Source organism: Microcaecilia unicolor, chromosome 1, assembly GCF_901765095.1.
Source record: "Microcaecilia unicolor chromosome 1, aMicUni1.1, whole genome shotgun sequence".
NCBI classification, from domain to species: Eukaryota; Metazoa; Chordata; class Amphibia; order Gymnophiona; family Siphonopidae; genus Microcaecilia; species Microcaecilia unicolor.
This window is the reverse complement of record NC_044031.1, coordinates 735021439-735093527: the sequence shown is the minus strand read 5'-3', so window position 1 is coordinate 735093527 and position 72089 is coordinate 735021439. Positions and strand designations below refer to the sequence as shown.

The 72089-nt window shown below is 45.2% G+C and overlaps 1 protein-coding gene across 3 annotated transcripts; it reads left to right on the top strand.

The window, feature by feature from the left end:
• Nucleotides 1-26012: 26012 nt before the first annotated feature.
• On the top strand, nt 26013-71851 carry ZNF710 (zinc finger protein 710). Of its 3 annotated transcripts, none has more exons than XM_030190436.1 (5): nt 26013-27468; nt 29362-29553; nt 34744-34918; nt 57628-57735; nt 71668-71739. In XM_030190436.1, the coding sequence occupies exons 1-4, from the start codon at nt 26038-26040 to the stop codon at nt 57684-57686; spliced, it is 1857 nt and encodes a 618-aa protein (XP_030046296.1). In that variant the 5' UTR covers nt 26013-26037; the 3' UTR covers nt 57687-57735; nt 71668-71739. The 3 variants fall into 3 exon arrangements, with proteins under 3 accessions (XP_030046296.1, XP_030046297.1, XP_030046295.1); XM_030190437.1 differs by having other exon boundaries at nt 57628-57707; nt 71668-71723; XM_030190435.1 differs by lacking the exon at nt 57628-57735 and having other exon boundaries at nt 71668-71851.
• Nucleotides 71852-72089: the final 238 nt, after the last annotated feature.

Genomic DNA, 72089 nt, shown 5'->3' with positions numbered 1-72089 from the left:
TTTCCTTTGCTTTAAAATCAGCTAGAAGCTGGCTACTACTTCTTTTCTTCAGGCATAAGGATGAGCTTTTTATGAATCCTGATTCATGATGTATTGTAAGCCACATTGAGCCTGCAAAGAGGTGGGAAAATGTGGGATACAAATGCAATAAAATAAATAAATCCTAAAATAAGAGTAATTCTCGTTGTGACTAAAGAAATACGGAAGCGAAGGAGAGAAAGTTTGCTAATGAGGCCTGGTGTCCTCCAGATGGGCACTCTTTTCTAAAATTTTAAATGCATAGTTAATGTTCTTTTTTTTTTTCAGCTTGCACAACTGCACATCGTCCTGCAGTTCCTTTGTTGATAGGGTCGACTCTTCTGGAGCTACTGGGGAATCTTAGGAGTAGAACAGTTTAAGCCTTAGGTAATCTCCCTGCTGCCTGTTGTGGTATTAAGGTGACTTTTTTTTTTTTTTTGCCCTGTAAAGTAGTAATTAAGCCGTACCCTCCCCCCAATTTTAGAAGACTTCTGTAGATGATGTGGGGGATATGGTGAGGGATAATCCTTGGGAGGACCTTGGTGCCCTTTGAGGTGTGTAGATGGCTGTTCAGTTTGAGCCTCTAGGTTGAATTATGAACTTCTTGCTTAATTTTATTTATTTAAAAAAATTGTCAAGGTTTTATATAATCATTTGATGCAGTTTACAATGTAGGTACATACTTAAATACAAATCAATACATTCATCTAGCTTCTCATACATCTGCACACAACTATGGAATGAATTGTCGACCACCTTGAGAACAACACATGACCTGAGGACCTTCCGGAAGTTACTAAAGACTTACTTGTTCAAAAAGGCATACAAAAAAGATCCCCCATAAGAAATTGACACCTAAACTTCACCAGATACATTTATAATGGACCTTTTCTAAATTGTTTACTTTAACTTACACCCTAATTACTGAATATTATATCTTGTCCTGATATCATTATGTTATGTTTTATCTGTTTTCCACTTCTTATTATACATAATTTTCTTATGCACATTATCTGCAACAATGGTTGCCATGATATATTTTTGCACCTTATCTGTTACCACCTATATCCTGATTTTCTTATTCCATCAATGTGATTGTTGTTGTATCATATTGTAAGCCACATTGAGCCTGCAAATAAGTGGGAAAATGTGGGCTATAAATGCAGCAAATAAATAAATAAATAGCTACATTAAAACATAAAATCCAATCAGAAGACACCAGTAACAATGCCAAATCACGTCAATAATAACAGAATCAATTCATCCAAGCCTCCCGTCCCAAATAGCAGACATTCTCAAGTATGATGGGAAGAAGAAAGCTTGTAATTTCTTCCTAAAAGAAAGTTAATTCCACTTACAGCACACCTCCATGAGCAATACTGTTCGAAAGAGCTGGTGGTGCTATGGCTTCCAGCAGCAAGCCTTCCTGGTCACCTCAGCAGAGGGAGCACACTCAACAAATATCCTTGATTTGAACACAAAGGTGTCGTTGGCTTACACGAATATAATTTCTCCCCTAGGTAGACCGGTTTCTGAATTTGCAATATCTTTAAATGTCAAAATGATAATTTGAAGCTGTGCATGTTCCTCTATGAGGAGCCAGTGCACCTTCCTCCAAGCTTCTTCAGATCTGGATAACATAGCTGAAAGCAAAGTTGGGATGGCTCGAACTTCAGTGCAATTCCACTGGCTGTTATGTTCTTATTTGAGCCAGCTGCAAGCAGTTGTAAGCCTTGTCAATGTTGGTGCTTGATTAAAAACTGAGGGGAAAACACTACTACATAAGGATATCATGTAAATTCTGGGGTACATGGTGCAGTACCTTGTAGAAGTGTTTATCCTGTTAGTGGGGAATTAGCTATCCTATAATTAACCCTTGTTAACAGATTGTGTTAATTTAGATGACCAAATAAAACCTCTCACCGTTAGACCAGCTAAGCAACAATGGTGTTCTCCAAGGGGATGGGGAAGAGGATGGAATGTATCTGGAGGGATCTGTACAAAAGAACAGGATACCCCCAGAAACATCCTTGCTCAGGGGTACTAAGCAGCAATAGGCAATCAGCATCAATATAGTGCAAAAAGGAATTTTAAGCCAGTAAACCAGAGAAGTATATACACATGTGAAACTAGTTCTAAGGAAGTGAAACAATGGCATTCATTTCCTTATCCCCTTTCCTAAGGACTCTTTCCCTCCCTCCCCCCCCCCCCCCCCCCATTGGTTCTGAAACTTCTGGTATGATCTGTAAGTCTAAAAGCCTATATAAGATTGAGTCTTGGTTATAACCACATATTATCCCCAGGTATTGCTGACGGTATTCAACTTACCAGTCAAGATGTTTTCCACTCCCCTCCTGAGTTGCACAGCACTCTCACTCGCCTCACATGATAATAAAGTGATCTACAACACTGGCATTCTGAACCTTCTTTCAGTCTCCTGCCATTTGCAAGGCACAGACCGTAGAAGTATGTCTGGCATCAGTCTCAGTTCCCCCATGCTGGATTTAGCTAATCATCTTTGTCTCTTGCTGTTTGCGGGGCAGAGACCATAGAAGTCTGTCTGGCATTGGCCTCTGTTCCCACTACTAATCTTTCCCAAGATTACACCTCAACAGCCATGTTTGTGTTTCCATCCTCTTAGGCATTCCCTATGTCTATCCCATGCATTTTTAAATTTGCTCATTGTCCATCTACCATCTCTTCTGAAAGGGAATTCCTAAGTCTACCTCTCTGCAGCCTCCATTCATGCTCTATAGTTCTATCATTCCTACGTCTCTTGAAGAGGTTTGTTTGTTTGTTTGAATATTAATATCTTTCAAGTACTTAGATGTTTGTATCATATCACATGCACTGCTACAAAACTTCACTCATTGGCCTTCAATCACACTCACTGTAGTGGTGAATCTCGCCCGCTGGGATGGGCCACCCTTGGCATTTCTGGGTGTGATACCCAAAAATGTCCTTATCTTATTTTAACTCCCACAATAATGGGTAATTGTCACCAGGATTGACTTTCTCTCCCAGCATTACACTGTAAAATGTAACGGTGCCAGCTCGCTCCCCCTTCCTACTTGAGTAGAGAGGTGTGGTAGCCGTGTTAGTCCACTCTTAAAGGTTATCATTAGAAATCAAACAAAATAAAACATGGAAAAGTAAATAAGATGATACCTTTTTTATTGGACATAACTTAATATATTTCTTGATTAGCTTTGGAAGAAGGGCAACCTTCGAAAGCTAATCAAGAAATGTATTAAGTTATGTCCAATAAAAAAGGTATCATCTTATTTACTTTTCCATGTTTTATTTTGTTTGATTTCTATTGATAACCTTCCTACTTGAAAATTAAAGATTTAAACTGTGGATCTTCCACAAGCATAGGGTGCCTAGGTATGCTACAGTCTCTATTCTCTCCTCCATTTCCCCCCCCCCCCCCCCCTTGATTTAGCACTTGGAGCCAATAGGGAGAGGCGGAACAACCCTTGTCTTGGGAAGAGTGTGCCATTGTATGATCAGTATACCCACCTGTCATTCGAAGTCTCACTTAACATTCTGAGGATTGGAGTCGGGATTTTTGGATTGTGGTTGAGATCAGGAGAGGAAATACTTTTAAAGACACACTATACCCTAAGAGTCAGCAAGCTGTGTGCTGAAAGGGAACTGAGGAAGAAAGAGCAGTGGAGATAGAAACCCAAAGAATTAAACCTCGGTTGTTGTGCATGTTTAGGGAGGGGGGGGGGGGGGGGTTGCTGGTGTGATTTCCCTTCAGACACTCTTGATTTTAGACAGATGGGTCAAATAATGGATTTTCAATCAGTCTGTATCTGTTTCCCCAGTAATCAGAAGTCTTGGGGGAAGGGGGAGGAGGCTGACAGGGATGGTAAACACGAAGGGCAAGAGTAATCAATCTCTCTGATCCCCCCTACCCCCAACTCATTTTCTTCTTCAGTTGCTTCTGTCTCCCCCACCCATTCAGGAACAAACTCACACACTTGTTCCCAGCTACAGCTTAACTCTCATTCCTGGTTTTCCCTCCACTATTTCCTCTCTCTGCTTTCTTTGTCTCCCCACTTCACGCCCTTCCTCTTGTGTGTGTCTGCTGTTGGCTTCTCTCTCCCTTCCCCCTTCTCTCTGTAGGTTTCACACTGCTCTCTGCTGTATATTTTCTCTACTCTCTTCCCACACTTCCCATTCTTTCTTTCTTTTGTTTTTTCCTCCTTCAGTCTGCATGGCTGCTTATCATGTTTTTTCCTATCTTGTTGTTTTTCTCCATACAGTTGCCCCTTATCTTTCCCTCCAACTTCTCCGTGCATTTTGTTTCTCTTTTGCATCCTCTGCTTCCCTTCCCCCTCTCCCCTGCATTCTTATCTTTCTCTGTTCCCTTGTTCCCTTCCCCCATCTGTTTCTCACTCTTCTTTTCTCTCCTCCTCTGTCATTGGTGATGTGTGTCTGCTCTGCCTCTGTCTCTTCCTGTCATGCACTTTTTCTTTCCTTTGTGTGTTTCTCAGGCTGCTCTTCCCTTACTTTCCTTTCTTCCTTAAGATATTTTTTTTTGTTGTTTTGTGGGAGAGGGGAAGGGGATTATAATTTCTCTTGCTTCTCTGTTGAGATCCAGGACTGGAATCTGATGCCATTGAAACTTCTTTGACGACTACCCAGGGATCTTTTTCCCTGTTTCATTTACCAGCTGCTTTAGTTCAGGGCTGGCTCTATCACTTGACTTTTCACACATGGTCCTGATTTTCAGCCCCAACTGATATGTGCAAGTGAGGCTGCACATAGTCCTGCATCCCTCCAAATCCTTCTCAGGCAGCCCCTAGCAGTGATGGGTATAGGCCCAGGGGACATAACCCAGGGCTCCTTCTGGAACTTTGAAGTCATGGGTCCTATATCCAGCCACTAGGTGTTGCAGAATAATTTGAAATCTCTCCCTACAGGGTCTGTGAACCTCCCTGCAACATTCTCAGCCCAAGGAGGAAAGCACCTGAACCAGTAATTGAACCTGGTTCTCCACATGGCAGTAAGAGGCACAGCCATTGGTCTGGACTTCTAGATATTGCAGTGGAGGAGTGGCCTAGTGGTTAGAGCACCGGTCTTGCAATCCAGATTCAAGTCCCACTGCTGCTCCTTGTGATCTTGGGCAAGTCACTTAACCCTCCATTGCCTCAGGTACAAACTTAGATTGTGAGCCCTCCTGGGACAGAGAAATATCCAGAGTACCTGAATGTAACTCACCTTGAGCTACTACTGAAAAAGGTGTCAGCAAAATCTAAATAAAACTATTCATTTTTTTTTAAACACCAAACATTTTCTTCCTTTCCCTTTTCATCTTTTCAGTTTCAATATTTTTTTTTTTACTTAACCTCCACCTTGTTATATCAATTTTGCCTCCACCCAGTCTCTCTTCTACAGTAAATCACATCCTCAGTTCCCTTCCTCCCTCCTTGTATTCCTGTTGGCCCCCTGTCTCTTCTGAAGTGCATGCCACCATTTCTTCCCTTTGGACATTTCCAGAAAATAGGGGCGAGGGATCTGTAGGTTTATGACTGTTGTCTTAGGGCCCCTTTTACTAAGCCACATAGGTGCTTACGCGTGCCAAATTGGAGTTACCGCATGGCTCTTGCAGTAATTTCATTTTTGGCGCGCACCAAGTGGCATCCGATGCACGTAGGTCATTACCGCCCAAATTCTTTACCGCTGGGTTTATGGCTGATGGTAAGGTCTCAGACACAAAATGGATGCGCAGCAATTTTGATTTTCGGCAAAAAAAGGCATTTTTTTGTAGGTGCGCTGAAAAATAATTTTGCGCGTGCCCAAAACACGCATCTACACTACCGCAGGCCATTTTTCAGCGCAACTTAGTAAAAGGACACCTGTGGCCCTTCTAACTGACTCTGCTAAAGTCTCCTCCCTCCACTTGTCCCCCATATCCGTCACCCTCTTCTCTACTGATAGTTTCAGATCTTCTCTCTTCTCTGGCCAGCACAATCTGCCTCTGGGATTTTTGGGTGGAATCAGAAGCAGTTCATTTACTACTTTTTATATATTACTAGCCGTTGAGCCCATGAAAACGGGCTACTTTTGGAATGGGGGGGTTTCCGAGCCCCCCCCCCCCCGAGGTCGGCGCCGCCTGCCCCGCCACCCCCGGAGTCGCCGCCGCCGCCCCTCCACCCGGCCCAAGCAGCACTGTAAACTTACATCACCACGCAGCAGCAGGCACATCAGCAAAGCTGCCGTAGGGCGGGCTTCCTTCTCTGCCTGTGTCCCGCCCTCGTGTGACGTAACGTCGGCGAAGGCGGGACAAAGGCAGAGAAGGAAGCCCGACGGCAGCTTTGCTGATGTGCCTGCTGCTACGTGGTGATGTAAGTTCACAGTGCTCGGGCCAGATGGAGGGGTGGCGGCGACTCCGGGGGAGGGGGGAGGGGAGCGGTTCTGACGTCTACAGCATGCCAGTAGAGACTTCCCTCTCTGTCCCGCCCCCATCATCACGTATTGACGCAGGGGCGGGGTAGAGAGGGAAGTCTCTACTGCGCATTTGCGAGTGAGTACGGTCACTCGCCGTTTATATGTTTGATTAACCCTTGGGCTAGTTGCCTCTTTGGCTTCTTGCCAGTTTTTAGCATTGAACTTTACAAGGCTGCCTCTGGACTGGACGATCAGCTTCTTAGGCTGACTGGCTGGTGATAAATGCTTTGTGAGAAGGCCAAGGTATTTATTAAATGGTGCATTACAAAAAGTACACACCTTGTCCAGGAAAATGCAAATACCTGCCTTGGATGGGAATATAATCGATGGAATACCATAAATACTGCTCTTGTTCATTAGAAAATGATGGGGGAGGGGGGTCCAACATTCAAAGTGATTTATTTATTTATTTATTTATTTGTATTTTGCTCACACCTACATAAGTACATAAGTGTTGCCATACTGGGACAGACCAAAGGTCCATCAAGCCCAGCATCTTGTTTCCAACAGTGGCCAATCCAGGTCACAAATACCTGGCAAGATCCCAAAAAAAGTACAAATAGTGGATTTTCCCCAAGTCCATTTAATAATGGTCTATGGACTTTTCCTTTAGGAAGCCGTCCAACCCTTTTTTAAACTCCGCTAAGCTAACCGCCTTTATCACATTCGCTTGTAACGAATTCTAGAGTTGAGTGAAGAAACATTTCTCCGATTTGTTTTAAATTTACTACATTGTAGCTTCATCACATGCCCCCTAGTCCTAGTATTTTTTGGAAAGCATAAACAGACGTTTCACTTCTACCCGTTCAACTCCACTCATTATTTTACAGACTTTTTTCAATAGTAGGTCAAGGTGAGTTACATTCAGTCACACTGGGCATTTTTCTGTCCCTGGAGGGCTCACATTTTAATTTTGTACCTGTGGCAATGGAGGGTTTAGTGACTTGACCAAGATCACAAAGGAGCAGCAGTGGGATCTGAGCCGGCCACCTCTGGATGTCAAGACCGGTGCTGTAACCGCTAGACCACTCCTCCGCTCCTGACAGGTTAAATCGCCTGTTCGGAGTTAACTGCTAATTTTCAGTGGCACTTAACAACCTAGTGCCACTGAAAATAACCGATTAGCGCCGAACTGAAATTTGGCTGTTTTGGGGGCTTTCTGGTCATCACTTAACCAGTTAAGTGCCGATATTCAGCACTTAACCAGTCAGGTTTACCGCATAAATATAATCACATAAAGTCGGTCCTGTCTGTGTGGTGACCCATCACTTGTTATGCACTGAAGATTACGCTTAACCAGCCATGCGTTATTCGGTTCCAGAAACCCAGAGGTTTGATTCTGGTGCCTGGACATGGCATGGCATTGAATTTCCAAGTTTAATGCTGGTGGCATTTAGCAAAATGCTGATCACCGCCAGCTGAATATTGGGCTCAATATGACTAAATTTAAAATTCACATTTCTTATTTATGAATGCATCCTTTAAATTTGATGATACTTATTCGCTCATGTTAATCCTGGATTAGGAGTAAAATGGTGCTATGATATCACTAAACTGATAGTTTTGGACAGTGGCGTACCAAGGGGGGACGGTGGGGGCGGTCCGCCCCGGGTGCACGCCGCTGGGGGGGGGGGTGCCGCACGCTGGTCAGCATCGTTGTTTTCCATGCTCCCTCTGCCCCGGAACAGGTTACTTCCTGTTCCGAGGCAGAGGGAGCATGGAAACCAACGACACTGACCGGCGCGCGGCACCCCCCCCAGCGGCGTTCACCCGGGGGGGTTCTTTCGCCGGGGTGGGGGGTGTCCCTTTGCCGGGGGGGGCACTGCACCCAGGGGGCGGGGTGCATCGACGATCCGGCCTGGGTGTCAGCGCCCCTCGGAACGCCACTGGTTTTGGATCTAGTTTACACCTTTTTCAGTTGTAGCTTAAGGTGTTACATTCAGGAGCACTAGCTATTTTTCTGTCTCCAGCCTAAGTTTGTACCTGAGGTAGTGGAGGATTGAGTGACTTGCCCAAGATGACAGGAAGCCACAACGGGATTTGAGCTGGGCTTCCCTGTTCTCAGTAACCTCAGCAGCCAGCTCATTTCAGTTTTCAGTTCTTAAGTCTGCTTGCAGAATAACAGTGCCTGGTCAGGTGAGCTGAGTCTGAGACAGCACTGTGGTATAGCCCTTAGAACTACTTTTGGCCTGCAAGTTAGCATAAACAGCCTTCGAGCGCTTCCTGTGTCCCTCACCACCCAAAGCTGACCGCTTTCATTTGTGCCACTTATTCTATCCTTTCTTCCTATCCTTTCTTCTGGGATAAAAATGTCTCCTGTTTCTTTGGCTGTCTCTTCCTCCTCCTCCTGCTTCCCTCCCTCCCCCATCTCGCTTTCCTTCTCTTCCCCCCTCCCTTTCCCTCCCTCCCTTTGTCTGGGCAGGAATGCTATCATTCACTTAGCTACTTCTCAGTCACTGTCAGCCTTAGTCTCATTACTTAATAATTGCTTCAGAAGGCTCTAGAATGATACATGTTTTCAACAACTGTCTTAAAAGAAGAGCTGGCAGGGGGGAATGGATGAGGCTTAATGCACTGTCTGAGCTACCGATTCCTGACTCTGTTTAATGTCTTTAGTACCTCTGCCCATCCATCCAAGTTTATGAGGATTTCCCTGAACTGAGGCTCCCCTTGCCCATCCCTGTGATTTGAAAATGACTGATACACACATGTGCCCTCTGGCACACTCTCTCTATGACACATGCATACAGCAGTAGTGATGGAGTGCATGGTTCTAAATCCTGGACAGTTGGGTTGCAATTCTACCTCCTCTTTAACACACACTATCAGGGGCATTTTCGAAAGAGAAGGGCGCCCATCTTCCGACACAAATCGAACGATGGGCGTCCTTCTCTCAGGGTCGCCCAAATCGGCATAATCGAAAGCCAATTTTGGGCGCCCTGAACTGCAGTCCATCGCGGGGACGACCAAAGTTCACGGGGGCATGTCAGAGGCGGGACTGGGGCGTACTTAAGAGATGGGCGTCCTCGGCCGATAATGGAAAAAAAGAAGGGCGTCCTTGACGAGCATTTGGTCGACTTTACTTGGTTCATTTTTTTTCATGACCAAGCCTCAAAAAGATGCCCAAACTGACCAGATGACCACTGGTGGGAATCAGGGATGACCTCCCCTTACTCCCCCAGTGGTCACCAACCCCCTCCCACCCTAAAAAAAATAATAATAATTTTTTATTTTGCCAGCCTCAAATGTCATACCTAGTTCCATGACAGCAGTACGCAGGTCCCTGGAGCAGTTTTAGTGGGTGCAGTGCACTTCAGGCAGGTGGACCCAGGCCCACCCCCCCTACCTGTTACACTTATGCTGGTAAATGTGAGCCCTTCAAAACCCACCAGAAACCCACTGTACCTACATGTAGGTGCCCCCCTTCACCCCTTAGGGCTATGGTAGTGGTGTACAGTTGTGGGGAGTGGGGGTTTGGGGGGCTCAGCACCGAAGGTAAAGGAGCTATGCACCTGGGAGCAATTCCTGAAGTCCACTGCAGTGCCCCCTAGGGTGCCTGGTTGGTGTCCTGGCATGTGAGGGGGACCAGTGCACTATGAATGCTGGCTCCTCCCACGACCAAATGGCTTGGATTTGGTCATTTCTGAGATGGGCGTCCTCGGTTTCCATTATCGCCGAAAACCAGGGACGACCATCTCTAAGGTCGACCTAAATGTTGAGATTTGGGCATTCCCCACCATATTATCGAAACGAAAGATGGACGCCCATCTTGTTTCGATAATAGTGGTTTCCCCGCCCATTCACGGGGCCGTCCTGCAGGGACGCCCTCAGGAAAACGTGGGCGCCCCGTTCGATTATGCCCCTCCATATATCTTTAGGCAGGGCCTTTTTAAGCTCTAGCACTGGGTCTTTTGAGGCAGGGGACCCTGTAGCTATAAAAATAACCGTACATATGCTTTAAATGTTTGGTTTCAGGGTCAATGTCATTTTTAAATGATGATTTGGTCTCTTCCTTTAATCCTGAGCCCTCTGCTGGGTCTGACTGTTGTCTTAGAGCTGATGGCTGATTGCGTGCCTGATTTTCCTACAAACTGAGTACTCCTATCCCATAGACACCCGGCAGAGTATTAATGCCTGTTCTGGTTGACTTGCTCTACTTGCAGTATCTGACACGTACACCTTACAGGGTAATTCGATTTTTAGGTACTTTAATGCAAAGTTTGGCAAAACGTTCGTATTTGCAATCTGCCCATCAGCACGTCAGTGCAATTGGCGGTCTTTCAAGTGGCTATAAATAGACTTAAAGGGATATGCACCTTCCTCTTCTGAGGCTATGCAGCATCACTACAACAAAGTCAAGGAGCTGTGCAGATCAACTCGAGCAGCTTAAAGGGACATTTTCGATATAACATAGTAGATGAAGGCAGAAAAAGACCTGCACGGTCCATCCAGTCTGCCCAACAAGATAAACTCATATGTGTTACTTTTTGTGTATACCTTACCTTGATTTGTACCTGTCCTTTTCAGGGCACAGACCGTGTAAGTCTGCCCAGCATTATCCCCGCCTCCCAACCACCATATATGACGTTTGAATCCAATTTTGAACGTTTTTCTGAAAACGTCCAAAAATCAAAGTGGTGAACATGTCCATTTTTGAACCAGAAAAGGTCTTTTTTTTGTTTTGAAAATGGCTATTTCCTGGATGTTTTGTAGATGTTTTGTTCTCAGTACATTTTACTTTTGTGACTATTTTCAGGGGAAAAAAAAAGTCCAAAGGAAAAACGCACAAAACAAGCCATTGGGACATCTGTGGGGCCAGCATTCTTACACTAGCACCACAGACACCCCAGCAGAGCAGTGGAGCAACCTAGGGGGCACTGCAGTGGACTTCACATAAAAGGTCCCAGGTACAGATCTCACCATTACCTTGCCCCCCCCCCCCCCCCCCCGATACTGTATGGGGAGCCCTCCAAAACCCACTAAAAGCCTACTGTACACCACTGCAATAACCCTTATGTCTGCAAGTTTCACCTGTATGTGTTGTAACAGTTAGTGAGATATGGGCCTGGATTCTCTTCTTTACAGTGCACTGCACTGATTACTAGGCTACTCCAGGGACCTGTTTGCTGCTCTAATAGGACTGGCCATAACTTCTGAAGCTGTCATAGAGGCTGGTATGTACTGTTTTATTCACATCTTTAGAGGGTGGGAGAGGGTCAGTGACTACTGGGGTAGTAAGGGGGTGTCGTGCCTTAGTTAAATCATCTTAACTTTAGGAAATTACTCAAGACCAGTTTATTCAAGAAAGCCTACTCCCAGGATCCAACATAAATCCTAAAGTCCTCCAAAAGCAATGCATTAATGGACTATTTTGGACTCTCTTTTCCTTTTCCCTCCTTTCAACTTGTTATTCTACACTCTCTGTTTACAACAATATATCGTAATTGATTAATAACCGGGTTGGCGATTGCTTCTCAGTTTAATGTGAGCCACATTGAGCCTGCAAACATGTGGGAAATTGTGGGGTATAAATGTGATAAGTAAATAAATAATTCCTCCAGTGGTCATCTGGTCATTTAGGGGCACCTTTTTGTGACTTAGTCGTGATTGAAACAGATCTAGACCAAAGCGTCTAATATTTTAGCTTTGTTCCATTATGGCAGAAAAACATCCAAGTTTTTGGGAACGCACAAAACATGCCTTTGATGTGCACCCTTGTGATCTGGATGTACTGCAGACGAACTGCATAGAAAAAGTCTTAAACATGGTTTCGTAAAAAGCGGTTTGGACGTTTTGGACAAAAATACACCCATCTGCCATTTTGTGATGAATTTTGGACATTTTTCTGTTTCAAAAGTGAGCCCCTTAGTGTATTATATACATCACGTTGTTTCTGCTGACCGAAGGAGGGAAGGGGGAAATTTCCCCACAAGGTAACTGACAGCTGAAAGAAACCAGTTGGCTTATCCATTCTGCCCAGTTTTTTTTTTAATTTCCATACAGTCTATACCGCCCTTCATAAACACAACAGAGTGGTTTAAAAACAAACCATGAACGACAAGAAGCAAAAATAAAATTTATTTTTGTTTCATTTGTACCCCGCGCTTTCCCACTCATGGCAGGCTCAATGCGGCTTAAATGGGGCAATGGAGGGTTAAGTGACTTGCCCAGAGTCACAAGGAGCTGCCTGTGCCTGAAGTGGGAATCAAACTCAGTTCCTCAGTTCCCCAGGACCAAAGTTCACCACCCTAACCACTAGGCCAGCAAAAAAGAGACAAGAAATAGAAACTGAACAATAGTATACTGAATAAAGAGGGTAAGATAGAAGAACCACATGCCAGACTTCACCCCTTCACCAGCTCTCCTAGTGAGGCCCAAAGGCATGGTGAAATAATGAGCCTTTAAACCAGCTGTGAACCTTTGAATAGTTTTTTTCTAATTGTAGGTACTTGAGTAGGGCATTCCACAACAAGAGGAGAAGGTACTTTCTTTTCAGTCAAGCTTTGCTTGAGAGTGTAAGACTTTACTAGCAATGTAAGGAATAAGGGAATCGGATATAAAAAGCAGTTGGTCACCTCTCAGAAATTTTAAGGGTTAGGATTAGAACCTTGTACTGTATTCTGAAAATGGCCATTAGCCAATGGCTTTCCAGGAACAGGGGGGTCATATGGTCAATATTTTGGCACAGTGGAGAAGACTGAGCGCAATATTTGTACAGTTTGTGATCTTTTAAGGACTTGTGATGGGAGGCCATTGTACAGTGGTCCAGTCTACTAGTGACCCGAATGAGAAATGCCCCCCTTTCCAAATAAGGACAGATCAAAAAATATGCTCAGGTGGTTAAAGAAAACTTTAATAACCGGAAGCTCAGTTTTAATTGTGAATGAAGTGCAAAACCCGAGACTTTCATGGAGTTTAGCAGAGGAAGTTTGTCCCTCTAAGATCATACTCCAGCTGCCTACTTTCAAAGCTTCATCGCTTGAGGACATTAATCATATCCAAGTTAGTGTTTGTTTACTTTCTCATCGGGTCTCCACCATCCTGGTTAGATGAACATTAGATTCCATACTTAATCCAACACCCTCAGGACTCTCTTCTTTCTTCCCAAGTTTTATAATAATCTAAACAAGTTACTAAATCTAGCAAGGGCTGTCGCCCAAACGTGGACCTTCTTAGGTACCCATCGTCTTGCTGAAAAGTGCCCAGCCAGTATCAACTTTGTTGATTTTTGGAGAGCTGTAGTCTGCTGGTTACAACCCTGTAGTATTTAAAAAAAAAAAAATAATAATCATAGTCGACTTCCACTTGTTTCTAGCCTTCCTTTTCTTCTGAAAAAATTGGCCAATGGAAAAGAAGGGATAGAAGATTATGGGCACAATATTCAAATCAATTTAGTTGGCTGCTAACGGGTTAAATTGATTTGTCGGGGTAGCTGCTAATCAGCAACACATAATTGACTAAGTGTCACTAAATATCGCGGTTAGTGTCGAACAAAAAGCCGGCTCTGTTGGGGGCGTTCCAGGGGCGGAGTCAGCACTTGGCTGCTTAAGTGCTGATATTCAGCTTTTAAGCATCCAGGTTTACCGTATAAATGGGATTGTATAAAAGTCCGTCCTGTTTTTATGTGGTAACCCATGGCCACTTAAGTGATGAAAATTGACTTAAGCAGCTATGTCTTAGCTGGCATAAAAATAATTGGATATCCAAAGCCCACAGGTCCCGGCTTTGAATATCCGGGAACAATTCCGTCGGCAGTGAGCAAAATGCTGACCGCCAATGGCAGAATATTGACCCCTACAATATTAAACAGGGCAGGGAAGAAGGCTTTCCTATTTATGATATAGAGGGTAGACTGTCTAGCTAGGGCAGTTGCTATACAAAATTGCACCCTGAGCAAAGATTGCTTGTGCTGCCCCCCTTCTTTCTCTTTCAGGCTTGCACACTTGCAGACTGACTCCATCGGTTGGTGTGGCATCCCCTGGCTTACTTCCCAGGGTAGTTGCCCTTCCTGCCCACCCTTTCGTAATAGTTTTTGTCAGTCACTCATGAAGAGCAAATGTGTTGGCTAAGAAGTGATTAGTACGCAACCCATGGCCTTTTACCCATACAATGCAATATTTCTTCCTTGCATTCTTAGAGTGTTGTGTTCTGAAATCAGTGGAGAGTGAGATAAATGCCAGACGATAAAACTGACTGGAATCCCTCTTGCTTCCCTCATTTTACAGATAAGGCTATTGCCAGTCAGATGACTTACTGTGGCTAGCTTTCTGGTTAGTTTGGGCATTTCAGATGTAGCTGTGAGGGAAATTTTGGGATATATACAGTGGGAATGAAAGGCCGAACATAAAGACCTATTTACCAGAGCTGGTGCAAGGGTAGAGGGTGCCCAAGGTGAACATCTAGCCTTAGAGTTGTAGAATGAACCTGATGTGTCTCTGGTTTGCTTATCGTTTTATCTGGGATTTATTGTTGTGCTATTCACTTACCTTCCCTATTGTGGTTTATTGTGAGTGTATTTTTTGTCTAGTTATCTTTTATAAAACTAATCATCGTACACTACTATCAACTAACCAGAATCTCTTGGGTATCCCATCATTCTGATAAAAATTCAGTTTGCAGATGGGCTTGGGTTTATTAAAATTCTAAAAACTTGGAGTCAATTCTCGAGCTTTTAGTGGAATTAGAATTCCTGATGAGGTAGAGGTGTGTAGCTGTTTTTTCATTGAACACGTGTAGAGGTTATGCTGTTATATTGCTGTTGAAAAAAGTGAACTGTAACTCAATCAGTACTATCATTAGTACAGGAATTCTTTGTTGATTAATAAAGACTTTATTTAAATAAAAAAAAATTTCAGTTTGCAGACATTTGTTCATCTTTGTTTAATGTCATGGACCCTACACTAGGGATCAGTCTACCTCAATATTTACGACTTGCTCAGTCCTTTCAAATATTTTTAAGGCAAGTTTGAAAACTTTTTTTTTTTAACCTTCTTAAACTAATGGGTTGGGAGAAAGTGGTACTCTAGTCTATAATCCATTGAGGGTAATAGCTTAATTTTATCTTTATCACTTGTCTTCTCTATCTTGATACATGGCATTCTTTTATAATGTGTGATTGTTCTTGATGGTTAAGCAGATTATAAATGCCAGAATTCAATTAAATTTTTTTATTTAGTTTTTAAACATTATTTTAATTTATTGTTAACCATATAGATAACTTTGATATGCGGTATATCAAGTATAATAAACTTGAACTTTTTATTTGTTTTGGGGTTGATAATGAAAATGGTTTAACTAGGCAGCAGAGGCTTCTGCCCGGTTAAACTCTGCTGAACTGGCCCTCCAGCAATATTCGGCAACATTTAAGTGGGTAGTACAGCTGAACACTGCTTCCGACTTCCAGACACTGTCTGGTTAGTGCAAGGGTGGAGTGACATTCAGTCCGCTAACCAACCAACTAAGGGCTCTTTTACTACATCGTGTTAGTGATTCTTGGTGTGGTAAATGCACCGCAGCCCATTCACTTTGAATGGGCTGTGTCGGCATTGCTGCGCTGCGTAGTAAATGGGGGAGAAAGTTATGACAATAAAAAGGCTGTTCTACTTTTATCTGCTGAGCTAACCAGGTACTGGTCTTGATATCAGTTGGTGCCCGGTTAACTTCCGGGTGACTGCACATACCCAAAGATTCAGTGCAGGAGGGCGGACATGGCCTGTCACTGAATATCCAGGTCTAACTTTGCCAGCAATTATTAAAATAACACCCATGCCCACCAGTCCAGCATTGACCTCTTTGTTTTTACCATTTTTATGACTTACCGTAAACGGAATTGATTTCTATTTGTTGAAAGGTGATATACCAAATATTGACTAATAAATAACTTTCATGCCTGCAGGTCCCCCCTGAGATTTTGACAATTAAACTCAAGTGATTGTGATTTTAATTATTTTTTTTTTAACGTATATATCCCGTCTATCCCTAAGCGGTTGACATAATAAAAACAGACATAAAAGTTCAAAACACAAAACAAATCCAACAAACACTTTTCAGCAACAGCAGGTTAAAGTGCACGCTGATGGTTCTTGACTGCAGCTGCTCCTTGATGCCCTAGGCAACTGCCTAGTCTAGCCTAATGGCTTTAGCAGCCGTGCCTATTCCATGTAATGAAGTAAATGACATGTAGGATGATAAAAATAACTGGGTGCTTTAATTAAGCTAAAGGGCATTGTCTCCATATTAGGGTCACTTGATCACACATGTCATTTCTTGTCCATAACTATACAGCAGTGCTGTGCTGCTTCAGCTTGTGTTGAATACCGTTCCTTCTTACCTCTGTCATCTGTTTTTAAGATTCTTCTCTGTAATCTGTTTTTCTGTGTATCAGTTGTTCAATTTTTAAACATATATATGAGATGTTCTACGTCTCTGCCCCGGTTAGGACTAGACAGATCTTGATGGGCTGGAGTGGGCCGTGACAGCAACTCTGATAAGATGGGAAATCAGACCAGTGCTGGGCAATCTTCTATGGTCTGTGCCCTGAAATTGGCAAGGACAACTCGAGATCAGGTGTGTGTATGTTAAACTCAAAGCTTATGGTATGATGCAATATATCTTGTTGGGCAGACTAGATAGATCGTGCAGGTCTTTATCTGCTGTCATCCACTACATTACTATGTAGATCTGTATGAGGAAAGCATTGGCGTAACAGTGCCACTCTGAGACTTTCTCTCTGACTGTGACCCTGGCTTCAGCTTTACAACCTTGTGAAATTCTCTTATCCCTGGTGCACCAGTTCTGCCAGCAGATAGCTTGGTCATTGCTGGTGGTTTTCAGAGGAGGGAGGGAGCTGAATATTGATGGGCGGGTGGTGGAGACGAAACCTCAAGGTGATTCACAGAAAAGGAGAGAGTCTGCCATGGTCATGTCACCACCTCTCATATGGCTGAGAAGCTTGGAAAATGGTTGCGTTAAAATCATACAGGTCTATAAAATAATGAGTGGAGTGGAACGGGTAGACGTGAATCATTTGTTTACTCTTTCCAAAAATACTAGGACTAGGGGGCATGCGATGAAGCTACAAAGTAGTAAATTTAAAACGAATCGGAGAAACTATTTCTTCATTCAACGTGTAATTAAACTCTGGAATTTGTTGCCAAAAGGTGGTTAGCTTAGCGGAGTTTTAAAAAGGTTTGGGCTGCTTCCTAAAGGAAAAGTCCATAGACCATTATTAAAATGACTTGAGAAAATCCACTGCTTATTTCTGGGGTAAGCATTATAAAATGTATTGAACTTTTTGGGATCTTGCCAGGTATTTGTGACCTGGTTTGGCCACTGTTGGAAACAGGATGCTGGGCTTGATGGACCTTTGGTGTGTTCCAGTGTGGCAACACTTATGTACAAATGGATAGAGAGCATCTTCTTATCCTCACCAATTTCAGCATTGATTGCTATACATTGTCTAATTATTTTGAGATATTATGGCACCTAAAGGGTTTTGTGGGTTGTTTCTTTGGATGTTTATTAATCTACTATAACATCTGTGTATGATTTTTCTGTCAGGAGACAGAAGTAGAACTAGATCTGAGCTCCCAGTGCAGCTGATCCCCCGACAGAAGAGGGAAGTAGATGACTTGAGAGGAACAGGGCTGGCTGGCTCTGACTCAATCTGTCTGAAATCAGTCTGTGGCTAGAGGGGGACGGGGACAGGGCTGGCTCTGACTCCAGCCACAGACTGATTGAGGGAACAGGACTGGCACTGACCTCTTGCTGCAGACTGATTTTGGATAAGCTGAGGCGAGCAGGGCCAGTTTTGACCTTCAGCCGTAGACTGATTTTGGATAAATTAAGGGGAGCAGGGCCGGCTCTGATCTCCAGCCGTAGACTGATTTCGGATAAATTAAGGGGAGCAGGGCCGGCTCTGACCTCCAGCCGTAGACTGATTTCGGATAAATTAAGGGGAGCAGGGCTGGCTCTGACCTCCAGTCCTAGACTACTCTGTCACATTTTGTGGAATAGGATGGGCTCTGATCTCCTGCTACAAACTGATTTTGGACACACTAAGGAGAGTAGGGCTAGAACTGACTGTCACTTGACAAGTTAATGCTTGCAGCTGGAGCATTCCATTGAAGACACAGGAGGGAGGGGTTGATGAGAAGTAAATTACCTGCTAAAACCACCTGGCTGCATGAGTAAACCCAGCAACACTTCAGTACTTTTCTTACCCAGACCGTGTTTCAGTGTATTCCAAAGGATACAACTGTAGGAGCAGCGTAGTAGTTAGAGCACTGGACTTACAACCAGGGAAGCCAGGGGTTAAATCCCGCCGCTGCTCATTCAGATCTTGGGCAGGTCACTTAACCCTCCGTTACCTCAGGTACAAACTTAGGGGTTCACATTTAGCATGGTCTAAGCGGGCAGGAGAGGCCCAGTTAAACCACACTGAGTGGGCCGGCTGCCAATATTTAGTGGCACTTAACCTTGCATTGCTATGCGAAAGCCAGCCAGAAAAAGGACAGCCCGGTGGCAAAGTCAGGGAGGAGCTAGGAGATAAGCGAGTGCTGGCAGTATTCACTTTCGGCACCCACATATCTAACTAGGCATGTAGTACCACATAAATAGCAGCCCTAACTTTACACAATTAGTTATGCGGGTGCCAGAACGGAATATTAGCTGACACCCACATAACTTCTGGGTACCGGGCTGCAGCTGATCTTCTCTTGCTCCCGTCCCCTGGGCCTACCATGTCAGGCCTGATGGTCTAGTGGTCATTATGGCAGGAGAAAACTTCACTTTTTCCTGCTACTAGTAGCTCTAGAACAAAAATGGCTGCTGCAACCCCTAGCGGTAGCCTCATGATACTACCACTAGAGGGTGATCCCTAGCAGTAGTACCCCGAGACTACCACTAGAGTTTGTGATGGCCATTTTTAATCCAGAGCCATTAGAGGCAGGAAGGAGCAAGTGGGGTTCTATCCTGTCCTGATGCCCAATAGACCGGAAGGCCTGACACAGTAGGCCTGGGGGGGGGCTGTTGGGACTTGAGGGTGGCTGAAGAGGCCATTTGCAGGATGAGGGGGGGGGTCAAGCATGTAGGGGGGCTTTTTGGTGTTGGGCAGATGGGAGGAGGGATTGAACTGATAAGGGGAGGGAAGATCAGTTGCAGGCCAATACCCAGAAGTTACGTGGGTGTCTTCCAGGTTTACATATGCGGGTCCTGGCTGAATAGCAGCAGGACCTGTACAACTCACTGCAGTCAGCATATGTTTGATGAGAGCCAGATATTCACTGTTGGTGCCCCCATTTTTAAAAATGCTGACTGTCGCCAGATGAATATTGACTGGTTAGATTGTAATCCATAAGAACGTAAGAGTAGCCATACTGGGTCAGACCAATGGAAAGTGAGTTGGAATAATGTATTTTTTGTTTTGTTTTGTTTTTAGTTTTATTTATTTATTTATTTTGGAATTAAAGCTGTATTTTCAAAGCTAAATGTAATTGAAGGCTTCCAAAAGAGGTCTTGCTAAACTTAAAGAATAGTAAGGCTGGGGCCAGCTCACCTGAATATTAATGTTTAAATCATTTTTATTGGAACTGCAATTACATTAATAACATGTACAACATACACAAATTTCTGTTTGCTGAACCCAACCTGCTATGTTACAGTCAATGTTTACAACATCTATCCAAATACAGTTACATGTCCCATGTGATTTGCTTTTTCTTTTTCACTAGTTTTCTTCCCCACCCTTCCCTCCCTCTTCTCTAGCCCCCATGCTCATTCCTGTGTGTTCTTCACCCCCCTACATCCCTCCCCCTCCCCCCTTCCTGTATGTATACCTTATACATGTGCTCATCCATTTTCCTCCAAACCTCAGGGCAGCCCGTTGAGCACTTGACTACGCGCCCGGGGCGATATCTTGTTTATGTATTTCCCCCAGATACTTAGGAACCGTGTCCTTCTCTTTGGTGTCAGGTGTGCCCCTCTTGCCTCCCAAAGATTCAGTTGATGTAGTCTGTTCCTCCAGTACCTATGAGAGGGAGGCACGTCCACCACCCAGTGGTTGAGAATGCACTTTTTCCCCACTATGCATGCTTTGCTCAGAAACATCCGCTCCCCTTGGGTCCCAACCCCCCACTGCCCAGGGATACCCAGTATCATTTTCGCAAAGGTGAGAGCAATTGGGTACCCCAGCACCTCTCCCATGTATCTGCCCAGTTTCCACCAGAAGGCTTTGAGAGATCTACACTGCCATAGGCAATGCACCAGTGTTGCACTGTTCTGTTTACATTTCGGGCAGCTATCTGAAGACACTACTTTAGCATGGAAAGCCCTTCTAGGAGAAAAGTACACTCTGTGTAAAATTCTAAACTGGCACTCTTGTAGTTCTGCACTATGGACCACCTTCAGTATACCCATCAGTGCTTGCTTTAAATGATGATCAGAAATTTGTTGTTGCGCTTCCGCGCTCCACCTTGCTGCCACCTCTGATACCTGCTTTTCTGGTTGCCCTTTCTCTAACTCTCACCTGAATATTAAAACAACTCGCCAGAAACTGAAGAGCCAGCTAGCAACTTTCAAAGGAAAACAAAAAAAAATAAATAATTGAGGCAGTGAGGAGAAAATTAAAAAAAAAACATTAAAAAATGAGGAAGAGCATAGAAATTGGAACGTAAACAGGAGCTGTTGTGGCAGGCAGTAAGAATATTAATAGAACAAGGAAACAGTCCATGAGAGAAGTCCCTGAAAGGATAGAGCATGAGGAGTTAAACACATGTTCTTTTCTTCCTGATTAATATACTGAACTTCCTTCTGACACCACAGCAATCAATGGTGGGAGGCCTTTTCAAGACCCAGTTGGGAAAAGGTATGTATATGTGGAGGTCGGTGCAAGAGAGCATAAAAAAAGAATTAGATCGCAGATAGATAAAGAGACGATAAACAGGAACTTGTACCTGTTCAGGTTCCCAGTGGCAATACCTAACTTAAATCTCTAGTTGTAAACTCGATTTGTCTCCCACAAAAAAAAAGGGAAACGTAGAGGCTCTTTTTCACTTGAGAACAAGAAGTCAGGAGATAGTAGTGAATGTGATCACCACCATTACATTACTCCTTAAATATCAAAGCAAGGACCTGACCCTAATGCAGCCATAGCGAAGCACGCCGCATGTCGGCCAGTGGTCCTGTTCTACACAATGAATTTTCAAAAAGCTAAGTTCTTTTTTTTTTTTTTTTTTTAACTTGTACGATATTGATATAGACGTTATTTATTTATTACATTTGTATCCCACATTTTCCTTTTTTTTAAATTTTTTTATTTATCATTTTACTTAATTACATTCACATTTATCACGTAAATGTAAGGAAAAACAGAAATTAATATAAGGAAAAAGGAAAAAAACATTTTCTCTCAACAATATATATAACTGTCCACAATTGGGGGATCCAAGATCAGGAAAACAATCTCAAAGAAAATAAGAAAAACACCAAGTGGTTAATCTTACAAATTCATATTTTCTGAGGGAGGAAGGTTAATCGGTAATTGCAGCCGGTACAGTGGTAACTAAAGGAAGTTGCTGTAGAGAGTTCTTCATCTGTTCTTTCAACTCCACAAACTCTTGTAATTTCTTGGGTTCAACAAATAAGTAATAAGGAAATAAAACTCTTACAAGGGAATCGCTCTAGGAAGGACCCACCTAGGGCAATGATTCTTGGCTTAAAAGCCAAGAGTTCACACCTCCTAGTCTGCGATTCCCTTGATATATCAGGAAATATATTTATCTTTGAACCCAAAAAACTATCAGCCACGTATCGGAAATACAATTTCAAAACATTGTTCCTATCTAAATCAAAGGCAAAAGTCAAATGTATCCCACATTTTCCCACCTCTTTGCATGCGCAATGTGACTTACATTACATCATGAATAGTGGAGGTACATAAGAAAATAGATATTTAGTATTGCAGGATCTTGGGTACATGATAATCATAGAGCATGATAGTAGTAGTAGTAGGTATAGCAAGTAAATATCGCAGGGCTGTTCTGGATATATGTGTAGGAGTTCACATTTGTTGATCTTTGTGGTATACCTTGTTAAAGAGAGAAGTCTTCAGTAGTTTGCGCAAGTTAGTTCGTAGATCGTTTTTTAGATTGTGCAGCAGCGCGTTCCAGAATTGTGTGCTCAAGTAGTAGGAAAAGGTTGACGCATGCGTTAATTTGTACTTTAGACCTTTGCAGCTGGGGAAGTGAAGATTGAGGAATGTGCGAGATGATTTTGTAGTGGTGGACCAGTGAAGAGGCAAGGGCGAGTTAAAAGAGTTAGGAGTTATGAGTATTCCTTCTCTTAATAAATGAATCGTCGCTGCACAGTTAGTGCCGCTGAGGTCCACGTGACTAAATGTGAGAAATAGTTTGAATACAGATAGTGTTCTGATTGAAAATTGATTTTGTATTGAATATGTGAATTGCTCTGCTCAAAGCTGAAATTAAGCCAAGAGGAGCTGGGCTTTTTATGAGTGTGGAGGACGTAGGAATATTATGGGCATCTACATGGTTAGCACATGCTAATGCTAACGTGCCTCTAGCATGGCTTAGTAAACAGAGCCTCTTAGATGGTAAACTCTCAGGGGACAGGGCAATACCTGAAAAAAGGTACAAGTTAAATCCAAACAGTAATAACATAGTAAATGATGGCAGATAAAGACCTGTACGGTCCATTCAGTCTGCCCAATAAGATAAACTCAGTGGCGTACCAAGGGGGGAGGGCGGTGGGGGCGGTCCGCCCCGGGTGCACGCCGCTGGGTGGGTGCCGTGCACCTGTTGGCTCCGAGTCCGCTCATTCCCTCCCTGCTGCTCCCTCTGCGCGGCACCCCCCCCCCCCCCAGCAGGTAAAAATGCACCCGGGGGGTGTAATTTCACCAGGGGGGGCAGGGGGCCGCGCCGTACCCCCCGGGGGGGGGGCGCATCGGCGATCCACCCCGGGTGTCAGCCAGCCTAGGAACGCCACTGGATAAACTCGGTATACATGGTGTGTGATACTTTATATTTCTACCCGAGTTTGATTTGTCCTAGCCATTGCTGTGTACAGGGCACTGTCAGTTTGAATCCTCTGCTTTATCTGTGGTGGGGGGATTGGACGGTATAGATGTCAAGAGTAATATTTCTGTCTTGTGCACAGATACAGGTTTCCTGGTGTTGCCATACCTTTTGACTGGCTTCTCAATCAGCAAATTGCTTGTCCTGTTTGCTTCAGGTGTGTCAAACCTTGAAACTAGGATCGTTTCTCCTTTTTGCTAGGTCTCAAATGCATGTTCTGAAGACTGTGAAGGGGGGGGGGGGAATTTCCCTTGATTGTTCTCCTTATTTTTCAAGCCAAACACTGACCCTTTTTCTTGGATGTCATATGGTAGCTTTACTACAGTGTCATTTATGCCCCAAGATATGTCTAAGTAGGAGTGTCCTGGGAGGTTTGGCCCAGCTTTCATGACTACTAGTTTTTGTAATAATAGTACTTGCCAGCAAATGAAGACCTGCACAGTCCATCCAGTCTGCCCAGCAGTCACATTCATTATCAGTTCACGATTAAATCAACAATTCAACAATGTTATTAACTAACAACATTTTGCTTGCTCAATTCAGCTTTAAGATGTTCTCCCCTTCCCAGTGCGTTTTTTCTAGTGAAAAAGGTGCCGGTACTCAAATGACAGGCCACCCTTCAGGGGTGAGGTGATCACTGAGAGACCCACCCCACAATAGCCAGGCCCCCTGCAACCTGTTACAGAATTGGTGTGTAGGGCCTGAGCTCTTTCATTAAAACTTGGGGACCATGGGTCAATTTTAACAGACAATGGAAAAGGTGCTGGTACTCAGTACCCCCAAGTACCCCCTGAAAAAAAGCCCTGCCCCTTCCCCACTGAGTTACACAACATCTTCACTCATACCATGTGATATGAATGCGGTATGAAATACGTGTGCTTGATCCTGATTTGTCTTTGCCATTTTCGGGAAACAGACCATATAAGTCCACACAGCACTGGCCTGTCAAATTTCACTCCAGCCCATCCTGATCTGTCCAGCCATATATGTGGGACACAGACCATAGAGATCCATCCAGCACTGGCTTTACTTACTGCTGGAGTTGTTGTCGAAGCCCATTCCTGAAACAAATATCCCACCAGGAAATAGTTATATAGTAAATTCAAATGAAAAGGAGGCCAGAGGCCCATCTGTTCTGATTTTTGTATGAAATTCTTTTCATTTTAGTTTGGTCCTATGGAAACGTATTGCCCCTATCAGTTGGTGAGGATAGTGCAATAAAAATCTTTTCTGACTCGTAAGACAACCCTTGTGTGACCCCTAAAACTTCATTTCTATCCTATAAAAAAAATGTAATCTTTATCCTATGGCAAAATGTCACTGTCTAAAAATACAATCGTCAGCATTTCTGTTCAGGGCTGCTCGGTCACATTTAGGCCATGTCTGATCAGTTTGCTCTTCAAAGTCATTCCCCTTGATAATTCAGCAGGCAGCGTGGTTAGCTGCTGGTGGCGGCTGACCCCGGATATTTAATACCAGGACATTTCCAGTGGCCAGCATTGAATATTGGGAAGGTTTTTTTGGCTAGCTGTAACGTAACCGGCTTTGTCAACGTTCAGCGCTGGATGGTTAAGTTAATAGCAGGCAAAGATAGGACTGTTATTTATGCGGTCCAATATGCCTGCTAAACTTAGCCGTCCAGCACTTGAATATTCACGGATAGCCAGCTATATTGCGTGATATAGCCGGTTAGCCACTATGTGCTAATATTCAGCAGAGATAACCAGCTATCTCATGCTGAATATTAACGTTTAGCTGTCTAAGTGATGTTTAACCGTCCAGGAACCGTTCCTGCGCGCTTAAATAGCACTGACTAGCAGAGCTTCACCAATAGGTGCGATTGCTTGAGTGAAATGCACCTGAAAACAATAATTATTATCCCCATCAACGCAATATTACATATTATGTTCCATTAGACTTGGCTCCACAGTGAAGGATCAGAACAAGCAGTGAGTGAGTGAGCTTGAACCTGTCAACTACACGCTGAAGGGTTGGAAGTCAAGAGTGGCCATACCAAACCAACTGAAAGGACATTTCATCATACACTGATTTTAGCTTCAGAGACACTAATGGATCCTACTGGGTTCTTTTCAGGGTATCTTGTGTTGGAGCAACATAAGAATTTCCTAAAGATTATATTATCTGTTTGCTTTGGAGGACACATTCCTCTCTTTGTCAGTCCTCTCCAGAGGTTAATCTGAAGAACGGCTACATAGAAAGGACACTTGTGGTCTTGAAAGCCCATGTACATCATCTTTTTTTGAGCAACCCTTGTATTGGGACAACAAAAGGTATCACAATCTGCAAAGAATCCAGTTGTCCCCAGCACCAGTATTCCCACTGGAACTCTGTATTAATAGATCCTATTGCAGGGGAAGAGGATGAGATGTCTTCAAGGTTTTGAGACTCTCTCACTTTTCTTGTTTCCTTTCTGCAGCAATGAAAGCCTAGTCGGAAGGCATGAGAGATGAACCGCCTCATGGACTCAGGAACACAGACTGATGCTGTGGTGGTGCTGTCCTTGGCTCAGGCAGCAGTTTTGGGCCTGGTGTCTGAAAATGAACTTTTTGGTGCTTCCATCAGCCCCAGCGGCTTCTTCCCTGCATCAGGGAGCAACCTGATGGAAAAAGGACCAATAGAAGCAGAACAGCCAGAGGGTGAACCCTATCTGGAGACCAGAGTTCGAGCTGCAGCAGAGCCGCAAGAGGAGGAGACCTTGGAAACAGAAAAGCACACTAGGAGGAAAAAAAGGCCCCCAGTCAGGCTGGTGCCAAAAATCAAATATGAAAAGGCAGAGGGGGAGGAATTGTACGAGGTGGCACTGCAGTCTGCCTATGAGGAGGTTCCCCTTCCAGCATCTGAGCAACAGACATGTGAGGGAATTGTGCAAAGCAGTACTGTAAAAATGATTGACCTCAGCACTTTCCATAGAAGGCCTCCACGCCACCGTCACTTGCAGGGGCAACAGAGCCAGGATGTAGATATCCAGGGTTACCACCACAGTCTTCAGGACCCTGCCCAGGGTTATTCTGAACCAACTATGGACTTGGCCCCAGAAGGCACAGAATTAGAGACCAGACAGACCCAGTGTAATTTTGAACCTAGTGCGCCTTCATCGAATGAAACTGAGGTCCCACAGCCAAAGTCACCGTTACGGGTGGAGAACGGACCTAGCTACATGTGGCAGGAGTCCACCGAGTTTGACACAGATGCAGTCGGGTCCCACATTGAGCGTAACAAAAAGGCTCAGCTGGACCGTCTGGATATCAACGTCCAGATTGACGACTCTTACCTGGTAGAGGCTGGCAACCGTCAAAAGCGCTGGCAGTGCCGCTTGTGCGAGAAATCCTATACCTCCAAGTATAACCTAGTGACACACATTCTTGGCCACAGTGGAATCAAGCCCCACTCGTGCCCGCATTGCAACAAACTCTTTAAGCAGCCCAGCCACTTGCAAACGCATCTGCTAACGCACCAAGGCACACGGCCTCACAGATGTGACGTGTGCAACAAAGCATTCACACAGACAAGCCACCTGAAGAGGCACATGCTGCTACATACGGACATCAAGCCTTACAGCTGTCGCTTCTGTGGCCGGGGCTTTGCCTATCCCAGTGAGCTGAAGGCGCACGAGGTGAAGCATGAGAATGGTCGGTGCCATGTGTGTGTGGAATGTGGCCTGGACTTTGCCACGCTCACGCAGTTAAAGCGTCACCTGTCCACCCACCAGGGACCAACACTGTACCAGTGCCTAGAGTGCAACAAATCCTTCCACTACCGCAGTCAGCTGCAGAACCACATGCTGAAGCATCAGAATGTACGCCCCTTCGTCTGCACAGAGTGTGGTATGGAGTTCAGCCAGATCCATCATCTCAAACAGCACTCCCTTACTCACAAGGTAAAGCTGCCTCCCGTCCTGCTTCCACTAGAAAAATGTTGTTCTCCATGGTTTCATCCTGGTACTGATTTTTCAAGTGTACATATCGGGGGGGGGGGGGGGGAGGGGAGGGGGGAGGTTCAACCCAGTCCAGGACACACAGAGACGATCCGGTTTTCAAGATATCCACAGTGAATATACATGAGATAACTTTGCATGCACTGCCTCCATTTGTACCTCATGTATATTCAGTGTGGGTGGCCTGAAAACCTGACCTGGCTGAGAGTATTCCTAAATAAATCACCTGCACCTTCAAACAATATATACTAGGGATTCTCAACCTAGTCCTTGAGACACAGTTGCACGGGTGGCGTAGGGGTTCTTTAACCCTCTGTTACCAACCAGCAGGAGACTTGATCGTACTTCTGTACTCCTCCACAATGAATATGCATGAGATAGATTTGCATATAATGGAGATAAACATGCATGTTTATCTCATGTATATTCAGGGGTGGCCCAAGGTAAGATGCCACCTGAGGCAGGGCCGAGATATCGTTCCCCGCCTCCTCCCCCGTGCCAAGTTCTGGCATCTCCCTCCTTCCTTCCTCCACCCCGTTCCCTGAATTTACCTTCTTCATGTTCTAAAAGCCGGCGGTGGCAGGCACGATTCCCATATGTTGTCCTGCCTCCGACACCGGCTTCTTCTCTACTGCAGCCGCCTCTGAGGAAACAGGAAGTTCCATCAGAGAGGCGGGCCACAGTAAAGAGAAGAGGCGGGTGCCGGCTGCAGGGCAGCTTATGGAAATTGCGCCTGCTGCCACCAGCTTTTGGGACATGAAGAAAGAAGGTAAACTTGGGGAATGCGGTGGAGCAAGGAAGGGGGAGATGCCACTCCCGAAAAAGTGCCACCTGAGGCCCCCCCCGCCTCAGGTGGCCTAATGGTTGGATCGCCCCTATGTATATTCATTGTGGATATCCTGAAAACCTGTCTGGCTAGATGTGGCCCAGGGGTGAGGTTGAGAACCCCTGTTCTACACCAGTGCTTTCCAACCCTCTCCTGGAGGCATACCTAGGCAGTCAAGTTTTCAGGATTGCCACAATGGATACACATGAGGTATGTTTGCATATACTGGAAACCCACTGTATGCAGATCTATCTCATGAATATTCATTGTGATAATCCTGAAAACCTAACGGGGTTAGGTGTGCCTCCAGGAGAGGGCTGAGCAGCATTGCCCTAGACTGCCATGCCATGAGACTCATCACTTCCACAATTTGGGTTCAGTAAGACTGAATTTTCTTTCCCTTGCACTGATCATTTTCATATGTCCCACAATAACAAGCTTGTTGAGTTAATGACTAATTCTTAAATAAGCTAATGGGAACAATTTAGGAAAGTTAAGGAAAATCCAAACCAGTTGTGCTTGTGGGAGATGTTTGATGTGAGGTTCTTCACCAGAGAAGTCATTTGAGCCCCACCTAGTGGTGAAATCTCCTAACAACAAATTGATTACCAGAACTTGCTCAGTCCGATAACAACTTTCACCAGTTTTTTTTTTTTTTTATATACTTTTGGAGAAAAGGAGACAGCAAAGATTTGGGTGTAGGACAGATTAAATGAAAAGAAAATATAACCCAGAATGAATGCCTACACACTGATAGATTGTTTGTTTTAATAGTCTTAGAGTGAAAATCTGGGCTTTCCTGTACATAAATATTGAGAACAAACTGGGAAAACAGGGTTTTAAACTAAAATTATATTTCTTTTCTCCAGACTGTAAAGACAAATAACTTGACTCCCAAATATAGCCTGAAAAAAAGGGCCTTAACTCCAATCCAAAACCAAGGCAGATGTCGGATGATACTATGCAGAGAAATTAATTTGGACGTATGTCTCCATTTGCCCCTTTTGCAGGGAGTGAAGGAATTCAAGTGTGAGGTGTGCGGGCGGGAGTTCACCCTGCATGCCAACATGAAGCGTCATATGCTGATTCATGCCAGCGTTCGTCCCTTCCAGTGCCATATCTGCTTCAAGACATTCGTGCAGAAGCAGACCCTCAAGACTCATATGATCGTGCACTCGCCTGTCAAACCGTTCAAATGCAAGGTATCGTACTCTCACGCGCTCTGTCTCTTTCTTCTCGTGTGTCCCTGGAAGACCTCATAGGATGAACTGGAAAATATTTAGGGGCCCTTTTACTAAGGCGCACCGAAAAATGGCCTGCGCTGGTGTAGGCGCGTGTATTGGACGCACTCAGGTCTGTTTTCAATGCGCCAGCAAAAAAAAAAAGCCCCCTCCTTTTTTTTTTTGCTGAAAATGGACGTGCGGCAAAATAAAAATCAGCGCACGTCCATTTTGGGCCTGAGACCTTACCGCCGCCCATTGACTTAGCGGTAAGGTCTCGCGAGTTAACTGGGCAGTAATCGTCTGCATGCATTGCTGATTATCTCCCGGTTAGCGTCACGCGGTAGAAAATAGAAATTATTTTCTGCCACGTATTTTGGATACGGTAGCCGGGCGGTAGTTCTAATTTGACGTGCGTTATACTCGTCTTAGTAAAAGGACCCCGTAATGTTCTGTGTATGCAAGGGATTGAGGGTTATATATCCGAGAACAAAGCTGGGCTCCTAAAAACAATTTACGAATTAACCAACTTTCGTAAATCTCTGAAGACCTATCTCTTCAACAAGGCATGCCACAACGATCAAGGAATGTAAATGTAACACATCATCACGTTACTTGATATTCTGAACTGTATTCTTCCTATATCTATTCACCCAACTCTATTATGTCATCCATGATCTCTATGTAACACCAATTGTTATCTCCTACTCTGGAATGGCGAACGCCATAACAGAGCATTGTAAGCCACATTGAGCCTGCAAATAGGTGGGAAAATGTGGGATACAAATGCAACAAATAAATAAATAAGTGTGTGTCCTATTTTCAGACAAATTTAGGGGCCCTTTTACTAAGATGCGGTAGAACTAATGTTCGGGTAGCACGGACCAAATTGACGCTACCACCAGGCTAGCGTGGGCCCCCGGTGGTAATTTTCAAAGTTGGTGCACACTGTTTCCCGCTTTAGAAATATTTTTCTACTGGTGGAACCATGCCCGTTTCCTCAACAATGAAATGGGCCGTAGGTAGGCTGTCCTATAAGGTTTCTCTCTTTCTCTCCCCTGCCCTCCCCGCCATGTCCAGCAATTCATCCCTCCCTTTCCCTCCATGTCCAGCAATTCTCCTCTTCCCTGCCCTCCCATCCGTGTCCCGCGATTCTCTCCTCTACTGTCCTCCCATCCCATCCATGTCCATCAATTCTCCTCTGCTCTGCCCTCTCCTCCCCTTCCATTCCTTCCTCCCTCCCTCCCTCCCTCCGCTCGATGTCCCATGTTTCTCTCCTCCCCTCGATTTGTACCTGAACGTTCTCTGGCTGGGTGGCACTGGTTTCCGTTCCATTCGTAACATCCCTCCTGACGTCAGCTCGCCTCCAGCGTTCCCTTCCCTCTCATTGCTTCAACCTCTGACATCATTACGTTTTGACGTGAGGGCGGGGCAATGAGTGGGAATGGATGTTACGAACCCAGGCATCCAGATGTAGAACATTGGAGGTGCAAATTATTATATAGGATTTTTTACAGTGGGAGGTGTTCCCAGCGGTAATCGGCAGAACGGCCACATTGGCGCATGCTACCTGATGGGTAGCGCATGAGCCCTTGCTGCTAGGTCATTGGGTGGTGGTAAGAGCTCAGGCGGTAAATAGCCGCATGCTAGTTTTAATTTTAGTGCATGGCTATTTACGCTTTTTCCCAGCTGCGGTAAAAAATGGCCCAGCGCATGCCAATTTTGTGCGTCCAGACTACCGCAGGCCACTTTTTACTGCAGTTTAGTAAAAGGGCACCTAAGTTTTCTGCTGAACATTCATCTTTATGTAGGAGTTTAAAAGTTGGGCCCTGCCATTCATTTACCTAGATTTGTGATTTTGATTTATGAGCCTAGTGCTGAAAATAGGTGCTAAGCTCCTTTTTCCCTGCCCTAAATACACCCCTGTTGCCACCTACTTTTTATGCTCCTAAATGTAGGTGTTTAATGAAAGTTAGAAACCGATATTCATCCAATGGTGATCAGGTTTTTCTGACCTCTACTGGCATTAAATCCGTGTCTGTAATTTGGCATTCAATTTCCAAGTACATGGAGCCAGCCAAAATATCGCAAGTTAAGTGCAATATTCAGCACTTACAGTGGGGGAAATAAGTATTTGATCCCTTGCTGATTTTGTAAGTTTGCCCACTGACAAAGACATGAGCAGCCCATAATTGAAGGGTAGGTTATTGGTAACAGTGAGAGATAGCACATCACAAATTAAATCCGGAAAATCACATTGTGGAAAGTATATGAATTATTTGCATTCTGCAGAGGGAAATAAGTATTTGATCCCCCACCAACCAGTAAGAGATCTGGCCCCTACAGACCAGGTAGATGCTCCAAATCAACTCGTTACCTGCATGACAGACAGCTGTCGGCAATGGTCACCTGTATGAAGACACCTGTCCACAGACTCAGTGAATCAGTCAGACTCTAACCTCTACAAAATGGCCAAGAGCAAGGAGCTGTCTAAGGATGTCAGGGACAAGATCATACACCTGCACAAGGCTGGAATGGGCTACAAAACCATCAGTAAGACGCTGGGCGAGAAGGAGACAACTGTTGGTGCCATAGTAAGAAAATGGAAGAAGTACAAAATGACTGTCAATCGACAAAGATCTGGGGCTCCACGCAAAATCTCACCTCGTGGGGTATCCTTGATCATGAGGAAGGTTAGAAATCAGCCTACAACTACAAGGGGGGAACTTGTCAATGATCTCAAGGCAGCTGGGACCACTGTCACCACGAAAACCATTGGTAACACATTACGACATAACGGATTGCAATCCTGCAGTGCCCGCAAGGTCCCCCTGCTCCGGAAGGCACATGTGACGGCCCGTCTGAAGTTTGCCAGTGAACACCTGGATGATGCCGAGAGTGATTGGGAGAAGGTGCTGTGGTCAGATGAGACAAAAATTGAGCTCTTTGGCATGAACTCAACTCGCCGTGTTTGGAGGAAGAAAAATGCTGCCTATGACCCAAAGAACACCGTCCCCACTGTCAAGCATGGAGGCGGAAATGTTATGTTTTGGGGGTGTTTCTCTGCTAAGGGCACAGGACTACTTCACCGCATCAATGGGAGCATGGATGGGGCCATGTACCGTACAATTCTGAGTGACAACCTCCTTCCCTCCGCCAGGGCCTTAAAAATGGGTCGTGGCTGGGTCTTCCAGCACGACAATGACCCAAAACATACAGCCAAGGCAACAAAGGAGTGGCTCAGGAAGAAGCACATTAGGGTCATGGAGTGGCCTAGCCAGTCACCAGACCTTAATCCCATTGAAAACTTATGGAGGGAGCTGAAGCTGCGAGTTGCCAAGCGACAGCCCAGAACTCTTAATGATTTAGAGATGATCTGCAAAGAGGAGTGGACCAAAATTCCTCCTGACATGTGTGCAAACCTCATCATCAACTACAGAAGACGTCTGACCGCTGTGCTTGCCAACAAGGGTTTTGCCACCAAGTATTAGGTCTTGTTTGCCAGAGGGATCAAATACTTATTTCCCTCTGCAGAATGCAAATAAATTCATATACTTTCCACAATGTGATTTTCCGGATTTAATTTGTGATGTGCTATCTCTCACTGTTACCAATAACCTACCCTTCAATTATGGGCTGCTCATGTCTTTGTCAGTGGGCAAACTTACAAAATCAGCAAGGGATCAAATACTTATTTCCCCCACTGTACGTGGTTCTTTGTAGCCAGTTAAAGGTAGGACTGCCTTTTATGCGGTCCTATATATGCAGGTAAGTTAACTGGTTAAGTGCTGGATAATCACCCCTGGAACATCCCCAAAATAACCGGTTTTGGCTTCAGCACTAATTGGGCATTTTCAGCAGCTCTATCCAGTTTTAAGTGCTGCTGAAAAATGCCCAGTTAACCCCAGACAGGTATTTAAATGACCAGATGCCTTTTCTGCTCATCTAAATAATTTTTATATCAAGACCTATGAGTATTAATATTGGCGTTCAGGGCAGGGGCGTAGCCAGACTTCGGCGGGAGGGGGGTCCAGAGCCCGAGGTGAGGGGGCACATTTTAGCTCCCCCCCCTCGGTGCCGCCGACCCCTCCCACCACCACCATTGCCGACACCCCCCCCCCCCCCCCCCGCTGCTGCTAGCAGCACCAACAACAACTTTGACCCCCCTGCCGACGACCCTCTCGACCCCCCCCCACCTGCCATCGCCTACCTTTGCTGGCGGGAGACCCCAACCCCCGCCAGCCGAAGTCTTCTTCCTTTGTTTGGTTTCTGAGTCTGACGTCTTACGTGCAGGACGTCGGACTCAGAAACCAAACGAAGGAAGAAGACTTCGGCTGGAGGGGGTTGGGGTCCCCCGCCAGCAAAGGTGGGCAGACGGCGGGTTGGCGGCGGGAGGGGGGGTTGAGAGGGTCGTCGGCAGGGGGGTTCAGGGCCAAATCTACGGGGGCCCAGGCCCCCGTGGCCCCATAGTAGCTACGCCCCTGGCTCGGGCCAATTTTATGAGCATAAATCACCTTTGAATATCAGGCCCAGGATTTTTTTTTTTTGGTTGGTGTTTCTTTAACAATACTTGGATGTTCCAACATTGCAGCAATCTGTGAACTTGCCAAGGAAGTCCCCTGAATGCAACAGAGCTACAGCCATGTGTCATGGCAAATCTAAAGCACTTGCACAGCCAGTTGGAGAGCGCTAACATGGGTGGCGGTGGATGTCTGCTATGCGTTGCCTTGCTCCAGAAATTCATACAGTTAAAAGAGTGAGATGAAGCCAACTCTCAAATGAGCCTTCCACTGTGTGGGAGCCTGCTGCTGCCAGATAAGAGGGAAGTGCAGAACGGAAGAGTCCCTCTCTTTGCCCTCCTCTCTTAGAAGCGGTATAAGGCAGAAATTCAATTAATTGTGTTGCCTTGGGTTTGGTTTTTCTACAAAGAGCAAGGACTCAGGTTAGAGGGGTGGATAATTTTGTGAGTGGTTTTAGGTTCCTCAGTTTGATGTTAATGTGTATATTTCATCCTGTCTTTTCACACTTCCTTGTGTTCTGCAACTGATTTTTGTTGTAAAACACATTGGGTTTCTGACAGGGAATACGAGTTTTAATAAATAGAAGTAAGTGAAATGAAATGAAGAAGCAGATGATTATGGTAATGTTCCTTCTAATCAATTTTCTACTTAGGTTTGTGGAAAGTCTTTTAACCGCATGTACAATCTCCTGGGACACATGCATCTCCATGCGGGGAGCAAACCCTTCAAATGCCCCTACTGCTCCAGCAAGTTCAACCTGAAGGGCAACCTGAGCCGACATATGAAGGTCAAGCATGGGGTCATGGACGTCAGCCTGGACAGCCAAGGTGTGTAGCAAGGCCTGGTCCGGCTTTTTATCAATGAGAAATGTAGATGTACTAACCCAGGATTGTTATGGGATCTGGTTTGCTCATCGTTTGACTAATGAAGGTTTCCTTGCACGATATCTCCCACTGCTAGTATTTCAATGCCTCTATAGCAGTGGCATAGCTACGTGGGGCCACGGGGGCCTGGGCCCCCATAGGTTTGGCTTTGGACCCCCCTGCCGACGACGCTTTCGACTCCCCCTCCCGCCGCCAACCCGCCGTCACCTACCTTTGCTGGCGGGGGACCCCAACCCCCACCAGCCGAGGCCCTCTTTTTCCTTCGTTCTGTTTCTGAGTCTGACGTCCTGCACGTCCTATTTCTGTGAGTCTGACATCCTGCATGTTGTACTTGCAGGACGTCAGACTCGCAGAAACAGAACGAAGCCTTGCAGATCAGCCAGCAACGCGGCCGCTGGCTGATCCGCAAGGCTTCGTTCTGTTTCTGTGAGTCTGACACATCCACAACGTGCAGGACGTCAGACTCATAGAAACAGAACGAAGTCTTGCGCCGGAAGAAGAGGACCTCGGCTGGCGGGAGTTGGGGTCTCCCACCAGCAAAGGTAGGTGACGGCGGCGGCGGGGGAGGGTTGGCGGGGAAGGGGGGGTCGAGAGGGTCGTCAGCAGGGGGGGGGGTCAAAGTTGTTGGTGGTGGTGGCGGCGGGGGAGAGGTGTCGGCAATGGTGGGGGGGGGGGTCAGCGGCACCGGAGGGGGGGCTAAAATGTGCCCCTCACCTCGGGCTACCCCCCTACCGCCAAAGTCTGGCTACACCCCTGCTTTATAGAAAAACAGTCGGCACAGCAGCCTCAGCATTTTACAAAGTGGCATCTCTTTTGTTTTAGAATTACTTTTAACATACAGTGGTGGAAATAAGTATTTGATCCCTTGCTGATTTTGTAAGTTTGCCCACTGACAAAGACATGAGCAGCCCATAATTGAAGGGTAGGTTATTGGTAACAGTGAGAGATAGCACATCACAAATTAAATCCGGAAAATCACATTGTGGAAAGTATATGAATTTATTTGCATTCTGCAGAGAGAAATAAGTATTTAATCCCTCTGGCAAACAAGACCTAATACTTGGTGGCAAAACCCTTGTTGGCAAGCACAGCGGTCAGACGTCTTCTGTAGTTGATGATGAGGTTTGCATACATGTCAGGAGGAATTTTGGTCCACTCCTCTTTGCAGATCATCTCTAAATCATTAAGAGTTCTGGGCTGTCGCTTGGCAACTCGCAGCTTCAGCTCCCTCCATAAGTTTTCAATGGGATTAAGGTCTGGTGACTGGCTAGGCCACTCCATGACCCTAATGTGCTTCTTCCTGAGCCACTCCTTTGTTGCCTTGGCTGTATGTTTTGGGTCATTGTCGTGCTGGAAGACCCAGCCACGACCCATTTTTAAGGCCCTGGCGGAGGGAAGGAGGTTGTCACTCAGAATTGTACGGTACATGGCCCCATCCATTCTCCCATTGATGCGGTGAAGTAGTCCTGTGCCCTTAGCAGAGAAACACCCCCAAAACATAACATTTCCACCTCCATGCTTGACAGTGGGGACGGTGTTCTTTGGGTCATAGGCAGCATTTCTCTTCCTCCAAACACGGCGAGTTGAGTTCATGCCAAAGAGCTCAATTTTTGTCTCATCTGACCACAGCACCTTCTCCCAATCACTCTCGGCATCATCCAGGTGTTCACTGGCAAACTTCAGACGGGCCGTCACATGTGCTTTCCGGAGCAGGGGGACCTTGCGGGCACTGCAGGATTGCAATCCGTTATGTCGTAATGTGTTACCAATGGTTTTCGTGGTGACAGTGGTCCCAGCTGCCTTGAGATCATTGACAAGTTCCCCCCTTGTAGTTGTAGGCTGATTTCTAACCTTCCTCATGATCAAGGATACCCCACGAGGTGAGATTTTGCGTGGAGCCCCAGATCTTTGTCGATTGACAGTCATTTTGTACTTCTTCCATTTTCTTACTATGGCACCAACAGTTGTCTCCTTCTCGCCCAGCGTCTTACTGATGGTTTTGTAGCCCATTCCAGCCTTGTGCAGGTGTATGATCTTGTCCCTGACATCCTTAGACAGCTCCTTGCTCTTGGCCATTTTGTAGAGGTTAGAGTCTGACTGATTCACTGAGTCTGTGGACAGGTGTCTTTCATACAGGTGACCATTGCCGACAGCTGTCTGTCATGCAGGTAACGAGTTGATTTGGAGCATCTACCTGGTCTGTAGGGGCCAGATCTCTTACTGGTTGGTGGGGGATCAAATACTTATTTCCCTCTGCAGAATGCAAATAAATTCATATACTTTCCACAATGTGATTTTCCGGATTTAATTTGTGATGTGCTATCTCTCACTGTTACCAATAACCTACCCTTCAATTATGGGCTGCTCATGTCTTTGTCAGTGGGCAAACTTACAAAATCAGCAAGGGATCAAATACTTATTTCCACCACTGTAATATGCTATTATTAATTGTACCATACAGGGTTTTTTTTTTTTTTTTTTAAAGTCCACTAGAGGGGGAAGCCTAGAAAATGTCAGAAATACTAGAAAAACCTTAGTATAATCATTAACATGCATAGAAAACATCAAAGGTCTTGGGTTTAATTACCGCTTTGATAGACATTCAGTGAGCGACATTGGTAAACAATTTAGGGAACAGCAAATTATAAAGATCAAAAAGGCTTTTAAGTAGACACATAGACTTTAATAAGCATCAATTTGGGGATAAAACAAATGCATAGTTATAAGTTCTGTGGCGTGTATGTATTTGTACATATTAAAAGGTTAGCTTTTAAACCTCTTTAAAGAAATCCTATTTTAATTTTCTTAATCTAAGCAATATTCAGTTGGCAGCTGTAAGTTGTTTTTTTTTTTTTTTTAAATGCTGACTGTTACCAGCTAAATTAGACCTGGGAATTTAATGCCAGGCCATGTCCGGGCAACTGGCATTGAATATCCAGGTCTTCTGTGACAATGCAGAAGTTTACGTTTGGGAAGCTTGCCAGGTGCCCTTGGCCTGGATTGGCCGCTGTCGTGGACAGGATGCTGGGCTCGATGGACCCTTGGTCTTTTCCCAGTATGGCATTACTTATGTACTTATGTACTAATGCGGATTGCTGGGCCTGCATACTTTAACTGGGCAGAGTTAGCACTGGTTTTCTGTAGATCAACTTGCCCTGTTAGGTATGTGGGCATCGGCACTGAATATTGCTGTGCCCACCTAACTCCCAGTGCCAACCCCACACCACCCTGTCCCCGGCCAAACTGTTGCAGTGGTCAGAGCAGATATTCACACAAAGTGGAGGAATACACTGTCCCTACGTACGTCAGCAAGAGAGTCCAGGGAGTAGGGTAGATAGGCTTTTCCAAAAGACCAAGGGAGATGTAAGTTCAAAGGATGATCTTTATTAAAACAAATTCAATAGACTCTACACAGCTGCTGTGTTTCGGCGTGAAGACGCCTGCCTCAGGAGTGGAGGAGTGGCCTAGTGGTTAGAGCACCGGTCTTACAATCCAGAGGTGGCCGGTTCAAATCCTGCTGCTGCTGCTCCTTGTGATCTTGGGCAAGTCACTTAACCCTCCATTGCCTCAGGTACAAACTTAGATTGTGAGCCCTCCTGGGACAGAGAAATATCCAGAGTACCTGAATGTAACTAAATAAACAGTTGAGATTCTACATGGAATGTTGCTACTATTGAGATTCTGATGCTACTATTTGACATTCTACATGGAATGTTGCTATTATTGGTTATTCTACATGGAATGCTGCTGAGTGGAGGAGTGGCCTAGTGGTTAGAGCACCAGTCTTGCAATCCAGAGGTGGCCTGTTCAAATCCCACTGTTGTTCCTTGTGATCTTGGGCAAGTCACTTAACCCTCCATTGCCTCAGGTACAAGCTTAGATTATGAGCCCCTCCTGGGACAGAGAAATATCCAGAGTACCTGAATGTAACTCACCTTGAGCTACTACTGAAAAACGTGTGAGCAAAATCTAAATAAATATTGTTTATAGTGGAGTCCTCTGATAACCATGTCAGACCTAATAGAACTACCACCCAGAAACGCAAAAAAATCTTCTCGCACATTCCTCAATCTTCATCCCCCCAAGTGTAAAGGACTGAAATACAAATTAATGCACGCATCTACCTTTTCCTTTATGAGCACGCAGCTCTGGAACGCGCTGCCACGCAACCTGAAATCGGCCCATGAATTGACTAATTTCCGCAAACCATTGAAAACCTATCTCTTCGACAAGATATATCACAAAGATCAACAACATGTGTAACTGTACAATCTTTAACATATTCAGAAATGTTCTATAATGTCTTTTGCTCTAACACTATCATGTATTTCACCACCATGTAACCCAAAACCCTCTGTAAAACCTAATGTATATTCTCTTCTCTTTCCATCATCCATAATGAATTGTAAGCCACATTGAGCCTGCAAAGAGGTGGGATACAAATGCAATAAATAAATAAATAAACCACCTAGTCTCAGGGAAGGACTATAATATATGGGAATTCCTTCTCTGATATATTTCTACTTACCTTAGGAAATATACCATTTGGACCTATGGGGCAAATAGGGTTTCTGCCTCCTTACACCCACCCCAAGATACAGTGGACAGAAGAAACAGAGAAGACAGAGACTATGTTCCTTTGAAGGGGAAAGTCTTTATTACTTACCAAATTAGGTAACAACAAAGCAATCAGTAACAAATAACAATTTGTTTTGAAAGGAAGAGAGACCACTGTGGTTAAAGAGTCACTCAGTTGGTCATCTCAGCCTCCATCTAAATACCACACAGCAGCCACTTATATATTCTTTTGCACAATGGAAATTCCCTTCCAAATCATACAACCTTGCAATGTCAGCTATTTTCTGTCTCATTTCAGCTAATCTCTGTCTTACTTTATCTCTCTATATAAAAGGCAACCCCAACGTTCTGAAACCTCCACGGAAGTTGAGGCACCCGAGATATCCGGTGTGCCCTGGAGTGTCTGCACCGCCCTCGAGTCAAAACGTCATGATGTCGAGGGCGGAGCTATGACACTCGAGGGCCGAAACGGAAACTGTGGCGAACAAGGCAAGTAGCTCGGAGGGACGAAGGGAGGGGGCCCCTTGCTAGCGCCCGTTTTATTGCGTTCTGAAACGGGCATTTTTTCCTAGTTGTTTACATAAAATGGAAAAATACTATCTGAATGTTATGGAATACAGAACACAATATCTATATAAATAAATCTCACCTGGAACATTCTGAAGCTCAGTCTGTCAGAGGGAAACACTGAAGGGTAGGCTGTCAGACACTCATTCTCACTCATATGCACCACTCACTGTCACTCCTAGACCCGCCCTCAGCCACGCCCCTTCCGCACATAATTTGCTACCCCAACGTTCTAAATGAGGCCTCCAACCGGAAGTTGAGGCATCGAGACCACTTTTTGCCCATTGCTGTGTGCCCCGCCCTCGCGTCAGAACGTGATGACGCTGAGGGCGGAGCACTCACACTCCACGAAACGCCATCAACGACGGCACAACACTGACGCTCCAGGAAACGCGATCTCAACTGGCACACACCCAGCTGTCACTGCCCCCCCCTTGGCGCATAGAAACGGGACGTGAAAATGCTGCGAGTTCGACCGGCACACACCCAGCTGTCACTGCCTTCCCCCTCGGCGCATAGAAACAGAACGCGAAACTGCTGCGAGTGCTCCCACAGCACAGCCAATGCAGGAAATACTGACATGGAGAAACGGAGCTCAAACATCAAACCACAACGGTGCTAGTACAGCAAGGCTGGACAGGGAAGGTCACCGAGGCAACAGGGCTTCACTGATCGAAAGACACTTCACTGCTGATCTGCACAGTACACCGCACAAACAGGAAGCAACTCCACCCCCTCTAACAGCTGCATGACGAACATGAATGCAAAGGTACCCGGTGCACAGGCATCAACAGCTGCAGGGTCACCAGGTTCAAAACTTGAGTTCTACCATGCTGGGATTTGCAGCCTCACCAACTTTCACTTTTCCTTTCACAACTGCCCTTCCATCCCTGTTTGCTCTTCACACCAGAGGAGGGGGTGCTCACACCATAGAGGGAGGAGAGGAAGGTATCTCTCTCTCTCTCTCTCTCTTTCTCTTTCTCTTTCTCTTTCTCTTTCTTTCTCTTTCTTTCTTTCTCTCTCTCTCTCTCTCTCTCTCTCTCTCTTTCTCTCTCTCTCTTTCTTTCTTTCTTTCTCTCTCTTTCTCTCTCTCTCTTTTTCTCTCTTTCTTTCTTTCTCTCTACTACTACTACTACTATTTAGCATTTCTATAGCGCTACAAGGCATAAGCAGCGCTGCACAAACATAGAAGAAAGACAGTCCCTGCTCAAAGAGCTTACAATCTAATAGACAAAAAATAAATAAAGTAAGCAAATCAAATCAATTAATGTGAACGGGAAGGAAGAGAGGAGGGTAGGTGGAGGTGAGTGGTTACAAGTGGTTACGAGTCAAAAGCAATGTTAAAGAGGTGGGCTTTCAGTCTAGATTTAAAGGTGGCCAAGGATGGTGCAAGACGTAGGGGCTCAGGAAGTTTATTCCAGGCGTAGGGTGCAGCGAGTCAGAAGGCGCGAAGTCTGGAGTTGGCAGTAGTGGAGAAGGGAACAGATAAGAAGGATTTATCCATGGAGCGGAGTGCACGGGAAGAGGTGTAGGGATGGACGAGTGTGGAGAGATACTGGGAGAGATACTCTTTCTCTCTTTCTCTTTCTCTCTTTCTCTTTCTCTATCTTTCTCTTTCTCTCTTTCTCTCTCACTTTCTCTCTCTTTCTTTCTCTCTTTCTCTCTTTCTCTTTCTTTCTTTCTCTCTCTCTTTCTCTCTCTCTTTCTCTTTCTCTCTTTGTCTCTCTTTCTCTCTTTCTCTTTCTCTCTCTGTCTCTTTCTCTTTCTCTCTCTGTCTCTTTCTCTTTCTCTCTCTCTTTCTCTTTCTCTCTTTGTCTCTCTTTCTCTTTCTCTCTCTGTCTCTCTTTCTTTCTCTTTCTCTCTCTTGTCTCTCTTTCTCTTTCTTTCTTTCTCTTTCTCTCTCTTTCTCTCTCTCTTTCTCTTTCTCTCTTTTTTCTCTCTTTCTCTTTCTCTCTTTCTCTTTCTCTCTCTGTCTCTCTTTCTTTCTCTTTCTCTCTCTCTTTCTCTTTCTCTCTCTCTTTCTCTTTCTCTCTTTGTCTCTCTTTCTCTTTCTCTCTCTGTCTCTCTTTCTTTCTCTTTCTCTCTTTGTCTCTCTTTCTCTCTCTGTCTCTCTTTCTTTTTCTTTCTCTCTCTCTTTCTCTTTCTCTCTCTCTTTCTCTTTCTCTCTTTGTCTCTCTTTCTCTTTCTCTCTCTGTCTCTCTTTCTTTCTCTTTCTCTCTTTGTCTCTCTTTCTCTCTCTGTCTCTCTTTCTTTTTCTTTCTCTCTCTCTTTCTCTTTCTCTGTCTCTTTCTTTCTCTTTCTCTCTCTCTCTCTCTTTCTTTCTCTTTCTCTTTCTCTCTCTCTCTCTTTCTCTTTCTCTCTCTCTTTCTCTCTCTCACACACACACACACACACACATAGACTCACTCTCTGTCACACACTCACTATCACACACTCTCTCTCTCTCTCTCTCTCTCAAACATACACGCTCCCAGGAAACCCTTGCTAGTGCCCGTTTCATTTCGCTCAGAAATGGACCTTATTTACTAGTCTAAAATGTTTATGAAAAAACAGAAGTCCAAGGTTTCTTTCACAGAAGATTGCGGTCGCCACTTTGCTGCAGGAATCTTTCCAAAACTCAGGTCTTATCACTGTTTTGTCTAGGAACCTCAACACATCTTCTTTCTCAAACCCTTTACATATTCTTTGTGTCCTTGCTGAGCTAGAGTCGGTGGCACCATTTCTGTCAGGGGGAGGGGGAAGAGCACTCCTTGCTGGCATGACCTCGAATTCTCAGCTTCTCAGAAAAATGCAGCTTTCGGGCATTTTAAGTTTGAGCCTTTAGCTATGTAGGTCATGGGTCATAACTGACTTCTCAGTAGTCAGTTCATTCCCCTCTTGATGATTGTGAAATCATCACCTGTACAGATAATAATCCGCAGGGTGCCCATTCGATGTCTATCGATGAATGGTACAACAGTTTGAAAAGGAAGGAACCCAAACATAGGTAGTCGGTGGCCCAACTGTTTGGGGAGGCTAAAGGGGGCGGGGTTAGGGGGTGGGGCCAGGGGTGGAGCTTAAATCCATAATTGTCTGATAACACACAGAAAAAAAAAATGAAAGTCACAATTAATACATTTTATTAAATGTAGATATTAGCTATGTATCGTATGTCAAAGAATAATGTGGTTGCTCAAAGCATATACTAACCACAACCCCTCAACTGCAAAACACTATGCACAATTCAAACCTTCATTATACTCACTTCAGAAACAATCTAAGTAATAATGTGTCACGGAAACAGGACATCTAGAACCCCGAGTTCACAAATTGAAGGCACGTAAAATAAAATATGTGAATCGACCTAAGCATTTTTTCAACAGAGAAAACTTAAACTAAATGGCTAATCTAGTACCCCTTGAGCTACTACTGAAAAAGATGTGAGCAAAAATCCAAATAAATAAACACAGACTCATGCCAGTGCAATATCCCAAGCAGGCTAGATTTCTGCTTAGTGAATATGCTGCGAGCTCCTCACAAGTTAAAAAACCTCCGATTGAGTAATGAACTTTGAAATCAACTAAGCTGTATTTTTGCACAGACTATTTTTGATTTAAATAGGGCACTTATCTGGGCTGTAGCTGAGTTGATAGGGTATGCTCGACAGAGAGCTCCATGATCGATCCATCCATCCATCCCAGTTGTGTGCTGCCACTTCCACAATCAACACCGGCCGCCGCGGACTTGGCACTAAGCACCCCATTCATAGGCGCCCCGTAAAAGAAGCTGTGACCTTTTCCGCCACCGCCCACCCCCCCCGCTGAGCCTGCCCTCTCAGCTCACCGACCTTCCTGCAGTGGCCGCCCGGCGTTTAAACCTTTTTAAGTTGCAGCGACGGCTCACCTCTGCTCCAGCCTTTCCCTTCTCGCTCAGTGTCCCGCCCTCGCGGAAACAGGAAATACCTCATCAGAGGAAGGCGGGACACTGAGCGAGAAGCGAGAAGGGAAAGGCTGGAGCGGAGATGAGCCGTCGCTGCAACTTAAAAAGGTTTAAATGCCGGGCGGCCACTGCAGGCGGGTCGGGGAGCTGAGAGGGCGGGCTCAGCGGGGGGTGGGGGGGCGGCGGAAAAGGCGAGGAAAGGTCACAGCTTGGCTGGGGAGGCTTAGCCTCCCCAAGCCTCTTATACGGGGCGCCTATGAACTCAAACTAAATCTATCTATGCCTGGGGAGCTGAAATAAGCTCTAGAAGGATAAACTCATGTAACAATTAAGCGGCTAAACCAAGAAAAGTGCTAAAGATAAATTTAAACATTCAATTTCATAATGACAAGATGCAAAATGTGTGAAATAGGTACAAAAGCAAAAAAATCAAACATATAAACGGCGAGTGACTGAACTCACTCGCAAATGCGCAGTAGAGACTTCCCTCTCTGCCCCGCCCCCGCGTCAATACGTGATGATGGGGGCGGGACAGAGAGGGAAACTGCGCTCCCCCCCCCCCCCGAGATCGCCGGCCCGGGCCCTCTGATTGCAATTAATTCAACTTACATCGCCGCAGCACGCAGATCAGCTGAGCTCCGGTCGGCCTTCCTTCCCTGCCTGTGTCCCGCCCTCGCCGACGGTACGTCACAGGAGGGCGGGACACAGGCAGAGAAGGAAGGCCAGGCCGACGGGAGCTCAGCTGATCTGCGTGCTGCGGCGATGTAAGTTGAATTAATAGTGAACAGAGGGCCCGTGCCGAGTAGAGGGGTGGCGGTAGCGGCGATCTCGGGGGGGGGGTACCGGTAGCGGCGACCTCGGGGGGGGGGGGCCTTGGAAAACCCCCATTCCAATAGTAGCCCGTTTTAACGGGCTCAACGGCTAGTATATGTATAAAAGAAGAATATATATAATATTTCAACTAAAAGCAGTATGAGTAGAATAAATGTCTTCCTGAAGGAGGTGTACTTGCGTTACAGGCAGTAAATGTTCTAACAATAATAAAATTAATAAAGTCAACAGCAGCAGGCTTACACAAAATTTATTTATTTATTTATTGCACTTGTATCCCACATTTTCCCACCTATTACGCCAAGCCCCCTCCCTGCCCGTCTTCAAGTCTTTGCTTAAAGCCCACCTTCTTCAGTGCTGCGTTCGGCACCTAACCCTTACCGTTCAGTGAATCCAGACTGCCCCTATCGGACCGACCGTTCACTTGTCTATTAGATTGTAAGCTCTTTGAGCAGGGACTGTCTCTCTTTGTTAAATTGTACAGCGCTGCGTAACCCTAGTAGCGCTCTAGAAATGTTAAGTAGTAGTAGTGTTACAAAAGATCAGGGGTAACAAAAAGAACTGATCAACTAGTTGTAGAACGAAGACTTTCAGGGGAGGGTGAAGTGGTGAAGTGTTGTAGTTAAGCTATGGATTCTCCAGAGAGGCTTTGTTGAAGAGAGATGTTTTCAGAGCTTTGCGAAAGTTAGTTAGTTCTTTTCAGGCTAGTTGGTAATGCATTCAACAGCTGCGTGCTGGTGTAGGAGAAGCTGGCCGCATGTGTTAGTTTTACAGCTGGGGCAGTGGCGTAGGCAGAAGACAATTTTTGGGTGAGCCAGCGGGTTGGATTGGGTGGGCACTACAACCCCCCCCCTCCCACACACACGGTCCAGCACATTTCAAGTTATCGGCGCTGCCTCCACTCACCTTCTCCCACCGTGGCGCTGCCTCCTCTCCTGCACTTCATGGTCTTCGTTTCCCACCCCCGCGGCAGCGCTCTATTGGCGCTGCCTGCCTGACAGCTGACAGACGTGGCGCGATGACGTCCTGCTCCGGGACCTTCCCTCTGCCGCGTGCAATCCACCCTGCGTAAACAGGAAGTTGAATCAACGCGGCAGAGGGAAGGCCCCGGAGCAGGAGGACGTCGCGCCGTGTCTGTCAGCTGTCAGGCAGGCAGCGCTGATAGCAAATTGAAAGAGACCGTGAAGTGCAGGAGAGGAGGCAGCACTACGGCGGGGGTGGGAGAAGGTGAGGATGGGCTTGAGACAAAACTGGGCGGGCCTGGGCCCACCCAGGCCCACCCATAGCTACGCCCCTGAGCTGGGGAAGTGTAGATTAAGAAATGTGCGGGCAGACTTTTTAGCATTTCTGGGAGGGAGGTCTACAAGGTCTAGCATGTAGGACGGGGCGTCTCCATAGATAATTTTATGAACAATCGTGCAGATCTTGAACGCGATACGTTCTTTAAGTGGGAGCCAAATGCAGTTTTTTTTCTTAGGGGTTTTGCGCTTTCATATTTTGTTTTTCCCAATACGAGTCTGGCTGCCGTATTCTGGGCAGTTTGGAGTTTCTTGACAGTCTGTTCTCTGCAGCCGGCATAGAGTGCGTTGCAGTAGTCCAGGTGACTTAGTACCATTGACTGTACCAGGTTGTGAAAAATGGATCTCGGGAAGAAAGGTTTTACTCTTTTGAGTTTCCACATGGAGTGGAGCATCTTCTTAGTTGTATTCTTCACGTGGCTTCCGAGTGTAAGATTTCGATCAATGGGAACTCCAAGAATTTTCAGACTGTTTGAAACTTCATGAAAGAAGTGGAATTCATGAAGGAAGTACATTTTGTCTTGTACTGAAAGTAGTAGCACAGGGAATAATGCAACAGACAATTAAAGCAAAATCTAATAGCTACAAACGTTTAAACTAGGTATAGACAAATCTTGTTGCAAGGCTGTAAGTTGCAAAACATATAACAGAGTAGCTAGCTCGGGGATTTGGGTAGGAGGTAGGAAGCCTGCACTAAGCTATTTTCAGTGGGAATCCCGTCTGCATAATTCACAGCAGTAAAGCCGACATGCTGACGGGAACTGTCTGTGAATCACACAATATATACTACTTATGTTTAAATCTGTTTATTGACAAAAAATTCAAGCAGTATACATGCATACTATTTCCATCATAAAAACAGAAGATGCTAATCCATCAAATGACTGCCCACCATCTTTTTGTCATCAAATAGTTTTCCGCTTTTTACCTCCCCCCCCCCTCTTTTAGAATCTGTACTACTTAAATAAACACATAAATTATAAAATACAAAAAACGTGTAAAGAAAATTAAATCCTTGTAACTATGGGGCCCAATATTTATTAAAAGGTTTTTTTTTTCTTTTTTGAGGTTGTTTTTTTTTTTTTTTATACTTTGTAGCTGTCTCTCAGGCATATCAATTGAAATCACCTGCTTGGCTCAGTGCAGAGTAGGCAGAATTGTGCCTTCCTGAGATTGGCGTGGAAACCAGAAGTCAGCGGTACCAGGGCTTACTTTGCAGCCTCTTAGTTTTAGCACTACAGAACCGATGCTGCCTCACTCTCTTGCTTCCTCCTCTCAGACTTGCACAGCAGGCTCCTCTTCTATGGGGGAAGAAGAGTCCTCTTCCCCCATAGAAGTATCATGCACTGCTACCATTAAGCAGCACAAGGCAGCTGAGGAGAGAGAAGTGGTGACTGCCTGCACCTGAACAGCCAGCCCATCCTGTAAGGGGCTTATCTCATCTCTTCCCTCCCCCCTACTGGGAGCCCTCTCTGCATTCATTGTACTGCTGGCCTGCTGCTTCCTGTTGTGCTGCTGTGAGCTGAAAGGGAGGCATAAGGAGCTGGGATTCCTGTTGAATCGGAGGGCAGGGAACAGACAGCAACTGCTAGGATGGGGAAAAAGGAAAGAAAGTTTGGGGGGGGGGGCTGAGAGAGAATGCAAGGGAGCTAGCTAGGGAGGGTCAAGACTGGGGATCAGGAGGGCAGGTTGAGCCTGGGGAAGCTGAATCAGGGAGAAGGGCCCTGTCGTGGGGGAATTTTACACATTAATCTGCTGTTTTTTTTTGTACTGAAGACAGCTCCACAAAGAATGTAATCTGTAATAACTGATGAAAAATGGAGAAAAAGACCTCGGAGCCCAACAGAAAAATCTGGCATGTCTCAGTACGTGGGCTCTGTGTTCTCAATCATTGGTTATATTAAAAAAAAAAAAAAAAAATCTCCATTCATATTGCTTTCAACTTTCAAAATATTTTTATGTGGTTGGACTAAGATAATAAATCAATCTTTAATCAATAAATTAATCTTTTGAGTAGCTGGTCCTTAGAGGTTTTCCTTTCTGATCCAAAGGTCTTCAGCCTGTCTTATACATGGTCACTTTGGGGTAAATTCAGTAGAGGTCGGTAAAAGTTAGGCAAAGAAAAACTAGAATACTCTCAAGTCCACAGGTACCTTATAATGTGTACGATACAGCTCTCCTTCTCTACTATTCCTAACTGTTGTCTAGATCTATAAAGCTTATAAGACTATAACATCAACTTGTATTTGTTTCTATACCGGAGCTGGCGAATGCCTTCACGTGTTCTATGTAAGCCACATTGAGCCTGCAAATAGGTGGGAAAATGTGGGATACAAATGCAATAAATAAATAAATGCAACTATTCTATGAAGTATGTGCGAGAATAATCGAAAAGCCCCTGACACACCCATGCCCTTCCCACATTGATGCCTCATTTAAATTTATGTGTGGAATGTCAAATTAGCACCAGTTAGTGCTTGTTAATGTCAGTTATTGGTATTTATTTATTTATTTATTTATTTGTTTGTTTGTTACATTTCTATCCCACATTTTCCCACCTATTTGCAGGCTCAATGTGGCTTACATGGTACCGTAATGGCGATCGCCAGTTCCGGTATGAACAATTACAAAGTGATGTGGTGGTAGAATAAGGTTCATGTGTAACGGACACAATAGGGAATCCTAGAGAGGAAGGGTTGTGTTGAGTCCATGACGCTCTTTGGTTTCAATTGTGTTACAGGGTTCATTTAGGTTGGGTCGGTAGGGTATACCTTTTTGCACAGGTTAGTTTTTAGTGATTTCCGGAAGTTTAGGTGGTCACAAGTTCTTTTCACGGCTTATGGTAATGCGTTCCGTAGTTGTGTGCTTATGTAGGAAAAGCTGGATGCATAAGTTGATTTGTATTTGAGTCCTATTTACCAGTTCTTTGCCAGTTTAGTGCCAATTAGTTATGTTGGAGTGGAGGTGCAGCAGCCAGGGGACCTGGGTTCAATTCCCACTGCAGCTCCTCGTGACTCTGGGCAAGTCGCTTTTAGGGGGTCTTTTATTAAGCCGCGGTAGTGTTTTTAGCTTACAATATTTATTTATTTATTTGTTGCATTTCTACCCCACATTTTCCCACCTATTTGCAGGCTCAATGTGGCTTACATAATGCTGTGATGGCATCCACCAATTCAGGAATAAGATATACAGAGTGGTAATTACATTAAGGATCATAAGTGATAGAGTACATTGTATTATTTGCATTAAGGACCATAGGATAGTCATGGAGGAAGGGTTAAGTATTGTCCAGTTCTGAGTTTCGTTGTGTTGTGTGGTTCCGGCGTTTAGGTTGGGTCGTTATGGTATGCCTTTTCGAACAAATTAGTTTTTCATAATTTCCGAAAGATTGTTAGGTCATGCATTGTTTTCGTGACGTTTGGTAGTGCGTTCCATAGTTGAGTGCTTATGTAGGAGAAGCTGGATGCATATGTTGATTTTATATTTTAGTCCTTTGCAACTTGGGTAGTGAAGAAATCAGATGGTGGTAAATGCCAAGATGACCATAGGAATATAATGGGCGTCTCAGTGTTTACCATCAGCTGATTTCTACCGTGAGCTACAAACGCTACCGAAGCTTAGCAAAAGACCCCCTTAATTCTCTATTGCCCCAGGTATAAAATAAGTACCCATGTATAATATGCAAACTGCTTTGATTGTAACCACAGAAAGGCGGTATATCAAATCCCTTTCCCTTTTCCTTTCCCTTATGCGCATAACTAGGCCTATTCTATAACCTCATCAAATTGTTGACACCATTTTGGCATTTACTTGCTCAACACTGAAAAATGCATAATAAAACGAAATACGGTATGTTTTTCAAAAGAGGGGACTGAAATAGTAAAAGTGCACACAGGCTCTCGGGGGAAAAGAGAGACAAGTTAAAATATCAAGGAAGAAATAAAGGGTCAGAACAGCAAAGGCAGACATGGAGGAAACGATACCCAAGGCAGTAAGGCAAGGAGAGACGACTTTGTTTAAGACTGGTTGGTACAAGAGGAAGTGCAGAGAGAGGGATTGTAAGACTGAAAAGAAATAGAACATTGGATGATAAAACATAAGCTTAAATTCAATTCTGATAAAACAAAATTTATGCTAATCAGTCATAACCCAGATATGGATGAAAAGAGTATTTTGATAAATCAGACAGTAGCAATTTTCATCTTCTATTAAAATTCTGGGGGTACGGTTAGATAATAAATTATCTGTGGAGATGCAAATTAACACTCTTACTCAAAGATCTGACTGTACAGAATGTAGCTTTACGTTTAATATTTTTCTTTAAAAAAGCTTGATAGTGTATCCAGTTATTATGTGAAGCTCCGTTGGCTCCCTGTTCAAGCCAGGATTTTGTTTAAATTTTCTTGTTTTGTGTATACAGTTATATATGGCCTAGCCCCACTTTACTTATTGAATCATCTTGTTTTTGTTAATAAAACAAGAGTCACTAGGATTTCAGAACTTTTCACTTTTCCTTCTCTAAAAAAAATATGAGAACTAGACTAATATTCTTTTTTCATATCAGGCAGTTTGTATGGATAAGGTTATTAAGGGTATCTTAATGACTGAAATCTCTTATAACCAATTCCGCAAACAGATTAAAACTTACCTATTTAGAAAATTTGTGCTAAATAATGTCAAACAGAGTATGTAGCTCAGGGATGTTCTATTTTTGTTAGGTTATGTTTTGTTATTCCTGGAAATGTCCAGTCTTCTTTGATGTGTGATCCACATTGAACCAAAAGATATATGGAGAAATATAAATTAAAAAAACAAACAAAAACAAAGCAGAAATACTGATCAAATGGTTTTCTTCAGTATGCAGGAAAAAGAGCTGGAGAAGAATTGCAGCTGACAGATAGGACAAAGAGGGTTATTTCTCCTCTCCCTCAAAGTTTTGACTTTAATGACTAAGGGGTTAGTATTCAGTGTGACCGTAACCAACTGGGATTTGTAGCATGGAATGTTGCTACTTTTTGAGATTCTTCATGGAATCTTGTTACTCTTTAGGATTCCAGAATCTTGCTATTCTTTGGGGTTCTGCATGGAATGTTGCCACTCTTTAGGATTCCAGAATCTTGCTATACTTTGGGGTTCTACGTGGAATGTTGCTACTAACTGGGTTTCTGCCAGGTACTTGTGACCTGGATTGAACACTGTTGGAAGCAGAATACTGGGCTAGATGGCCCATTGGTCTGACCCATTATGGCTATTATGTTCATAATGTGGAGGTTATTTGTCCCAGGATTGGTAACATGGAATGTTGCTACTCTTTGAGATTCTGCTTGGAATCTTGTTCTTTAGGATTCCAGAATCTTGCTATTTTTTGGGTTCTACGTAGAATGGTGCATCTAATTGGGTTTCTGCCAGGTACTTGTGACCTGGATTGGTCACTGCTGGAAGCAGGATACTGGGCTAGATGGACTATTGGTCTGACCCATTATGACTATTCTTATGTTCTTAAATCTCACTGACCTGGGTCCCCTCCTCTTTTCTATCTACACTTCTTCCCTTGGTTCATTAATCTCATCCCATGGCTTTTCCTACCATCTCTATGCTGATGACTCCCAAATCTACCTTTCTACCCCTGATATCTCACCTTGCATCCAAACCAAAGTTTCAGCGTGCTTGTCTGACATTGCTGCCTGGATGTCTCAACGCCACCTGAAATTAAATATGACCAAAACCGAGCTTCTCATTTTCCCCCCCCAAACCCACCTCCCCGCTCCCCCCGTTTTCTATTTCTGTTGATGGCTCTCTCATTCTCCCTGTCTCCTCAGCTCGAAACCTTGGGGTCATCTTTGACTCTTCTCTCTCCTTCTCTGCTCATATCCAGCAGACCGCCAAGACCTAAGCTCTTTGAGCAGGGACTGTCTTTCTTCTATGTTTGTGCAGCGCTGCGTATGCCTTGTAGCGCTATAGAAATGCTAAATAGTAGTAGTAGTAGTAGTAGTCTGGCTTTGATATTTAGCAGTACTTAACAGGAGAGTGCTTCCGAATATCAGCAGAGACTTGCTGGGTAGTATGGGTTGAGCAAAGACAGAGCCAAATAAAAAGCTCACCCCCTAACTTGTCCAGATAGCTATCCAGATGCTGGCACTGAATATCGGCAGATATATAGATAACTTCTGATGGCCGCCAATGTGCCGGTATTTAGATATCTGGTCCCAAATCAGGCAGCGTTTCGCCTGGTAATTGTTGTTTTGTTATTGTTCTAGGGTTTGTTTGGGGTTTTTTTGCACAAAATAAAATTTCTTTGAGCACTAGAGGGATAGAAAACCCTCAGTGAACAGAGGACAGGGTTTGTGCAGAACTAGCAAAACTTAACATGGACAAGGCACTGGGGCCAGATGGTTATATGTTAGGATAGTAAAGAACTTAGGGTTTGGTGGTTCCTTGGATACTTCCATTCATGATGTATGTCTTTCTTTCCACCATACATAATAATCCTTAAGGGATGGGAATAGTTCTGGAGGACTAGAAGAGGGCAAAAGTTATCTCTCTTTATAAAGCTGAGATAGCTACAGATCAGTTGCCGTGACCTCCATGCTGGGTTGATCAATGGAGTCACTAAAAAGGAAAGGACTGTGCAAGATCTTTAATCCAGCAGGTCGTGAGAGCCGAGGCAGTGTGGTTTATAAAGGAAAATCAAATTATATCAGAGCAAGGACTGGACATGGTATACTTAGATTTGTGAAACATTGTCAAAAGTCTTATTGAAAAGAGGCCTGTTAGTCAGCTGATCAGCTTGGAGGTGAGTCTTAAAATAATGAACTGGGTTGGAATCTGTTTGAATGACAGGAACAGAAAACGATGAACAGGCACGCTATCTTCTACTAGAGTGGAGTAGTAGCCTAATGGTTAGTGCAGAAGGCTTTGATCCTGGCAACCTGGGTTCAGTTCCCACTTATGACCTTGGGCAAGTCACTTAACCCTCCATTGCCCCAGGTACAAAAACTTAGATTGTGAGCCTTCTAGGGACAGAAAAAGTACTTTCATATAATGTGTAGAGCTTCATATGTCTAGTAGCGCTATAGAAATGATTTGTAGTAGTATTACTATCCGTGGAGTTCGTCAAGGATAAGTCATTGGTCTAGTTTTGCTTCATAGTTTTATAAGTGATACTAGCCGTTGAGCCCGTAAAAACGGGCTAGTATAGGACGGGGGGGGGAGGGGTTGAAAGGCCCCTTCTCCTCACTGCTGCAAGGCCCCCCCGCCGCCGAGCTCGCCGCTGCCCCTCCGAGGTCACCGCTACGCCCCCCCCCCCGGAGTCGCCGCCACCCCTCCACCCGGGCCCTCGCTTCGCTATTGAAACAGCGTGGGAACGCAGCACACAACTCAGATGAGCTGCCGTCCTTCTACTCTGCCTGTGTCCTGCCCTCGTGGGCAAGGGCGGGACACAGGCAGGGAAGGAAGGCCGATGGCAGCTCAGCTGAGCTGTGTGCTGCGTTGATGCTGTTTCTATAGCGGAGTGAGAGCCCGGCCCAGGTGGAGGGTGGGTGGCGGCGGCGACTCCGGGTGGGGGGAGTGGTGGCGGCGACCTTGGGGGGGGGGGGAAATGGTAGCGACGGCGGTTTCATCCCTCCCCTTGTGCAGTAGAGACCATCTCTGTCCCGCCCCCCGTCATCACGTATTGACGCGGGGGCGGGACAGAGAGGGTCTTTACTGCGCATTTGCAAGTGAGTTCGGTCACTTGCCGTTTATATGTTTGATTTTACAGGAGAGCTGGTTGACATTGAAGATGCTCCTTGAGCTGTCTGAGACAGGGATGTGGAGTCGGAGTCCGAAGCAATGTTGGGTGGAGTCAGTAAAAATGTACTGACTCCAACTCCAGCTTCAAAATAAAAGCTTGCATTAGAATTTATGTTAAATTTATCATTTTATATATATTCTTTGTCCTGGATCAAGTACTAATAAATATGAATTATATTTATCTGTACTTTAGATCCAAAACAAAAAAAAATTTAAAGCCTCATATTAGTAGGAGTCAAATGTTTGATGTAACAACCTGTGTTTAGCAATTAAGATTTAATTCGAAAAAAAAGTGTAAAGTTACACATTTTTGGATTGTAGAAATCAAAAAGAGCCAGTCAAAGGAGAGATTTGATGGGGGTTGTATCTAATGATCGGAGCTTAGAAAGCCATGTGACATGATGGTTGCAAGTGTGAGAGAGAGAGAAAAAAAGTCATAATGCATCTGTAGAGTGACACTTCATTTGAAAGGAAAACAGTGCCTGTAAACCCTTCACACCTTTGTACATTTTTTTCACATTTTTTAATGCATTAAAGTAGAAGTTTGTTTCACTGATCTATACAACATACTCTACATTTTTCGGTGTGAAGGAACAAGTAATTAAAAAAAAGAACCCAGAAACTCTTTATTGCATAAATCTTCACACCCTTTGAAGCACTTACTGGGAGCCCATTTTGCAGCAGTTATAGCCATGAGTTTAGGACAAGGGTAGGCAACTCCGGTCCTCGAGAGCCGCAGGCAGGTCAGGTTTTCAGGATATCCACAATGAATATGCAGAAGATAGATTTGCAAGCACTGCCTCCGTGGTATGCAAATCTATCTCCTGCAAATTCATTGTGGATATCCTGAAAACCTGACCTGCCAGCGGCTCTCGAGGACCGGAGTTGCCTACCCCTGGTTTAGGATAAATGTCTACCAAGTTTGCACAAAAAATGGTGCAGTTTTGCACATTTTATTTTTCTGGCGTAATAGTTCAAGCTCTTTCATGTTGGCTGGGGTTTTAGCTGCATACTGCAGTCTTCAAGTCTTGCCCCAGATTTTCTATTGAACTCCGGTCTGAGCTTTCACTGGGCTACGTGAGGTCATTCACATTCTCCTTGCTGAGCTACTCCATTGTTGCTTTTGTTTTGTGCTTAGGATCATTGTCCTGCTGAAAGATGAATCTTCTCCCCAGTAGCGTTCCTTGGTCAGCTTCCCCCCCCCCCCCCCACCCCCACCTCCTGCATTGCTCATACCTATCTTGGGGTGCTGGGAGCGGCTGTCAGCTCCATCCATTCCCTGCTCCCTCTGCTCCAGAACAGGAAGTAACTTCAGAGGGAGCAGGGAACCTGCGGAGCCGACAGCCATGCGGCTGCTCCCTGCACACCCCCTCCCCCGCAGTGTGCACCCACACCGCCCCGCCCTCGGTACTCCGCTACTTCTCCCCAGTCCCAGATCTATGCCAGACTCAAATAGATGTTCCTCTAGGATCTGACTGTACTTTGGCTTCACAAGCCTCTCTGTCTTTGCTGCCGTAGAGCATCCCCACAACCTAAAGCTGCACCTCTGTGCTTTACTGTAGGGTGGTGTAAGCAGGACAATGTCACTTAATACTGAAACCTAAAAGTTCTACTTTGCACTCATCAGAACACAAAACCTTCTTTCCTCCATGTGCAGTGTCCCTTTAACGTTTCTTTGGAAATGCTCTGTGGCTAGGGTTACCATATGGCTCCAGAAAAAGGAGGACGGATTGAGCCAGCCGGGTTTTACTTCCATTGCTTTCCATTGAAAGCAATGGAAGTAAAACCCGGCTGGCTCAATTACTTCCATTGAAAGCAATGGAAGTAAAACCTGGCTGGCTCAATCCGTCCTCCTTTTTCTGGAGCCATATGGTAACCCTATCTGTGGCACTCTTATCAGGCTTATTTTTGAAAGAGAAGACGCCCATCTTTCGACACAAATCGGAAGATGGGCGTCCTTCTCATAGGTTCGCCCCACTCGACATAATCGAAAATCAATTTTGGGCATCCCTAACTGCTTTCCGTCGCGGGGACGACCAAAGTTCACGTGGGCGTGTCGGAAGCATAGCGAAGGCGGGACTGCAGGGTGTACATGGGCACCCTCGGCCGATAATGGAAATAAGAAGGGCATCTCTGATGAGCACTTGGCCAACTTTACTTGCAACCAAGCCTCAAAAAGGTGCCCGAACTGACCAGACAACCGCCGGAGGGAATCGGGGATGACCTCCCCTTACTCCTTCAGTTTGCCAGCCTCTATGCCAGCCTCAAATGTCATACCCAGCTCCATGATAGCAGTATGCAGGTCCCTGGAGCAGTTTTAGTGGGTGCAGTGCACTTCAAGCAGGCGGACCCAGGCCCATCCCCCCCCCCCACCTGTTACACTTGTGGTGGTAAATGTGAGTCCTTCAAAACCCACCAGAACCCCCCCCCCTTCACCCCTTAGGGCTGTGGTAGTGTTGTACAGTTGTGGGAAGTGGGGTTTGGGGTTCGTGGGGGGGGGGGGGGGTTGGGGGGCTCAGCACACAAGGTAAGGGAGCTATGCACCTGGGAGCAATTTCTGAAATTAACTGCAATGCCCCCTAGGGTGCCCGGTTGGTGTCCTGGCATGTGAGGGGGACCAGTGCACTACGAATGCTGGCTCCTCCCACAACAAAATGGCTTGGATTTGGTCGTTTCTGAGATGGGCGTCCTCGGTTTCCATTATCCCTGAAAACCAGGGACGACCATCTCTAAGGTTGACCTAAATGTTGAGATTTGGGCATCCCCAACCGTATTATCAAAACGAAAAATGGACGCCCATCTTGTTTCGATAATATGGGTTTCCCTGCCCCTTTGCGAGGATGTCCTGTGAGGACGCCCTCAGGAAAATTTGGGCACCCCATTCAATTATGCCCCTCCATGTGTCTTATCTTCAGCAGTGGCTTCCATTCCTTCACTCTTCTATCGAGGCCATGTGTGCAGAGTAACCTTGAAATTGGTGAATAGTCCAAATGTTTTCCCAGTCTCAGTCAGAAACCTCTGGTTCTTTTAGAGTAATCTTAGGTTTCACAGTAACCTTCCTCGTGGTTACTAATTTCCCAAAATCTGTACCTTCTGTTCTTCAGTAGCCCATTGTCAGCCAAGTTAAACCTTTGCTTCAAATTTGTTTCATGTAAAAGAAATAGCTTAATTTCTTCATCCAGGAAACTACAGATCAGCTCAATTTCTGTGATGGGACACAGTGGCCTCTCTAACTCATGGGACTTGGTAAGGAAATTTTGGGAATTTGAGTTAATTAGGTTTCACTATGACATAGACTGAGAAGATTTATACACTCCAAGACTTTCTGGTTTCTCATTGTTAATTATTTTTGAACAATTTCTATAAGTCTTTCAAGTTGAAAGTGTAGCACATGTGTAGATCAGGGACATAAACTCCAACTTTAATGCATTTTGATTTTGTGTTTTTTAAATCTACAAAGGTGTGAAGACTTTTACAAGGCACTAGAGAGGCAGTTCGAAAAGACCTACCTAAAGTGCTCAGTCTACACCAGAAGCCACATATAAGACCCAGACCTAACCGTACACTGTAGCAGATGTATGAATAATACACAGAAAGCAGGCATTTTCCAGTGCAAGTTTTAGAACAAGTGGTTATGGAAAGGTAATGTGAGTAAATATTTTTCCACAGAAAGGGTGACAAATGCATGGAGCAGCCTTCCATGGGAGGTGTGGAGGCCAAACCAGTAATGGACTTCCAGGAAGCCTGGGGTAAGGACAGAGGATCCTTGATGCTTAGGTATGGGGTAGAGCTCGGAGTTGGGCAGCAGGAACAGGCTGTTACTATGTATCTATCAGGGTTATAATCGTCTCTTATTTCCATAACATTCCAGCCTATCTGAAATCGCCCAGAGGCAGTGACCACGCCTGTATGTACAATCAGGCATGTGCCACTGATAGCTGGTGGTCTTTTTTTCTTCTTATTATTGATGTTGAAAACGGTTCTTACATTAGAAGTATCATATCACAAATTTCTGTTATATCACAAATTGAACAACCCCCCCCCCCCCCCCCCCCCCCCCCCCCCCCATGAACAATTCTCTTATATTGTCCCATTCTATTCCTTAAGTAGCACTGATTGATTTGGTGAACCGACTGAATGCAGGGTCGGTGCTAGGGACTCTGGCACCCTCTTGCAAACTATCAGTCGGCTCAACCCCCACCCCCTTCCCGTTCCAGTATCTCCTTTCTCTCTTCTCCTTCCCGCTTTCTCCCACCTGCCTCCTTTTTCCAAGCTGATTGATTGTGACTGAATAGATAGGGATAGGCTGGAGTGTAAATTTTAAGGGGCTTTGACGTTAGCTCCAGAACTTAGTACAAGAACAGTGCTGGGCAGACTTCTATGGTCTATGTCCTGAGAATGGCAAGGACAAATCAAACTCGAGTATACATATAAAGTATCAAATACCATGTAAAATGAGTTTATCTTGTTGGGCAGACTGGATGGACCATAAGCTCTTTATTTGCCGTCATGTTACTATGTTACTCTTTGGGGTTCTACATGGAATGTTGCTACTAATTGGGATTCCAGAATCTTGTAACTCTTTAGGATTCCAGAATCTTCAGAACTTTTAGTACAAGAACAGGGCTGGGCAGACTTCTACGGTCTGTGCCCTGAGAAAGGCAAGGACAAATCAAACTCGGGTAGACATATAAAGTATCACATACCATGTAAATGAGTTTATCTTGTTGGGCAGACTGGATGGACCGTAAGGTCTTTATCTGCCGTCATTTACTATGTTACTGTGCAATTCCCTTTTTTCAGTACTCCCCAGCCCCCTCCATATCCCATCCCTCTCCCACCCCTTGTCAATACCTTGCCATTTTGGTCCATTGCTAATACTGGCATTCTTTATAGATGTTGCTTAAATATGCTCCCATTCTGCTGAAGCCTTCCAAGTTCGAGACGAGGTATCTGTGAGGTTTAACCAAGGGGGTCATTCCCATTTCACATGTAGCTGGTCCCCTGGTTCCTATCCTGGTGGGAGGAGTTTGTGACAGTGGGAGACCACACCTGACCTTCTGAGGGGTGGGGGAAGATTTGCTTTAGGGTCTTAGTGCATGCCCTACATGGGCACCAGAGTCTCACACTGTCATCTACTCGCCCAAAGGAGCTAAATTCAAGTTCTGGTTTTGACTGTATATATATATTTTTTAAATTCTGTATCAGGCGACTAAACATTAACTAATCTGTTACCTTCACAGACACAAAAACAGGGACATTGAGATATTTTTGTCTCTCTTGTTCTTGGTTTATTTTTTATTTTTATTTTTTTTTAAATTGTTTATTTATATTTTCATCTTAATAACACACCAATGTTTATACATTAAGATGTATAGATTTAGAATATAACTCCAAGTATTTATATTACAAACAAAGTCTTATCATATTTGTCCACAACAAGGGGGAACCAAGAGTAGGAAATTTTAACTAATACAGCTTAAAAAATGACACATATCAAAACTGAACTAGAAGGACTTTGATATCCTGCAGCCTAGACAGTAGAACTAAGTGGGAGCAGCCATCACAGACGGGTCACGTATAGCCTCCTTAGCTAAAAGAAAATCTTTTAATTTAATAGGACAGAAAAAAAGGTAATCTATAGCATCTAATGAGATCATACATCTATATGGATATCTAAGGATAAATGTTCCACCCAGGGAAAGGATTCTTGGCCTCAATGCCAATAGCTCCCTTCTCCTGGTTTGAGTCTCTTTAGCTAAATCTGGAAAAATGCGTATTTTCCCGCCCATAAAATTAACATTCATTTTCCTGAAATAAGAACGTAGAATTAAAGTCTTATCTGACTCCAAGGCAAACGTTGTAAGTAATGTTGCTCGATCTGAAATCTCAGAATGTTCTAGAAAATCAGTCAAATTATCTTGCGGAGGTTCTGAATTTGTAGGCATAAATTTTTTTATATATTGCATTTTTGACACCAAAGGGTGACTTTCAACAGGAATGTCCAGAACTTCCAAAAAATACTTTTTCAATAGTTCAGCTGGAGTAAGAAATGATGAAATCAGAAAATTAAGTATTCTGAGATTATGCCATCTAATTTGATTTTCTATATATTCCAGTTTCTTTGCCTGGTTTAAACCAAAATACTCAAAAAAAAAAAAAAAAAAAAAAAAAAAACCCCAAAAACAGGATAGATAGAAATAAACAATGCAAATCACGTAACAGTCCTGAATACTAACATGCCACAAAATGCATTTTAGTGAAAGGAGAGCCCTTCACCTGCTGAAACAGCTTGTTTTTCTGAGATCTTTTCTGCCTTTTCAGGTGAAGAGGGGCACCTACATGTGGGTACAGTGGATTTGTGGTGGGTTTTGGAGGGCTCACATTTATCACCACAAGTGTAACAGGTTGTGGGGTAGATGGGCCTGGGTCCGCCTACCTGAAGTGCACTGCACCAACTAAAACTGCTGCAGGAACCTGCATACTGCTGTGATGGACCTGAGTATGACATTTGAGGTTGGCATAGAGCCTGGCACAAAATATTTTTAAACTATTTTTTTTTAGGGTGGGAGGGGGTTAGTGACCACTGGGGGCGTAAGGGGAGGTCATCTCTGATTCCCTCCGGTGGTCATCTGGTGAGTTTGGGCACCTTTTTGTGGCTTGGTATTAACAAAAAAAGGACCAAGGAAAGTCGTCCAAGTGCTCGTCACGGTCGCCCTTTTTTTTTCGACTATGAGTCGAAGAAACCCATGTGTTAGGCACACCCAAGTCCTGGCTTCGCTATGTCTCCGACACGCCCCCGTGAACTTTGGTCGTCCCCGCAACGGAAAGCAGTTGGTGACGCCCAAAATCGGCTTTCGTTCATGCCGATTTGGGCGACCCTGGGAGAAGGATACCCATCTTCCAATTTGTGTCGAAAGATGGGCGTCCTTCTCTTTCGAAAATAAGCCTGATTGTCTCTTCCATATCAAAATCTTTTGGATCCTTAGACAGCAGCACTTTTCTTCGCTACTCGTTTTCCTCTGGCAGGCAGCTCCTCCTGGAATGCGCAAAATAGTTCACTAATACTGTTCTCTCTCTAGGATTTTTTAATCGCACAGAGATCCGCATAGAAGTCCACAATATGGAGTCTCCGACTAGATCTCGCCTCATTAATGTTTGGGCATTGTTCTGGGACTCATTGACACCGATTGCACGTAGTCGAATTTTCAATTAATCTAAAGGTCCTTGAGGGGGGAATGTGATGGAATCCCGTATGTGATTTTGTTATGCTAATCCACATGCTCTGTTACAGGACACACCGGGAGTTGTGGGTGGTTTTTTTTTTGGGGGGGGGGGGGGGGGGGGGGGTTTAATCATTTCTCTGACCTCATGTGCAACTTTCTTTAAATTAGTCCCCTTATTTCTAACTCCTCTTACTCTCTTACCTATCGATATGCTCCATCTTTGCTGTCTATTAAAATGTTCTATTACGTATTGTGTTGACATTGTAATTAGTATACTATCAGGCTTATTTTCGAAAGTAATCGTGGGCATCTTCCGACATAAATTGGGAGATGGCCGGCGATCTCTCAAAAGCAGCAAAATTGGTATAATCGAAAGCTGATTTTTTTGACAGCATCGCTGCTTTCCTGTCGCCAAGCCAGCGAAAGTTCAAGGGGGCGTGTCAGTGGTGTAGCGAAGGCGGGCATGGGCATGGCTACCAGATGGCTGGCTTTCGCAGATAATGGAAAAAAAAGTGGCGTTAATCAGTATTTCGCCGGGTTTACTTGGTCCTTTTATTTTCAAGACCAAGCCTCAAAAAGGTGCCCCCAACTCACCAGATGACCACAGGAGGGAATGGGGGATGACCTCCCCATACCCCCCCCCCCAGTGGTCACCAACCCCCTCCCACACTAATAAAAATAAAAACCTTTTTTGCCAGCCTGTATGCCAGCCTCAAATGTCATACCCAGCTCACTGACAGCAGTATGCAAGTCCCTGGAGCAGTTTTTAATGGGTGCAGTGCATTTCAGGCAGGCAGACCCAGGCCCAACCCCCCCCCCCTACCTGTTACACTTGTGGTGCTAAGTGTTGAGCCCTCCAAACCCCCCCCAAAACCCACTGTACCCACATGTAGGTGCCCCCTTCATCCATAAGGACTATGGTAGTGGTGTAAAGTTATGGGGATTGGGTTTTGGGGGGGGGATTTGGGAGGGGTAAGGGAGTTATGCACCTGGGAGGTATTTGTATATTTTTTAAACATTTTTAAAAGTGCCCCCAGGGTGCCCGGTTGGTGTCCTGGCATGTCAGGGGGACCAGTGCACTACAAATGCTGGCTCCTCCCACGATTTCGCCGGGTTTGAGATGCCGGCATTTTTTTCCATTATCGCTGAAAAACAAAACCGGCCATCTGAAACCCGGTGAACTCTGGGATTTGGCCGGGCTAAACTGTATTATCGAAAAAAAAGATGGCTGGCCATCTTTTTCGAAAATACGGTTCCGGTCAGCTGTTGCGCCGCCGCCAAAATAGATCGCCGGCGATCTATTTCGCTGGCGACGTTCGATTATGCCCCTCCACGCCATACTTTGTATTGTTATTTGAATATTTTTACTGCTGTAATTGTCTATTGCTTATGTTTGATTTATTCTTACTGTGCATCGCCATCGCCTTGAGTGAATTCTTTCAAAAAGGCAGTAAATAAATCCTAATCCTAATACGCAGTCTCCCAACATTGTTCTAGGCATCTATATAAGAAGCAGTTCTCCTCCTGGGACCTCTTCCCTCCGAGCACTCATAGCCTTAGATGAAAGAACTCATTTCACATCCTCTACCCCAACTGACTCCAGCTTACCACTGATCATAGGACTCCAGAAGTCCCCTCCTATGTTTTGGGTTGGGGGGGGGGGTGTCAAAAGATGGAAAACACCACCACCTCTGTGCTCGTCCTTTGACAATGACTTACTAATCCAGAATCCAGGACCAGCAACCTCAGGAGGTCCATACACCCTATTGGCAGAAAGGAGGCAAAGATGGATTTCCCTCCTAAACCTCTTACTTTATAATTTTAGTGAGATCAATAACACCTCCTGTGGCGCCATCTTAGTGGGGGAAAGCCAGCTGAAAAAAAATCACTCCCAGCTAGGGCAAGTGGTACCCTTACAGAAGAACAGCAGAGCATCTCAACATTTGAATTTTACAAGATGTCAACATTTTAGACACCAAGAGCGTATGTAAATGACCACAATGCTGGCATATGCGTGCTCTACACATAACATGCATACTTTTCACCATGGGTAAATTAGATATAGGGTGATAGTTCTCACAACTGCCCCAACCCAATCCCTCCTTTTTCCAACAATACGGTAAACTATTGCTTGCTTCAAACACTGAGGCACCATTATAGAATAACATGTAACCAGAATATTGGAATTGTAATTTACCAGATGAGAAATATGACAACCATTTCTAGTTTCCGAAGAGCTTTGAAATTCAATTTATGTCCTAGAGCAAGTGCTGGTTGATTTTGCTTATTTTAATTTGTATGTGTTACTTTTGTATTTATTTATTTATTTTTAATTTTATTGATTTTATATTTATAAACCTTTTTGAATGGCTTTTACCAAGAGGAGGGTATATAAAGTTTTTAAAAATATATAAATGCAACGGTAAGGCATGCACGTGGGCAGAGGCTGGGCGGGGCACACAGTTACACATGTAAATTAGAGGATACTGCAATTTAAGTGCTTTTTTTATTTTATTTTTTAATTTTTTTAGTAATCTAGATGCGAGCATTTACACCAGCTCTATGATGGAAGTAAGTGGTCACATCTAAATTATATGTGTGTATTTGACTTGTTATACTAGTATTCTGTATTGGAAAGAAGGTGCCTACTTTCTTTTCTACAATAGGCTTCAGATTGGGTCTTACCTATCTGGAACAGTGTGCGGAGAGAGACAGCAATTTTCTGGCATTCTAGCAGTAAAAGGGACCCCTCGGCAGAGCTGGGTGATGTCAGGAAGGCAGAGCTTTAGAGCACTTGGCATTGTCTAAACCCACTCCCTAGTTTTTGCTCTGGGCCCCAGCATGTCTAACGTAACCCTGTGGATCAACGTGTTTTTTTTTCTTTGCTCAGAAGACCATGTTTAGACAGCTGTCTTTTAATCTCTCTTCTGTGTCAAATGGAAAAAAAAAGAAGCAGCACTACTGAGTTTATGTAAGAGTAGAGCACCTGGTTACCATGTGAGAAGTTAATGTGCTAGAAAATGCCAGGCTGTTTCTCTCTTCTTGGAAATGGAAGACAGTACAAAACTGGAAACCTTTTTTGAGTTCTACTTACCCTGAGATTGATGTAGAATGGCAGGGGCAGGGTATGTGCAACACTCTGTCCCTCTCTCTCAACTGTTCTTTCTCTAGTGATGACCCCTGTCATCCTCTCCACCCAGTCCCTGTCTCTGTACTAACCTCTAACCCAGGGGCGTATCTGTGTGGGGCCACAGGGGCCTGGGCCCCGCAGATTTCACCCTAGCCCTCCCCCGCTGCTGTTTCTTACTTTTGCGCCGAGGTCCGCTTCCTCCTGCACCTTTAAAAATATTTCTTCAGCTGGCGGGGGACCCCAACCCCCGCCCCCCCCCCCCCACAAATCTTCAAACACTGATCACATTGATTTAGGTGCCACTTCAATTTAATAAGTTATTTGTGCTTATAGTATGTCAAGCTGAGGAGGAAAGGAGAGGAAAGCCATTCTCTTGAAAAAAGCAGCATTGGACCCAGTGGAACCGTTTCCCAGTATTTCAATGAGATTTATGAGCTACTTATGTTTTCCTCTGCCTGCAGATCCCTGACCTTGCTTCCCTCTTTGCTGCACCAGCAGCTCTAGGACATGAAGAAATGTGCATGCTTCCTGGTCTCTTGCCCTCACATTTTCCTTTTATGGGCTGGTTAGACACACCATGGAGGCGGCAGTGGCAGTTTTGACCCACGTGGCCTAGAAAGAGTAGTGGCAGACAGCAGCTCATGTGGTCCAGAAAGATAGAGAGCAGTGGTAGTTGCTGCTGCTGCTCACTATCCCCGTGGCCCACAGCTACAGCTGCCACTATCCTTCTGGACCACGTGATCTGAAGCTGCGGCTCCTGCTCACTATCCCTGTGGCCCACAGCTACAGCTGCCACTACTCTCTATCCTTCTGGACCACGTGATCTGAAGCTGCAGCTGCTGCTCACTATCCCCGTGGCCCACAGCTACAGCTGCCACTACTCTCTATCCTTCTGGACCACGTGATGTGAAGCTGCAGCTGCTGCTCACTATCCCCGTGGCCCACAGCTACAGCTGCCACTACTCTCTATCCTTCTGGACCACGTGATCTGAAGCTGCAGCTGCTGCTCACTATCCCCGTGGCCCACAGCTACAGCTGCCACTACTCTCTATCCTTCTGGACCACGTGATCTGAAGCTGCAGCTCCTGCTCACTATCCCTGTGGTCCACAGCTACAGCTGCCACTACTTTCTATCCTTCTGGACCACGTGATCTGAAGCTGCAGCTGCTGCTCACTATCCCCGTGGCCCACAGCTACAGCTGCCACTACTCTCTATCCTTCTGGACCACATGATCTGAAGCTGCAGCTCCTGCTCACTATCCCTGTGGCCCACAGCTACAGCTGCCACTACTCTCTATCCTTCTGGACCACATGATCTGAAGCTGCAGCTCCTGCTCACTATCCCCGTGGCCCACAGCTACAGCTGCCACTACTCTCTATCCTTCTGGACCACGTGATCTGAAGCTGCAGCTGCTGCTCACTATCCCCGTGGCCCACAGCTACAGCTGCCACTACTCTCTATCCTTCTGGACCACATGATCTGAAGCTGCAGCTCCTGCTCACTATCCCCGTGGCCCACAGCTACAGCTGCCACTACTCTCTATCCTTCTGGACCACGTGATCTGAAGCTGCAGCTGCTGCTCACTATCCCCGTGGCCCACAGCTACAGCTGCCACTACTCTCTATCCTTCTGGACCACGTGATCTGAAGCTGCAGCTGCTGCTCACTATCCCTGTGGTCCACAGCTACAGCTGCCACTACTTTCTATCCTTCTGGACCACGTGATCTGAAGCTGCAGCTCCTGCTCACTATCCCCGTGGTCCACAGCTACAGCTGCCACTACTCTCTATCCTTCTGGACCACATGATCTGAAGCTGCAGCTCCTGCTCACTATCCCTGTGGCCCACAGCTACAGCTGCCACTACTCTCTATCCTTCTGGACCACATGATCTGAAGCTGCAGCTCCTGCTCACTATCCCCGTGGCCCACAGCTACAGCTGCCACTACTCTCTATCCTTCTGGACCACGTGATCTGAAGCTGCAGCTGCTGCTCACTATCCCCGTGGCCCACAGCTACAGCTGCCACTACTCTCTATCCTTCTGGACCACATGATCTGAAGCTGCAGCTCCTGCTCACTATCCCCGTGGCCCACAGCTACAGCTGCCACTACTCTCTATCCTTCTGGACCACGTGATGTGAAGCTGCAGCTGCTGCTCACTATCCCCGTGGCCCACAGCTACAGCTGCCACTACTCTCTATCCTTCTGGACCACGTGATCTGAAGCTGCAGCTGCTGCTCACTATCCCCGTGGCCCACAGCTACAGCTGCCACTACTCTCTATCCTTCTGGACCACGTGATCTGAAGCTGCAGCTGCTGCTCACTATCCCTGTGGTCCACAGCTACAGCTGCCACTACTTTCTATCCTTCTGGACCACGTGATCTGAAGCTGCAGCTCCTGCTCACTATCCCTGTGGTCCACAGCTACAGCTGCCACTACTCTCTATCCTTCTGGACCACATGATCTGAAGCTGCAGCTCCTGCTCACTATCCCTGTGGCCCATAGCTGTAACAGTTTCAGCTTGTATGGTCCAAAAAGATAGTGAGTAGTGGCAGTTGTGGCTGTGGGCCACGGAAATAATGAGCAGCAGTAGCAACTTCAGCTCATGTTCAGTCCCTCTCCCTCCAGATTTATCAAGCTTTCCAAAATCAATTGGGTTAAGTGCTGGTCGTGGGTTGGAAAGCCCCTTGTCTCACATGCTCTGTTACTGTCCAAATTTGAGGACCTGTTGGGAGCAAGTTTGGCAACAGATTCTGGATATGTTCTCGCTCCAGAACCCCTTAAATTATAAAATTGTTATTTGGACATAAATAGCCTTGGCCAATCAGCAAGCAAGAAGTTCTGATATTTTTATGGTCTTAACTATAAAAATGATTTTATCTACCTGGGAAGATAATACCAATTTATCTGTTTGCTCGGTGGGGAAAAGTTTCTGTTACGTGTAAGCACAAAGAAATAGCTGCAGAAAAGAGGAGACTTTCAGTTTATTTTTATCAAATCTGGCCTCCATTGGAGAGATTTTGTGTACCAGATACTGTAACTGTGTATTTTTTCATTTATGGTAAATTTGGTTATAGGGCTTTTCTAGCTTGATTTCAGTTTATGCGTTGTATTAATTTGTGACAGGACACTGCATATGTTTGGATGGATGTAAAGGTCAGTGGTTCAACCTGGTCCTGGAGGCACCCGAGCCAGCCACGTTTTCAGCATACCCACAATGAATATTCATGAGAGAGATTTGCATGCAGTGAAGGCAGTGCATGCAAATCTCTCTCATGAATATTCATTGTGGGTATCCAGAAAACCTGGCTGGCTCTGGTGCCTCCAGGACCAGGTTTGGGAACTACAATATTAAGCACCAAGAGTGTGGTTATGATTCCACCAGTTTATCTTTGTCTTTATCTATTTCTTGAATATTTTAACAATTCAATAAAAAAAGAATGAAATAAACTTCACAGCCCAAAAGGATAGAGAAGTGGCATCATGAGGAGATATTGAGAAGCAGCAGCTCCAGTTTATGTGGGCCTGGGCCTTTAAGCGACAGTTAATGCTGATGGTAATGGTGGCAGATTTAGGGGCTTCCGATTAGGTATCGCATACAGTTCAAGCTTCTCCTACTCACCTACAAATGCACTCGATCTGCAGCCCCTCCCTCCCTCTCTAGCCTCATCTCCCCTTACGTTCCTACCCGTAACCTCCGCTCTCAAGACAAATCCCTCCTCTCAGTACCCTTCTCCACCACCGCCAACTCCAGGCTCCGCCCTTTCTGCCTCGCCTCACCCCATGCTTGGAATAAACTCCCTGAGCCCATTCGCCAGGCCCCCTCCCTGCCCATCTTCAAATCCTTGCTCAAAGCCCACCTCTTCAATGTCGCCTTCAGCACCTAACCACCATACCTCTATTCAGGAAATCTAGACTGCCCCAACTTGACATTTCATCCTTTAGATTATAAGCTCCATTGAGCAGGGGCTGTCCTTCTTTGTTAAACTGTACAGCGCTGCGTAACCCTAGTAGCGCTCTAGAAATGTTAAGTAGTAGTAGTACTGAAGCAGAAAGCTATTGTGAGCAGAAGCGAGCTATTACCACCAGGTATACGTGCATGTAACCGGGGGACACAATGCACAAAGCGGTTCAGAGCAGAAGTTAATTTGTGCAGTACACATGGAGGGGCATAATCAAACGGGGTGCCCAAGTTTTCCTGAGGGCGTCCTCGCTGGACATCCTCGTGAAGGGGCGAGGAAACCCGTATTATCGAAACAAGATGGGCATCTATCTTTCATTTCGATAATACGGTCGGGGACACCCAAATCTCAACATTTAGGTCGACCTTAGAGATGGTCATCCTGGTTTTCAGTAATAATGGAAACCGAGGACACCCATCTCAGAAACGACCAAATCCAAGCCCTGTGGTTGTGGGAGGAGCCAGCATTCGTACTGCACTGGTCCCCCTCACATGCCAGAACACCAACTGGGCATCCTAGGAGGCACTACAGTGGACTTCAGAAATTGCTCCCAGGTGCATAGCTCCCTTACCTTCGGTGCTGAGCCTCCCCAACCCCCCTCCAAAAAAAACACTACCCACAACTGTACAATACCATAGCCCTAAGGGGTGAAGGGGGCTCCTACATGTGGGTACAGTTGGTTTGTGGTGGGTTTTAAAGGGCTCACATTTACCACCACAAGTGTAACAGGTAGGGGGGGGGGGGGGGGAATGGGCCTGGGTCCGCCTGCCTGAAGTGCACTGCAGTACCCACTAAAACTGCTCCAGGGATCTACATACTGCTGTCAGGGACCTAGGTAAGACATTTGAGGCTGGCACAAAATATTTTAAAAGTTGGGGGTTTTTTTTAGGGTGGGAAGGGGTTAGTGACCACTGGGGGAGTAAGGGGTGGTCATCTGGTCAGTTTGGGCACTTTTTTGAGGCTTGGTCACAAGAAAAAAATGGGCCAAGTAAAGTTGGCCAAGTGCTCATCAGCGATGCCCTTCTTTTTTCCATTATCGGCTGAGAATGCCTATGTCCCGCCTTCGCTATGCTTCCGACACGCCCCTGTTGTTCAGTTCCCTCTGCAGTTCTACATGACCCCTGGGCAAGTCACTTAACCCTCTGTTGACCCAGGTTCAGTACTAGTACAATGTACTACTTAGATTGTGAGTCCACTAGGGACAGGCCCAGTGCCTGTAAAATGAAATTGTAAACTGCTAAGCGATATATAAATACTTAAATGAATGAATGAATGAAGAAATGTATTGTGCACAGAACGTTATAGTACAGCTGTGTGCTGACGCTTTCATTTTGTTCGGACATGCACACAGTGAAGCTGCCCCCACTGCACAAACCTTGTGTGTATGTGTCTGGCAAGCCTCTTACAGATTACCGCTGAAGTTGTATACACACTTTGAATTTACCCATCATTAGCTTACTGTATCACACTAAATTCATGGTAAGAGTCATGCCTTTATCCATCAGCATGTGTCTTTCTGCACTGGCCTCTCGGTCATTGAATTGAATTGATTTTCAGATTTGAACTGTTTCTTTTTATGCTTCCTCCACAGGACTAATCAAGCTAATATTTCTTTATTATGGATATTTTGTTTGAACTCTTTTCAATTTTAGGGGTGGAACATTTGAGTTCATGTCAGAAAAAGATTTGTGTAGATATCATCGTGATCATCTGTCTTTCAAATCAGTGAAATCCATACAGAATGTAGAAATGTAGAAAAGGGGTGATGAGGGGATGGGACGACTTCACTATGAGGAAAGGCTGGAACGGCTTGGGCTGTTCAGCTTGGAGAGGAGACAGCTGGAGGGAGATATGATGGAGGTATATAGAGTGCTGAGTGGAACGGATGGGGTACGCAATGAGGCTGCAGAGTAGTAGATTTGAAACGAATCAGAGAAAATATTTCTTCACTCAACATTTAATTGGACTCTGGAATTTTTTGCTGGAGAATGTGGTAAAGGTGGTTGGCTTAGCGGGGTTTTAAAAAGGTTTGGATAGCTTCCTGAAAGAGAAGTCCATAAACCATTTGGGGAAAATCACTGCTTATTTCTGGGATAAGCAACATAAAATGTACTGTTTTGGAATCTTGCCAGGTACTTGTGACCTGGATTGGCCACTGTTGGAAACAGGATACTGGGCTTGATGGACCTTCGGTCTGTCCCAGTTTTGCAACACTTATGTACTTATGTACTTGGTCAGCAGGGATCCAAGAGGGCTGCAGTATCAGTTTCAGAATAAACCAGTAGTAATAAGAGAGGAGACAGTAGTGAAAAGTTGGGGAGAAGGTAGAGCAGGAGGAAGAGGCAGGGCTGACTTAGCTTTGTTTCCAAGATCTGAAGCTACAGCTTGTTAATGCAGTAAGACAGTACTTTTCAACCCAGTCCTTGAAGCACACCAAGCCACTCGGGTATTCAGGATCGCTCAATTAATATGCATGAGATAAATTTGCATGTATTGCCTCCTTGGTATGCAAGTCTATCTCATGCATATTCAGTGTGGATATCCTGAAAACACCCGAGTGACGGGGTGTCAGTGGCGAACCTAGGTCGGCTGCCACCCGGGTGCAGCGGCATCCGTCCCCCCCAGGGTGCAGCATGACACCCCCCACCCCCACCCCCGGGTGCATTCTTGGCTGCTGGGAGCAGCCGTGTGGCTGTCGGCTCCACTGGCTCCCTGCTCCCTCTGCCCCGGAACAGGAAGTAACCTGTTCCGGGGCAGAGGGAGCACGGAACCAGCGGAGCCGACAGGCGCGCGGCTTCTCTCTGCACCCTCCAGCAGCGTGCACCCGGGGCGGATCACCCCCACCGCCCTGCCCTTGGTATGCCACTGCTGGGTGTACCCTAAGGACTGAGTTGAGAAGCACTGCAGTAAGACCCAAAAGGTGGTGCTTTAACTTGCTGTGTCAAACAGTTTGTTACATACTATGGGGGTAGTTTTATAACAGGTCACAGGTTGGAAGTCCGATTAGGTGACCTATTTTGAAGTAATTTTGTAAAGACTGTCAGGTATCTATGTCTCTTTATAAAATACCAGCACAAAACAAGCTGAACTTCCATGTGAAATGCAGCTATGTACACGAGCTTGGGGAACAGCTGTAAATATATACAGCTGAAGTACATGTGCCTTTTACAATCGATGTGCCTTCCCTGTGATTTCACCTGCACGTTGGGCATGCCTGCCCTTGGGGTTGTATGAAAGTACATCTTTCACACGCTGGGTAATTTTTTATAAGAGGCATTTATGCATGAATAATCCTTTATGTCCTGTATGCATCCTATATGTCAGATAGATTAAGGAAGCTTTGCAAAACACATTGTTTCATAACGCAGCATTTTCTCCTCCTATCTTACAGATCCAGTGATAGACCTACCAGACACAGAGCGTGGTGACATGCACAGTCGGCAGGAGATGGACTGTGAAGAGAACTCTTATACTTACGGGGAGCTGGAGAATAGCAGTAACGCAAATGCACTGACTGAGCAGGCCATGAAGGAAATGGCCTACTAGAATGTATAGTAGCTATAAGGGAAAGCATTGGGGCGCAACACGGGGGGGGGGGGGGGGAGGGGGCAGAGAGCATAACACTGTCAGCAAAACAAGCTGCAGTTCAGGTTGGACCTCTAAATCCTGTTGTCTCTTCTGAATGTTGACTGTTGAGATGATTCGATGAAGGATACAGGGACGTTCGCAAGGCAGTGCTGGGCCCCTTTGCTTTCGCATAGGAAGGAGAAATGTACTGTGGGACTTGACTGCTGTTCCTCCGAACCCTGACCA

Bases quoted from the DNA above. Each gene is read 5' to 3' on its own strand.
- ZNF710 (XM_030190435.1), top strand. From the start codon at position 26,038: ATGAACCGCCTCATGGACTCAGGAACACAGACTGATGCTGTGGTGGTG. The intron at 29,554-34,743 runs GTATCGTACTCT...TTTTCTACTTAG, and splicing joins TCAAACCGTTCAAATGCAAG to GTTTGTGGAAAGTCTTTTAA. The intron at 34,919-71,667 runs GTGTGTAGCAAG...CCTATCTTACAG, and splicing joins CGTCAGCCTGGACAGCCAAG to ATCCAGTGATAGACCTACCA.